The sequence below is a fragment of the Mya arenaria genome, chromosome 17, assembly GCF_026914265.1.
Source record: "Mya arenaria isolate MELC-2E11 chromosome 17, ASM2691426v1".
Classification (NCBI taxonomy): Eukaryota; Metazoa; Mollusca; class Bivalvia; order Myida; family Myidae; genus Mya; species Mya arenaria.
Genome location: NC_069138.1, coordinates 50003920 through 50076008, shown reverse-complemented (window position 1 = coordinate 50076008; position 72089 = coordinate 50003920). Strand labels below are relative to the sequence as shown.

The 72089-nt window shown below is 33.2% G+C and overlaps 3 protein-coding genes across 4 annotated transcripts in view; 2 read left to right on the top strand and 1 right to left on the bottom strand.

The window, feature by feature from the left end:
* LOC128223653 (carbohydrate sulfotransferase 12-like) overlaps positions 1 to 11789 on the bottom strand; it is a 16196-nt gene extending 4407 nt beyond the window's left edge. The window contains exons 1-2 of the mRNA XM_052932926.1: positions 11423 to 11789; positions 6297 to 6415 (exon numbers count right to left, since the gene is read on the bottom strand). Coding sequence (XP_052788886.1) covers positions 6297 to 6414 — 118 coding nt within the window. The 5' untranslated portion in view covers position 6415; positions 11423 to 11789. The remainder of the gene's footprint in view (positions 1 to 6296; positions 6416 to 11422) is intronic.
* A 10617-nt stretch (positions 11790 to 22406) lies between these two features.
* LOC128222837 (carbohydrate sulfotransferase 12-like) lies at positions 22407 to 36888 on the top strand. 2 transcript variants are annotated; one of them, XM_052931973.1, is made up of 3 exons: positions 22407 to 22547; positions 29855 to 29973; positions 35425 to 36888. In XM_052931973.1, the coding sequence occupies exons 2-3, from the start codon at positions 29856 to 29858 to the stop codon at positions 36750 to 36752; spliced, it is 1446 nt and encodes a 481-aa protein (XP_052787933.1). In that variant the 5' UTR covers positions 22407 to 22547; position 29855; the 3' UTR covers positions 36753 to 36888. The 2 variants fall into 2 exon arrangements, with proteins under 2 accessions (XP_052787933.1, XP_052787934.1); XM_052931974.1 differs by lacking the exon at positions 22407 to 22547 and adding an exon at positions 24738 to 24794.
* A 22505-nt stretch (positions 36889 to 59393) lies between these two features.
* LOC128224890 (uncharacterized) overlaps positions 59394 to 72089 on the top strand; it is a 14474-nt gene continuing 1778 nt past the window's right edge. The window contains exons 1-3 of the mRNA XM_052934979.1: positions 59394 to 59529; positions 60607 to 60716; positions 72008 to 72089. The exon at positions 72008 to 72089 is cut by the window's right edge and continues 1778 nt beyond it. Coding sequence (XP_052790939.1) covers positions 60608 to 60716; positions 72008 to 72089 — 191 coding nt within the window. The 5' untranslated portion in view covers positions 59394 to 59529; position 60607. The remainder of the gene's footprint in view (positions 59530 to 60606; positions 60717 to 72007) is intronic.

Sequence of the window (72089 nt, the reverse complement as noted above, 5' to 3'; positions counted from 1 at the left end):
CTACAGTTTGTAAACATGCTCTGTACAATAACTCTCAAGTTAGTGCAGTTGGTTAACAGGCTGTGTACATTATATCTAAGTTACTACAGTTGTTAAACGTGCTCTGTACATTATATCCAAGTTACTACAGTTGGTAAACGTGCTCTGTACATTATATCCAAGTTACTACAGTTGGTAAACGTGCTCTGTATATTATATCCAAGTTACTACAGTTGGTAAACGTGCTCTATACATTATATCCAAGTTATTACAGTTGGTAAACGTGCTCTGTACATTATACCTCAGAAATTACAGTTGGTAAACGTGCTCTGTACATTATATTCAAGTTATTACAGTTGACAAACGTGCCCTGGACATTATATCCAAGTTATTACAGTTTGTTAACGTGCCATGTACATAATATTCAAGTAATAAATGTTGTTATACGTGTTCTGTTCATTATACGTCAAGTTATTACAGTTGGTGAACATGTTCTGTACATTGTATCCAAGACGTGCTCTGTACATTAAAATCAAGTAATTACATTTGGTTAACACGCTTTGTTTATTATACCTCAGGTATTTCAGTTGGTAAACGTGCTCTGTACATTATACCCCAAGTTTTATGACACAATTTATCACGTGGTATACACGCACTGTATAAGGCTATCAAATTAAGATTAATGTCACCATTACACAGAACCTTCTCGTTTAATCACATATTTTGGTGTATTTAATATCATGATCTGCCAGTTAGATTTCCAGTTAACAATTCCATACCAAAATTTAACAATGAAACAAAACGGGACTATTGTTTTCAATTTTATCACCCATCACTCGAGACAAAAGTATAATTATTCTAATGCATGTATGTTTACCAAATGCGGATGATCATGGTGGTAACATATGCAGAAAGGTAATTGATATATGTCAGAAAATGTGTGTTTGCACATCTGCTTATCACTCCGGGTAATCTAGTCAATCATTGTACAAAGTGGACAGACACGCATTGTAATTGTATATTTATATATCAATATCAAGTCTGAAAAAAAAACTGATCCTGAAATAAATAACAATGAAAATGTAACAATAACAAAAAGATCATCCTCAATTGCATTTGACTGGAAGTCATTACGTTTCATCTGTGGTAAACGTGTGATATAAGATACCCAAGTAATCAAAGACCAGACAGGGGTTGGTCCATGGTAGAAACGTCAATTGACTCAAGTACATACTCAAAAGTCCTGAAAGCAGCAGAAATAAAGAATGATATTTCTTAGGTTAATAGGCGTAGAAGAAGTGTTTCAAATGGGGATCTTGTGGCTCTGGAGGCTCGCAATCACCCAAAGAAACGCTGTCTTACCAAAAATTAATACATGTAGTATGATACTAACCTTAAGGCAGACCAAATTAATAGCAGCATTGCTCAGAAATTTAGATATAGATCAGCAGCATTTCAATTAAAAGAAGAGTATGCATATTCTATCATGACACAAAAGAAGGTTTACAAACTCACTGACTTGAGGAACAGATTTATTGAAATTGCAAGGGAAGACGTTGGTGATAATGTAGAAACATACGGAAGCTTTTACTTCAAAATCCTTCTGCAAGATGTATGGCTTGAATTGACATTTGTGTATTTGTGTATCAAAATGGTAAACCAGACTTAGTTTGCTCAAAAGATGTTACTGTATGAGAAGTTTTAAGAGATTAGAAAGAGTTGGAACAAAGTGTTCATGATGCCAGTGATGAGGACATTGAAATTGACCTAGCTTCTGATGAAAGCATAGTACACAAAGCTGTTGGTGTATTAAGAAGACGAATCTCGCGAAATACTGAAACACTAGATAGTGAACATTTTTCTGTTGAAATGTCTCTGTCATCTCAGAAGATGTTTGTTGATCCCCTATTATATAAAATGATACGTTGGATGGAAATTATAAGGACCATGAAAATGCTACTGAAGTTCCATATGATAAACAAGAAGTTAAACTCCTAGCACTTGCATGTGATGTTACAAGTTAAGTCACTTCAGTTCAATTACCAAAGCACAAACATTTTTATTTAAATTCAGCTGAATGGTGTAATTATTTTAATATTTTGAATCTACAATTTTTTATATTCTTTATGTATCGGGTATGATTTTATGTGTTGAAATAACCTTTTATTAGTAGCAGATTATCTCCATTTATATGAATGAAATGGTACAATCATCAGTTTAACCATTGATTATAAGTTTTTATCTAAATTGTATGAATGTTTTGATCGTACGTTTTTAGTGATATCACTAAATGTACAGAAAATTATTATTTTTTGGTTATAATCACAGTTATAGTCAAAACAATGATGTTCGGCGGCCATCTTTGATAGCAATGTTCTACCACTGTTTTCACAACTGCAACATGCATTTTCATAAACTACAGACTTAGTCCGTTACATTGATATATTTAAACCCTTGTTTACAGACACAGACCGGTTAGTCCAAGAAATAAGCCAGATATTCCTATCCATTTGCAGCACTATTATACAGTTTCGATTCTACCCCAGCATGTTATAACAATGTTTTTTTCTTAAACTAAAGTTTTTCTGAACAGATATTAGAGCTAAAATGGGGATTTTGGGATGCCTATCTAGAAATATAGCGATTTTCTAGGGACAATTAGTCTCGCATGGGAGCTCGTAAAAATACATTTTGATTTATACTTATTTATCATTTGCTAAGGATAAAAGAAATGCTAGCTATGCATAATTAACATGCTTAAATACATTTCATGTATAGTTGTAGTTCATACTTTTCTCCTTAAGATAAAATTTTGTAAAAAATATCTAATATTTATTTTAAATTTATATTTTACTCTTTGTCTTGTCATTAATGCCATCTAGTATGTTCTTTGTGTACTGGCAATGTTCTACATGTAATTGAAGTTGCTAATGAAATGTTGACTTGACTTGAGTGAGCCATTGACACGTGAAGACCTTTCATTGGCTTGTCTCATTTACACCCCGATAACATATGTGGTCATATGCTTAGCTTCCAGAGAAGTGTCAAGGTCCTAGATTATGTTTCACGCGAGTTTATTATGCGGACACGGCTGAGAAACCGACCAATCAACCTATAACCCATCTTTTCCTCGAATTGGCATGATTCAACAAAAAAAATAATGCAATTACAAACCGCACACACATGGTGCAACATCTAGGCGGAACAACGCTCATAATTGATTATCGTAGCGTATCTGCTGCGCTTGCTTTATAAAGTGCAATGTTATTGGTCGTGCGACAAGATTGTGCTCTAGATCTACCTGCTCGTAATCCTCTAGTATAAACAGCTTCCATTTCGGTACATTTATGTAAGGGAATACTTCTTTACTTCCTAATGAAATCAATTTGTTTAAATAATATATATGTGAGGGAAATCAATTTGTTTAAATAATATTTATGTGAGGGAACAAAATTAGTACTGTTTGGGCATATTTCTTCCATGGATATCTTCTTCTCTTTAGAACAGAAATAGGTCCTTTTAAGCATAACTGTGTGAAGGAGATCTACTTCCGCATGAAATTACTTTCTATAAAGCCTTGTAACGTTTCCGGGATAAGAATGCATTATAGCGACAGATTTGGGCATACCGATTGGATTATAGTGTCAGATAGCGTTTAAATGTATAAACCTGCATACCAGGCAGGAACAAATAAAACAAATATTCATAAACACTAAAATAAAATCTATTATATTATTAATTCAAACTCTTTTTACATACGACATCAAAGTCGCTATTACCACGAAAAGTGTTAATATTCCTAAAAGGGAACGACTATTAATCGCCTAGCAAAATTAATGATAATTAATGGATAATGTATTCATACTATTAAATAATAATTACTTTTTTAACATTTTATTTTCTTTCAATTATCGAGTTAGAAATAGCGTTTTGCCTGGTTTATCTTTGATTTCTTCAAATGCTCGTGTTGCGTTGAAGAAAGTTATAAATAAGTGGAGACTAATTTTGTCATATTATCGTCGCCTTAACTCCTCATTAGAGCTGAATGCCTTGTTAAAGAAAATGTTACAATGAAAGTAGATACCTGCTTGATGAGAGATTTGTCATTATTCTGAGAGCTGTGTAGCATGCAATTAGTACTGCGTTTTGTTTCAGGAGTACGTATTCGACTAGAGTGGAATTTTGCAGATTCAGAATTCATGAGGCGCTGGCCGAAGCAAATTAAAATCGAGAGTCAAGAGTCAGATATGACATCCAGATCAAAACATAGTAGAAATTACCATTTTATTACAAACATTTCTGGTTTAAATCACTAAAAGACATAAGAAAGCACAATAAATGTCATGTAAATGACGCAATATTTTGTGTTTAGGCGTCCTTTTGATATTGCGCAATAATACCCGTTATGACGTGACGTCAGCACTGGAGCGTACATATTTCTTAGATCAAGAATAGGTAAGTGTTTCATTTAAATATGAATTGAAAATATACTCTCAGGTAAAGTGGTAGATTTCAAAAGTGTCTAGTGACTGAAAGAGAATTTGAGCATTTTCTGCCCCCGCCTCCCTATGAACATACATGTTTCGTGGTCAGATGTCATTAAACAGAATCCAGAAATGTATTTGGTAATGTATTATTGAATGAAAAATAAATGAGTGGATTGATTGTATGTTATTTTTCATTCTAAATTCGATTTCTTTGCCTACATGATAACAACTGCATACATGAGATGCATTTATCTTCAGCATTTTGTGTAAAGTCACAGCCTGGTGAAAGTTTATGTGGAACCTTTAATCGGGTTGATTGGAGCCCAATCGGCGGTCCTTGTAGGGTTCTTTAACGCAAGCCACACATTGTGGAGTTCTCCCCAGTTTTAAAAACATTGCATTTAACCCTGACAATAAATTACACTATGATGCAGACTTGAGGTGTCCTGCTTAAGCTGTTTTTTATCGAGCGCTATCCAAAACAGTCGAAACCGTCAGGCTCGATATCGCTTGGCTCGATTTCCTCGGTGGCTCGAAGTTGATCTTGAACGATTTTTTAAACTTAATGTGTAGCTCTAGCATTCCCGCTTTGATCGATATTCGCGAGGCTCGAAGTAATTCGGACAACGGGTTTCGACTCTACATGTAAGCAAAGGTCACATTTTAAGAATTTGTCTGTCTCATAGATAGCGCTGTTTCGTTTCAGGTCAATACACAGAAAGTCTGCATTAAAAATAAATTGTTAAAACACCGAGGACTTTTCTATTTTTACCGGATTGCGCTATCTTACTAAATGCAGGTCATTGTATAGTAAAAAGGCTCTTACATGGTGTTATTAAGTAGAGCTATGCATACGTTATTCGCCCCTGGTTTAAACTATTTTAGGCCATTCAGATTTTAATGAAAGCATACACATTTGTGCCACAAAAAGTGTCTTCTACATTCAATGGAAGTAATACTGAATAACACAAAATAATTCGAGTATAGCAAGAAAGCGCCTGTGAATAAACAATCGATATATACCAGAATCGTACTGTTTAAGTGTTTTCATCTTCGTCTGTTTTTCCCCAATAAGCCGAGATATTGTCAGAGCCTTGCTTTTCGCAGGTGTGATTGACGTCGTTTTTCACAACCATTTACTTTGCCCATTAATCAAAAAAAATTCTGTTATTATTGAATTATGATTCTTCTTCGAATAAAAAAAACAACAACATGCGTTGGCTCGAACGGGCTCTTGTTTAATCATATGGAATTCACATATTTTGTTTATTTTAAACTTATTATTTTTACAACGATTGTGAAACAAGTTTTTGCACCTTATAATAATCACTTCCGTTGGCACGAAGTTAACATATTTAATTTACAATCTGGGAATGGCGTTTTTACAGAGTGTAATGGAGGTAGTAGCAACAAATACAGCAAAGACATCAAGAAAAGGAACAAAACAATCTACATATAGAATTGTTTCTGCAATAAAACGTGTGCATAAACAAAATATATATTGTAAAAGGGGCCTCTTGCAGTTTCTATAATTAATATCTCTTATTCAATATTCTGCAAATCACGTAACTAATTAAATTACCATTCTCGGAACGAAATGTTCCACAGCGGGAATATTACACAATAATTAATCTCAATGGAAACATAGTCTTATAACAGAAATATCACATAACAATTAAGCATAAATCTTGATATTATAGTCTTTTCATATAAGTAATGTAACGTGGTGTTAGTGATTTCTCTCGGTGATAATACAGTCGTTACGTGGGGAGGTACACGACCAAAGATAAAATATTTTATATTATTAAATAATTAAAATACTCAACCTACCCGAAGCAAAAAACAGCGACCTCTGTTTACCGGAAATGACGTATAAAGCCATGAGCGCTACCACTAGAACAAGGCCAAAGGTTGCGAAGGACGGTCGAAATGACGTCTTAAGGAGCATTCTAGAAAGAGATAATAAATTGTGTCTGATTAAAGATTGAGTTGATTATTATCAAAGTTTCCCATGTCCATACGAATATAGAGTATCGACAATCGACCGTTGTGAACGTGTCAACATTTGATGATCGTGAAGCTGTTCTTTATATTTGAAAGGTAACAACATTTTTTATTTCGATTATATTTTGTTTAGAAACAGATGTGCAATTATGTCTTAATTAATGCCTGTTTATTTTTGATGCTTGTTTTTATTTCATTTGTATATCATTTTATTATGTTCGTCAGCAGACAAATGTTTAATACGAGTAGTTCTTTCGGTTTTGTCAAAAATAGCCAAAACTGTTTTTATTGGTCCTATAATTACTATAGTCCATTCAATTAATTTAACTGTGAAAACTTGCCTAAAGATAGCCTTATGTTTGTAGTTATGGTAGTTTATGTTTAGGCTTTTTGCTACTCAGCTTGTTTCTGTAGTTTTAGACATAAGTATTTATACAGTAATTCGAATAATTCTTTCAAGGAATTGACAACATTATGCCAGCCTTTATTTTCTTGAAAATCTAATCTGAAAAATAACACATTTACTTAAAATAAACATGACACATTGTCCTATAACACTATTTGGTAGAACTTTTTTACCTGGCATTTAATACTTAAAGTAAAAAAGTCTCATGAAAAAAAAAATGATTAAAACTAAAAGTAAATAGAAGTCTAGTGTTACAAAATTCAATATACAGAAATTGAAAGAAAACACTATAAAACTTAAGACAGCGAAAGATAAAAATGCAAAATATTATATTTGAAGTTATTGAAAGAAAGAAGTACTCAGTAAAACAATATATTTAAGAAAGAATAGATTGACACAGAATACACTCATTCCGTAAATTATCCAAACGATATATTTTATTTCAAGTTAACGACGAGGTTATTTATTTAATAATACTACAATGCAGAATTAAAGAATAAAAATTAAAATACTAACTTGTTAACTAGATAAGATTCGTGTTACCACTTGCTAATTGAAATACGCAAATCATAAGTACTTTCTATAAATATATTTATAGATATAACTGGCAACCCGTGTATTATCGAATTAACCAGTTATTATGTAACTTATTGAGTGGAATTCGCAAACCATAACTAGATAACCAGTTACTGCTAGAAGCCAAAGGAGCATATTAGATATGTTGTAACACGAATCTTAACTAGTTAACCAGTTATTATGTTACCTATTAAGTGGAATTCGAAAACCATAACTAGCTAACCTATTAGTGTTGTATACCTAAAAAGGGTAATAGGTGGCAGTTCTGGACAATTTCAAGCCTGTTTTTAGTCTTATGATATTTATCTTACCAAAAAAAGTATCGCGAATAGTTACTAGATAGCTAGATAATTATCGCGAAAATTAAGTGGATAACACGAAATGCTATCAGGTTATATTACGGCAGTTATATGCCACCATATCAAACAGCATGTTTGAAGAATTTGATATTCTCTTTACATAAGATGAATTATATTTAAATATAGATACTGGAAAAATTGTTTGGCCAGTTGTCATGGTGAATGAATTTATTATCAATAGGAAGATTGAACTTTCAACTTTCTTGTTTAAATTGTTTAATAAAATTTTACACTTTTGATATTTTCGAGATAATGGATTGAAGGCTTCATAGTGTCAATTCATAAAGCATCTGACTATATTGTAAGGAAAAACCTTTGGTTTAAGATATAAAAGCGAAGTTTTCTCAATAAAATTATTTTAGATATGTTTAAAAAGTCGGCTTTTATAACATACTCTCAAAATTAAGTAATAGATTGTGTGTCTAATACTGTGAAAAGCTACAGAAACAAGCTCGGTAGCCAAAAGTTTAAACATAAACCCCGTTTAATGGCACAGGGTAAACGCCAAAGACACTAAACAAAAATCACAAACTAGAAACATGGAACACTTATCCGAAAAAATCAAGATATGGCACGAATAGGCCGTGGTTTGGTCTAGAGTTGTCACGTAACAGAGTTTAATACTATAGAATGTGACGTAATACGTTATAATTAAGATATAATTAAGATTTAATTAAATGGATATGTGTCTACATACTGCATGTTTAGTAATGTAGGGCATATTTGATTGTCATTTGAATATGAAGATGGTTGACAGCCGACCTGGTACAAATGTACAAAACGGTCATGTTAATTACAAAAACGTGTATTCCTGTGGTTGTAAAGCTGTCATAGGTAGACAACAAATTAGTACAAATTAGTATAAAAGAGATGATTTGGGATGTGAAAGGAGAGTTTGTTAGGCACGGAAGGAGACCGGCCTTGGGTCCTTAATGGACGGCAGTTAGGATGCGGGATTACCTTAAATGCCATGCTGTATTATATACTGATTATTATACTTAGAAAGAACGTGGAACAATAAAGACTTAGAACACTTGAACAGTTGTTGGTTGGTTACTGAACGAACTATCACGAAAGTTAAGTGAGCGGTGGCGTTACGTGACAGAGTGCAAGAAGGCGCGGTCGTTACACAATATAGCACAGAACGCTTTTACTATAAAGAAGAAATCTAGAAGAAATAATAAACATACTCAGTTTATCAATATACACCATACAAATATATATATTCTTAAAAAAACAAAACAAAACAATTCCTTTAATTTTTTTAGAGTTCCTAAAATTGTTCTTTGCCTAACCAGATCAACGGTTATGTTCGAAGTCCAGCAGAAGATCGACAGCTATGTACACAGTGATCTTAACTAATCGATCTTAAGATCAATGGTCATCAAGTTTATGAATACAATTATTTTATATAAAAAAAACCCCACACCATATCGTGTGTCAACAAAACAATACACAACAATCAAATGAATAAAGCAAAGCCATGACAGACACTGAACAAGAGACACTCAATGTACAAACACCACATACTACACCACATAATGGAGTTAAATAAGGAATCGAAACCAAGCGAAACTCGGCAAAGCCGTATGCAGCGTTCATGTTAGTATATATAAAACAGACCAATCGAAACTCGGCAAAGCCGTATGCAGCGTTCATGTAAATATATATAAAACAGACCAAGCGAAACTCGGCAAAGCCGTATGCAGCGTTCATGTAAGTATATATAAAACAGACCAAGCGAAACTCGGCAAAGCCGTATGCAGCGTTCATGTAAGTATATATAAAACAGACCAAGAGAAACTCGGCAAAGCCGTATGCAGCGTTCATGTAAATATATATAAAACAGACCAAGCGAAACTCGGCAAAGCCGTATGCAGCGTTCATGTAAGTATGTATAAAACAGACCAATCGAAACTCGGCAAAGCCGTATGCAGCGTTCATGTAAATATATATAAAACAGACCAAGCGAAACTCGGCAAAGCCGTATGCAGCGTTCATGTAAGTATATATATAAAACAGACCAAGCGAAACTCGGCAAAGCCGTATGCAGCGTTCATGTAAGTATATATATAAAACAGACCAAGCGAAACTCGGCAAAGCCGTATGCAGCGTTCATGTAAGTATGTATAAGAACAGGACTTATTTCTTTCAAAAATTCACCGACTATTAGCCAAAATATACTTAAATGTGATAGAACGTGTAATTTTCGTTCCACATATCATATTGAGCGGGTAAATGCCGGACACCAACATTTCACCAATGCGTGACCAAATTTTGTCGCTTCCGTAAAAGTTGATTTACATTAAAATTGAAACTACGAGATGCGAAATAGTGCCCTTTGTCTTGTGTGAACTAAATTCTGTATTTATGTTTTATCAAAGATATTCATACGCACTGTTTACCTCTCGAAACGAAGTTCATGTTTTAGTTCAATGTTTTCATTATGGGTTATAGAGAATTTTAAAGGTGTGACAATTGTTGATCGAACATCGTTTGGCAATAATGCATTAATTCTTGGTTACCGATTAATGTAGTTGCTTCATAGTTAAATGATATAATCATTTTTGTATATAGAGGTATGTACTTGTCAAGTGCTTGTTTGTATTCGCCGCATTTTCAACTAGTGTGCATCTCATTCTGTGTATAATATTCGTGGCCAAAGGTTATGTATTTTCCGATTTTAACAATAAACTTGAAACTTGTATTCATCACTTTTTTGACTAAGGTGTTAATTTTGTTTGTGTAGCACAATGGCTGAGTGAGAGATTGAGACTTAAAAGATAGATGGATTTGGAATGAGCTAATACCCTGGCTGAGTAAAATTATAGGGATATGTGAACACCTGTCAACCAACAGCTTTGCTGATTGAGAGATTGGAATATTTACCAGCTATTCATAGAAACTTAAAACATTGCGAAACCCACCTAGCAATATCACCTAGTATTTTCAAGATGAGTAGTTCGGCTATAACTAGTTATGGTTAAGTGTCTCTTATGTCTTTTCAAATTCAAATATATTATGCTTTAACATCTGACCCCCAAAACCTGGTTCATTAATTGTTGTTTTTTATATTATAAGTTTATTATATTATAATATAAAGTCTACCTCTATTTACATGTATAATGTGTTGAGCGTAATAAAAGAAAGAAAAGAAAGAAAATAATAGAAAAGGGTTCACGCGGAGGATGCGGGATGGCTGTCCCATTTTGCCAAGAAACACATTGTCCGTGTGCGAGATTGTAAACAAAAAGATGGACGAGGAATAGGCCGGCCGGTCGTCTCCTTTTTGCCTAGCAACACAGTATCTGTGTAAGAGATTACAACTTAGCAGATGGACGGGGAGGGGGAGGGCGGGAGATCCCCATTTAACATCATGGCTGAGTAATGTTTCACATTTTGATTAGCATAGTTACATAACAAGTAAAATTTGTTGTAAACGCTGTCCAGCGTGAGCCTTTAGAAGCCTTATGTCATATTACCATAATATCGTCCTAAAATGTTAAAATAATATTATCTGTATAAAGATTGCATTACAATAGAAATATTTAGTGTTTTTCAATATCAATTATTATAGTAGATATAATTATGATTAAAACTAAACTATTTACCTTTCTTGTTCGTTGTAGCTTTCCAGAAATATTCACCACACAATTCCCCGATAAATAAACTACGTGTTACTTTTTTGCGTTATGAAATGTTTTAATTGCTTATTGGAAAACGAGGAAACACAACCATAATGATTAGTACTATCCAGCTGTGGATGTATGATCCGCTTAAATCGTCAGCTGTCAGTGACGTTAAATTGTATACAGGACGTTCGAAGATCACAGTACTAATCTTCAACAGAAAGGTAGCGATAACGTTAATTAATATGCCTTTATTTCCTGGTCACTGTTCTTTGTTATGTTTTTATATGTGTTATTCATGACGAAAAATAGCTCATTGAGCTTATAATTCTTGTTAGCATGTACCCGAATTTAAATAACGATTCTTGTATCTTGCCTGCTAAGCCCGCATGGTTACGGTATCATTGGAAAGGGCATTGTCTCCTGGTTGATAATGTGCCCGAAAATACATTACAAATAAATTGAGGAAGTTATCCAGTATATTCAAACTGAAATCGGACGTAAGCTTGCATATTTTACAATCGTTCTAGAACCTAATTTTTGTTTGTTGCATTATTTTCTGGCCAAATAATAATAAAGCGCATTATTGCATTTTCACCCCACAACTTGGCGCATTTACGCCCCGTCACTTGGTGCGTTTTCACCCCACAACTTGGCGCATTTACGCCCCGCCGCTTGGTGCGTTTTCACCCCACAACTTGGCGCATTTACGCCCCGCCACTTTGCGCATTTTCACCCTACAACTTGGCGCATTTTCACCCCACATCTTGGCGCATTTTCGCTCCGCCACTTGGCCCATTTTTACCCCACAACTTGGCGTATATTCGCCCCGCCACTTGGCGCATTTTCGCCCCGTCACTTGGCGCATTTTCACCCCACAACTTGGCGCATTTTCACCCCACATCTTGGCGCATTTTCACCCCACATCTTGGCGCATTTTCGCCCCGTCACTCGGCGCATTTTCACCCCACAACTCGGCACATTTTTACCCCCGTCACTTGGCACATTTTTACCATACAACTTGGCCCCTTTTCGCCCCGCCACTTTGCGCATCTTCGCCCCGCTACTTTGTGCATTTTTGCCCCGCCACTTGGTGCATTTTAGCCCTGCTACTTTGTGCATTTTCGCCCCGCCACTTGGCGCATTTTCGCCCTGCTAATTTGTGCATTTCCGCCCTGCTAATTGGCACGTTTTCGCCCTGTTTCTTTATGCTTTTTTTGCCGCGCCACTTGGCGCATTTTCACCCTGCTACTTTGTGCATTTCGCCCCGCCTCTTGGCGCAGTTTCGCCCTGCTACTTGGCGCATTTTCGCCCCGCCATTTGGCGCATTTTCGACCTGCTACTTTGTGCTTATTGGCTTTGCTACTTTGTGTATTTTCGCCCCGACACTTTGCGCATTTTCGCCCCGCCACTTTGAGCATTTTTCGCCTTTGGACTCCACACACTTTGACCAGTCCAATTGTGTTCATACCCCGATAATGACATCAGCCCCGAAATTCATTCCTTAAATATCAGTGATCAAGCTCTGTTAAATACTGGAAAACATATAAAACAAAACTAATATGTGATTTGATAAATCAATTATTTTCGCATCAATCTGGATTGCTGGTTGGGGCAAGACAAATATATACCTCACAACTTTTTTTTTTCAACGACAGAGATGTTTACCAGTTAACTCGTTTTTCATCAACTGGGGCGGTTTTTACCGACGATATATATTGTTTAGAAAAGCTATATTGTAGACTGCAGCCGGTCTTACCGACTATACCTTCCACGACATGCAGTAACAATTATGCAATGGTCTCTATTGTTTGTTTTTTGAATATCTCCTGCGTGTAATACGTTTTTGTATCGATAAATGTAACAACTTCCGTTTACACACAAATATGTACTTGCTATTTCCCCCATTCGGAACTTCTCGGCCATTTTTATCGAAAACAACCTCAGATGTATTTGGACGGTTTACATACTCAAAAAGTGGTACGTTTAAGTCCGCTGCAAGTAGATCGCGTAGTAATTTTATTTAGCAGTTAAACTTTATGACTTAACTCTTGGGAATCTTAATTATGTTTGCAATAATACACTTCACTGGCAATCAATTTAAACTTAGATCAATAAATACAACTCTAAATGATTTCATTTAATTAATGATATAATTCAAATAGTACTTCAACTGATGTACCGGCATACATCCGAAGTTGTTTTCGATAGAAATGGCCGAGGAACTCCGAATGTATCCGAGGTTGTTTATGAAAAAAAGGCCGAGGAGCTCCGAATGATTTCGCCCACGACGATGAAGAGTAAGACTAATATTACGTTATAAAAATAGCAATGGGCACAATTATATCATATTTCATTACAGTGAAAGCATACTTATACACGTATTAGTTATAATTACAAAGCATTTACGTAGTTATTTTAAGAACACGCAAAAGTTAATGATATAAATTATCATGATAATCAATAATTCAATTATAATGGAATAAGCAAATAATACAAAATATTTTAGCTTTCAAAATAACTATAGCACATAGGTTATGACACTAAATCAGCCTACAAACACATTAATGCAAATCTATCCCCATAAACGAAATACATAGCTAAGCGGATTAGTGCGGATTATCACAACATTCCATGTTTAAAATCAGCTTAATAAGCTATCATTTGCATATGCTATATATGATTTTAGTAAGATATACAGTAAGAAGCCGTTTCGCTAGGACAAACACCAATTTCGGCCGAGGCGAAGCAGAGCAAAACGGTATCTTACGTCTGTAAGAGGACTCTTTTGAAGAAAAAAAAACGAGTAACTGTATCTGACTTATACGACGAAATGTGTATTACATATATAAGTGAGCAAATAAATGTTATTAAATGCAGTTATTAAATAAATACAGTTTATAAATAGATAAATATAAATACTTTCCCGAAAGATTACTATTAGATTATTATCATGGCCTTTCTTAATACAATATATCGGCTAGTTGGATTACTCGAAATTCTCGTGCACGGTCCGCTTATAACCGTAAGAAGACATCTTTTCAATAGCTCTGCTGAGGGTAAAGTCGTATAGTTCTTTTTTGTTGCTGTTGTCAACAATTTTACGATTAGTCGGACATTCCATTTGTACAAAAGCCATGCTTTAACAGTAGGTCATCCAACACTTTAAAGGAGCACATTATCGGCTTTATTATCTTTGACTCATTTAACTTATTTGATAAAAAAAAATGCATTTGATTAATGTACAGATTAAAAAGTATTAGGGATATTTTTGCGCCTTTTAAACAGGGAAATTTGTGGCCACGTTTCCATTATATATATATATATATATATATATATATATATATATATATATATATATATATATATATATATATATATATATATATATATATATATAGTTTTAAAACCTCTAAAATATTGGGGCCCTGTTTATATTTACACCCGAATTATTGGGTCCACGGTGTATTTATTGGGGCATACCTCAATATTGGGTCAAAGACCCAACATATAAGGACCCAACATAATTGTTTGTTTTAAATGTATCTGCAGGGTCAAATACGTGATTGCAACCTATATTCCTAAACACATTTATTGGGTCGCAATTTCACTGTTGGGTCGCCAAATATACACGCACCGTGTTTCGTGTATATTTGTATATTATAGCCACAACAATTTTTTTATGACCCAACAATTATTCAGAGTTCTCATGGAATATATTAAAAAAAATGTATAATACATTGTCTTTTTGTCTGTTAACCATTCTTGTCCGCTCAATAACTTTAATACTATTCAGCTTAGGGCTACCATGGATTAAAAATTTATGACCCAACAATTCTTAGGGTTTTGCAAGTTATATATGGGCCGTTCCACGCGAAAACCCGCATTATTGACATTTTTGCAAAAACAGAACTAATAAATGGAAAAAGAGTTTTGACTGTTCTCTATAATTTCTGAAAATTTTAATGCATTATTGTGAATAATAAACTAGATAGCCGCTTCAGAACACATATACCCATGCCGTTTTAATAATGACGTTACGAACGTCATAATGTATGTTTTGACGTCACTTATATCTTATTTCTTTTTTTGACGTCAGTTACAGAAAAATGTTATAATTTTCAACACTAAAATATTTTCAGCAGAATTACAATGGTTTAATGATTCTATTCAACTAAAAACACAGAACAACCCGTTTTTTACAGTAATTACAGTGGTACAAAGTTACCAACAGTCAATTTTATAGAATATGGGTGGGTTTAGAACATGGGTAACCATGGCAACAAATATAATATTTAGTGATTTTTTCAAACATGACCAGTTTCTAATTTGATTATTCTGTATAGGACAATTTGTTTCCTGGACATATTAGGACATGAAAAAATTATCATTTTTTAACACTTTTGTGAGGCTATTTACTCAATTTTATTTCGATGTCACTAATGCTGGTTTTTGCATGGAACAGCACATATATATTACATTGTTGGGTCAATTGTTTTATGAACTAACAGTTATTCAGAGTTCTCATGGAATATATAAAAAAATGTATAATACATTGTTGGGTCACCAATCTCAAATACTACCAGTAGCTATCTTATTTCTGAAGGTTACGTTATCGGGCACCAGGGCAACACTTAATTAGGAACCAAATTAATGTCAAGGTCACAGTTATCTGAAATATAGAATGCCTGTGCACTCAAACATTTCTACTCAATAACTTGAATAACTTGATCAATAGGTCAAGGCCACTGATTTTTAATCTAGTCAGTGCCATTAATTGAAACCCATTAAGCTTAGGACTACCTTATGTGGTGTTATAGATGATCATGGTCTGTAGGTGATGCTTATTTTTATACCCCCAGAAACCAAGTTCGAGAAGGGGTATATAGGAGTCGGCACTGTCGTTGTTGTTGTCATCGTCATCATCGTCATGGTTGATGTAGGCATGAAAAACTTTAACCTTTGTTCTTGAAGCTACTGCAATGAAACTTCACACAGTTGTTAACAATCACAAGGGCTACAATCTGACCAAGAGCCATAACTCTGTGATGCTTTGTTGTCAGAATTATGTTTATGGACTTAGGAAATAACAGACAAGAGTTGGCCTCTCGTTTTGAATTGTCTCTTCAAGACGATAATGGAGTAATAGCCCATGATAACAAAACCTTGTTGTGTCAGGAGCTGGGGCGGAGGTATTGATAGTTTTAGGGTTTTTTTTATCTGTAGGTTAAATGTCAAGGTCACTGTGTTAGGATTTTGATGAATGTAGGTGTCTTTGTCTGTACCCACAAGGGAGTTGCTATGTCGGTTTCTCTGTCGCCATAAGACACGTTGCTATGTTTGACTACGCCGTTAATACAGATAACTTTTCAACTTTCAACGTTTCACCAGGGTCAGATGTGAATGAACTCGCACATGTTTTCTTGTTTGAGATGTATAGATAAACATAAATCAAGAGGTCAGTCAACTAGCCTTGTCGTCTTTTCCAGTAAATTCTAATACACGGTGGGATTGGCGACAAGATAAGCGCTTAAAACTCGGCTCAAAAACTTTTTATATCAGCGATCTTGCAGAGTTCCTATTTATGTCGCATTCCTATGATCATGATATGTTCTTTCGGATATAAAATTAAGAATACTGGTGAGTTACACTCTGAAAAAGCATAAAAGTACTTTTGTTCAAAGTTCTAGCTTCACAAAAGCTACATTCACAGTTCATCTTAAAGTAATTAGAGACCAGATGGTGTTTACTTATAAAAGAACATCTGATTTATTCATTGGCGACAAGTTCAATTTAACAGCTGTTTAGAAAAGGAGTGTAAAAATATGTTCAGGTTGTATTGGGATATTAAAGAAAACAAGATAAGTGAGGCATTTCTAATATATAGTCGAACTCCGTTGGCTCGAACTCCCAGGGACCGGCGAAAATACATCGAACCTCGGAAATTCAAGCGGGAATTTTTACCTTCAATTTAAAGAAATCGGTCCTTTACATCAAGTTTGAGCCCACTAGGATTTCGAGCTAAACGAGCTCGAGCTAAGCGTGTTCGACTGTATAGGTGTCCGCGTGTTTCATGCTACTTACTATGTTATTGTATTTGTGAATGAAAGGAAAGGCTTGACCATTTCTGACACTCTTATGCACCAGTCAATTGTAACCACGGCCCCCAGGTCCGGGGAATAGCAGGGACTTTGATTTTCAGTCCAGCAACCCCGGGTAAAATTCCCGCCCTGCGGGAACGCACTGATGGTCAAATCCCCGCCAAATGCCCCCGCACCCCAGGGAGCCTAGGTAAGGCCCATTCCCCGCTTTATTTTGTGCGAAGACAAAACCACCGCATTCACCCGGCACTGCGAGGCCACCTGAAAGGTAAAAACACGGCCCATTACCCCGGCTATACTACCTTAATCAAATGTGCCTACATGTAGAGGCCGGATGGTGTATAAACTTTGAAAAATCCTAAGAATCATAAAAGAAGTATAATTACGCTTTGACGAATGTCAGATATAATTATGAAATGGACCTTGTGTTTTGACGAATCTAATACAGACAGTTCAAAAGAGACAATTATTTTCAACCTAAACTTTTATGTAAAAATACAACAATATACTGATATTAAAGAAAGGTGGAATAACCGCACTAGATATGAAAATACCTGAACAGAAATTAACCTTAAGGACATTTGAACGATAAACCTGTAATTGTTAATGTTTTAGCTACGGTGATTTAATATTAGTTTGGCCTGTACACAGGGACGCCAACACATATTTGTGAAAAAGAGGAAACCAATACGAAAAAAGAATATCACCATTACACTTGATCCAAACAATCTTTTTTGTAAAGATCGAATAAAAGGCAATAATTGAACTTTTAAAGTTTTGTGTCCAAAAAAGAGGAAATCAGCCGAAGAGAGAAAAAATGGCATCACTGTTAAAGTACACCAGATGGAAAAATGACAAGATAACCACACATATAGTATATAATATAGTGAGTCGAGACACGTATGGCGACTACTATATCCGTCTAAAATACAACATACTTGGCACGAGAGGAATAAACTTCACGTGCATTTTCAACTAGATTAATATATATATATATATATAAAGGCTGAGATTTTTTTTTATCTGCTTACAAATCATATGTGTTTTTTTTGTTTTGATCATAAACAATCAAGGAGTTAAACATAATAATGCTTTAACAAGAATAGATCAACCTATGCTTAAGTTCAGCAGTAGATAAGGCTTGGTAAAAACAAAGTCTATGAACAATAATTTTTCGAGTCAAACTATCGCATTAACGACAACGCTAAGTGAAGTTATTTACACATAACGCGTAGCAACATGCTTCATAGGGGAGATAATTCAGGGTTGTCTCTTTGAAATAATCCATCAAGTTACGCCAGTTATCTCCCTTAGAATACTGGTACTTTGCTGTACCAATGTTTTAACGTAAAAATCAAAATCGTTTTTCACAAAAATTTTTGTAGGAACTGTCCCCGTCTGTAATTAAATAAACAGAATATCCAGAAGCCCATATTTTGATATTAGTGTATACATTTCTGGAATAGTTCCACTAAACTGGTTGTCATAGCCATTGAATATACCTGCATATCCTATAACTATAATTAAACACTTGTTTAGCTAGGTACTTTTCTGATATACGACACAGTTGCCAAAGGATCGCAATTCCCACAAATCTACAAAAGTATCTATTGAAGCAATTCCTATTACTTTTGTTTGACCACAACTCGCATTCATACAAAAACTTGGGGTGACAGCAGTTGTATAAAAATATACGACAATATTTCATGAATAAAAGCATGGCGTTGCGACGACTCTTAGAAGACAACATCAATACCATATCGCCTGCCACGGTTCATTACTTCATATTATGCAAACAAATGCCTTGTCCACTATGTTCTAGTACATTAAAAAGTTCATTGATATTGAGAGGATAGATAATAAGCGCAGACTCCCCCCGTCTGGTTCCCTGTCGTACTGTCTGGTTCCCTGTCGTACTGTCTGGTTCCCTGTCGTACTGGGAACCATTCTGACCTATTTTCAAGGTAACGGACACAACTAGTCATGCATTTTTACAACATGGCGAAACGTTGTAGTGATGTGGAGTCCAGCTCACATTCCTTGATCTGTTTGTATATGAAACCAGTCCGTGAACACTATAAAGACATTGGACCTGTGTTCACGAGCAAAGTCCAAACATTGCCAAAGAACGATCGATGTCATTTTATAATTTTACAGCCAAGGGCTCCTAGAAATCCGACTTGCTTGTAATTTTGTTTTGTTAAATTAAATATAAGAAAAAAAAACACAATGTTATGTCTTATGTCTTAAATTTTAATGGTTAAAATCGATCTGTACATTTTATAATGATAAGCATGTATAAGTTGTATGTATAAACATTGAATAAAATTTCTCTTCCATGTTAAGCTTCTGGTGTTTAAAGCTCACAAATTGTGTAAACCCGTCTTTGTCATCGTTCTCATATTTTATCAATACATATTGTACCTCGTTTATTTTCAATGTAGTTTAATATTTAGTATTTGTTTGAAAATCGTCAAGAGATTAAATTTTCATGGGACAATACATTAGCCCGGTTCCATGTGGTATCGCTACGTGGCGGTCTAATTAGCCTCACCAAAATTGGACAGCGCCTCAGCGTTCCTGGTAGTAATGATATGTTTTGTCAAATAAATGATGTTTACTTTCTTCGGCACCTCCGCATTATGTTTTGACAGAACGCTTAAGACATTGAGCTGCCAATTGACCCTGCCCCCCCCCCCCCACGGGGAATTTTGAAGGTTATGATTTTCTTAAAGCTTAAGCAAAACGCCACAAAATGGGATATGTTTACGCTCTGAGGGAGGGGGCATAAGTGAGTTACGAACTTTTAAACTACGTTACCCTAAGTAGTTACTTTTAAGTTTTATCTGTACTATTTCTGCTATGTATAATGATCGTTTATGAGATAAGAGTTGGTAAATCATCGTTCTTAAGTTCGATGAAGGTTTTCTAATAATTCATACCGCGCTAATTGGTGAAAATTACGTTACTGTTAAAAAGTAACATAAAAAGCAACGTTTTATAGGAATAATATGTTACACAGAGTGCTTATACAAACAAGGTCATGTTATTTTGCTTGATGAAAGCGGTATACCATATTTTAAATACGTATTAGACGATTTAATCAATAAATCCCTAAACTTTCTTATGATTGTACAGATAACGAGTGTGTAATTTACGTTACTTTTAGTTATATTTTGCATAATAACGATTGATGCTGGTAAATTATGAATACCCTTTACACAATTAATCGCTTTAGTTATACACATATTATATTCTTGTTTTATTTCTAATTTGAACCAGTGATAGAACCTACGTAACCATGATTACTTAGGCAAAAAATATTATTGTTAAGTTTCATGTGGAAAATGGGAAAGATCAAATAGAGTTGCAAACAATTAAATGTTAAAACACAATAATATAAACACATGTATTTGTTCAACATAACTTGTATAAAGGCATAAATATATATATATATATATATATATAAATTAATACTCAATACAGCGTGAAAATTCATTAAAATGCAGTTTACAAACATAAACATAAATTGATAAATAAGTGGAAAAACTAAATTTTGTAAGATAAATTGGATTTAAAATTGCGCTCATGGAATGGGATAGGCAACTATGGAATAGGTCATTAAAATCCAATTGTGAACAAAACTGCCCTTTTCCTATGGTCACGTTACATGGTCCTTCGTTAGAAACTGCTGATAGAATGGCTTTTAAAACCATGCGAGGATGTTGCACAAACATATGTCGGCAATGCTACACTTCAAAGCCTACCATGAGTACCTGATACATTCGGAAAGCTGGTTGATTACTCTGATTTATTCAAGTTAGTTGAATGAAAAAAAAAGAACTGCGCCAATATTATTGATATCTGGTCCCGAAACAAGAACGGCTTGGCTTTTATGGGTAACAATGACATACTAGTAACCAAAATGTCATGTTTACTTTTCGACCAGTGGAAAATTGACAACTTTGCAGAAAAGTTTTGAGACCCTGTTGTTCTAAGAGAAATATGTTAAAATCTTACAAGGCTTGAAGGTGCCAATGTTGAAATATTTCACAAGAAGGCATTGTTTTTATCCTAACAAGAGGCAGGCATTAAAACGTTCATTGTTAGATCTCCAGATGTCCTAGTGGTTTAAGCGAGGTATTTCAGGTTTTTTTCATACTGGTGTAGGTAACAAGCAGTATTTTTCTTTGGAAATGAAATTGGTCAAAACAAATGAGAAGATATTTGTTCAGAAATATTAAAAGCCATTCTTATAGCATAGCTTCACAAGATGTGATACAACAATGGCGCCCCTTTAAATCCTATAAAAGGGCTATTACCAATTCCATATGGGTTCACTGTCTAAACTTGGTCACATTATTGAAAGAATGGAATGCTTTGTCTGCTGAATGGTAAACCAAAATATAACAGGTGAACAAATTGAGTTATGACACATTCTGCAAAAAAAAGAACCTAGGTTCTCAAGGTTTCTCTCTAGACTCCTATAACAGTATCAATATGAGTTGTAGAGCACCCCTTAAAATGCATGGTCAACTACCAATTGTACGTCTGGTAATACTTCCATGAAAATTTGCCTCTACAACTTTGAGATATAAAATGAAGTGGTTGGATAAAAGTGCCAAGTAGTATCGAAAACGTGTGGACATGTGATAAGATTGTATCACAAGAAGTAATTAAAAGTTTGTATACTAGGGAAGAAGAAAATTACAGTGAATCGGAAAAGGATGTTGAGGAAATGGAGCTTGATAATATGACTGACATAGTATTTGAAGATGAATCTGATACAAACTAGAGCAGGATGTTGTTATATTACGAGCATATCGTTTAAAGTGACACTCTTATTCAAAATCAATACACGCACATGTATAACAAACATAGATTTTAAGTGAAAAACCTTTTACTTCTGAAACTTACGCAATAATCCAATTTTGGAAAATATTATTTACTGATAACAAGATTGTAATAGTGTATGTAATATCTTAACACGCAGTTTTCTAAGATTGGTGAGTACTAAAGATTTAATGTGATCTATTTTCGTCTCATAAGGTAGAAACACCGTGTGGTCTGCCTCTACACTCGGTATCCTTTATAAAAACAATTGTTTTCGACGTTTATATTTCCTCTTTGGTTTATTAAACAATTGTATTATTTGTGGTAAATCATATTTGTGAGTAAGAGTAAATCTTTAAAAATATAACGAACATTAAATGAAGTTACTTGACTTCACTGATGCAGAATGTTTTTCAAACTTTAACTATAATGAATAATATTAAAAACGTGTTGACATTTTTTCATGTAAATTATGCACAATTGGTAAGATGTATGAGCATTACAATTTGTCACGTATATGACACATACTGTTAACAAATGTCAAGTTGTTTTAATATTATGTAAGAGAACTGCATGTAAAGGAACACACGGGCGTGTACAGCAAATTTCTAGACTGTGATTGTTAACATATTGTGTACATAATGTATTATAATCATATATTGTACCGTTGCATGGTTAAGGATATTCTTGTTAACACTGGTAACGTAAACTACAATTGACAGATGCAATAGTATTCCCATGTAGGAATGTAATTTATATTTCTAATCCATTTACATTAAATATATAGGAGTGGTATGTTATGACTTATCGAGTCAAAATGTCAGGTCATATAATTGAAATTTGAAGTATTTTATATGCAGATTAGCATTTTTGTGACATATCATTAATTTAAATTTAATGATGTAATGATCGTTCATTTTGTTTTTGCAATTTAATATTGCATAACAGATTAGAATTGTGATGTGAAAAGTGTAAAGTTAATAAATCTAGTCCTGTTTACTTAGGAATTGTCTGTAACATTTTTTTTTACAAAGTAACGTATTCTACATGCACATTCATCAGAAAATGTGATTGTTTATCTAAATTATATTTGCAATTTGCTTTTGTGTCATAAACAAGGATCACTGAATAGATAGGATTGCAAAATGACGATAAATGCTCATTGTAGGCATTATTTGATTAATATATATAAACAGCCAACATACTTTTTCTGATGATGTAACGTAATATTAATGTGAAAGTTTAACTTGACGTTATGTTTTATTCATCAGTACTGTCTGAAGTTTAATGTCTAAATAAAGATTTCTCATCAAATTGATGCAGTTTATTTTGATGCTTGTTTTTCGTCATAAAATATTGCAAGTTTTGAAGTAACGTAAATTTCCAAACGCCTCAACGGCCAAGGCGTAAACATGTCTAAAAATGTTTGTAAGATGATACACTTTCATAAAATCATGGTCTACAAAATTTCCCCTGCAATACAATATTACATAAAAATGCAACAATAAAGAAAAAAACCCACTGCAATACATTATTACACTACATCACTGCAATACAATATTACACTACAAACTGCAATACATTATTACACTTCAACACTGCAATACATTATTACACTACAACTTTGCAATGCAAAATAGAAATGTAATACAACCCCAAAATGCAACAAGACGTAAAAAAATAATATGTTTTTTTTCGGTTTCATGTCGAAAAAACAAAACGGTAGATAGGTCAGAACATCTGTATAATCAGAATCAAAATCACTGGTAGTGTTCAAAGCCAAACACATTTTTATCTTTTAAAAGATTAAAAATCAAACAAATGATAAAAAAAATAACTCGTAAGAACGGTAAAGAGGTTTAGGATCAAGGCAAAAACCCCGGAAACAAACATCTTTAGCATTGTTTCTAAAACGTGCCATACCTATCTTAAAGCACTAACAGAGGAATGGCATCCAGACGTCTTTTATAGAACTATAAGCAGAATATTTTTAACCAAAGTCCATTCAAACTCATTATCTATGGCATTGTTTCTAAAACGTGTTGTACATATCTTAAAGCATTAACAAAATAATGGTGGTTTATAGAAAGCAGAAAATGAAAACACACTAGTTCTTACGTTTGTGTGTACACGTGTACTTTTGTTAAGAAGGTTAAGCCTTTACATCGCGCGTGTTGTTGAGTAGGCTCTGCTTCTTGTGAAACTGTTATGGGTGTATCCTAGTTAAGTGTGTTCTAAGCCCTTAAGCGGATAAAACATCTGTAGCTGGATATTACTAATCATTAGGACGACGTTTCCACGTTTTCCATACGCAGTTGCTATTTATGGAAAAAAACTGTTTATGAGAAAGCGCTCTTCAGATGTTTTAACAGCATTTATTCAATGGTGATTTTTTTTGGAAGCTAAAACGAACAAAAAAGGTAAATAGTTTTGTTTTTCTTTCAAAGGAGACACAATTTCTGGTTTCTTATTTCTGGTACTAAAACAGCTCGTTTTAAAAAAAATCTTTATGTTCATATTATAATATAATTTGCGACCTTTTGTACAGTGTGAACTTGATTAAACTGCACTTTTTAAAATTTCATCAGATCTTGTTTTAATCAATTTTAGAAAACTCGTTTACTTAATTCCGTGTTGAATGAGCACTCCTGTAATACGGTACACCATATTGGCACAAAAAACCCTTTCCTGCTCATAGTTTTCGTAGCTGTCGTTTTTTTTCTGTAACGAATCTCAGGACAATTATTTAATAAAATGTAATACTCTTTGATATCATAATTGTACAAAAATACCAAAATGCAAGAAAACAAAATCGAGCCGGAGACCGGGTTCGAACCCGGTCTCGCCAAAATTGCAGTCCAGTGTCGCATACACTGTGCTACGAAGGCTTAACCCAAACTGTTGGAATATTAAAGCTATATACCTACCTTGGTAATATCACGTGATAACATCGACGATCTTTTTTTAATTGAAAAATACGAAAAAAAACCTGCGAAAAATAAATTAATTGTAAACTATGTGGTACTTCTGTTAGTAAGTTTCAATGCATTGTACACATCGATACCGAGTTTATGTCAGTTTTCAACAATTTTCTTCTCTTTTTTTTTCGCTATTTCATCAAACGGAGTACAGCCACTTGAAAACTTGACTTGGTTTGAATCATGCGTTATTTGACACATGTTTTGTTTCGTATCAGCAGCTATCAAGTTAGTTCAAATCGTGCTACTAGGTGATTTTACCTCTATTTACAGTTTTGTCTACGACCAGAAGGTCTTACATTAAAATGGCCAGTACCGGGTTCGCCCTTCTCAAACAAGTGCACCACTGCCCTGTATGCAATATGTTTAAAAATGTCCCAAGTTACTCCTTTCTGCTTATTTAAATATTAAAGGTTACAACAATATTATAAAATACGAGTACACGTATTTGAATTTTTAAGCACGATTTACAATCAGTTTATTCGCATTACATAACTTGACATTCGTTTGCGGTGTTTTAATATATAAGTCATATTAGGATTTAGGTGATAATTAAAGAAGTCCAATTTCAACACAAATTATTTATTTATTTAAAATTTCGGAGCATAGTGCAAAGACAAAATGTAACCTTGGTGGGAGCTACCTGGTTTCTTCAACCACCAGTGTATAGCACCGTCACACGGCACCCAACTAACGTCCCTCCCTGAGGACGATACTTATCATTTTAGTGGTGCGGCAGAGAATCCTGAGACCCCTGGTTTGACAGTGTTTTATCAACACACCAGTGATCCACCGCATTCGTTTGCTCTTACTAATGACATTTTAATAAGCCAAGAGACCCATTTGTGCTGATTCACCAAACCTTTTAGCAGGGACCTGATAATTGCTCTCACCAATGTTGTTAGCCTCATTAAATTGTTACCTGTGGATACTTCACCTGCAGAAAGCGTTATTATCACTACCTGCGGCGGGCATAAATGGTCGCTCCGTACTTTGTAAACAATGGTATACGTGGTCTTTATGGGTCATGCTAGATAATAATGATTTTTTTTTTCAATTAATGCGAACCTGTTATATTAAGGGTTCGATTTTTGAAATTATTTTAATCAGTTTAACTGACGTCAAATTCAAGTCAAGTTAACTATTAATATATTCAATACCATTTACAAAGAGGAAACAGTAAAACTTGTAATTGTCATTTTCACCTAAATTTCAGTTTAAATCGAGGTAAACTGTATTTGTCATATATGTCCCTTGGCAATATCCCAATGAGAAGGACACTTAAGCACACTTTGTTACATGTTTTCATCTTAATCAATTTCGAAAGGACGCTATCTACAAAACAATATAATAAGATGAATAAACCATTGAATTATTTTGTTTAAAACCAACCATTTTATGGGTATATCCCGTATACAGCAGTGTGATGATATTCAAAAAACAACAACATAAGGTTGTTCATGAGTGACAGGATGACTAACAATGCATTTACGTAGTGTGAACATGAATACAGATACATTTAACCATCATTAAACTACTGTTTTTGTATTGTTAACTGGGAAACAGACAGGACCATATAGATAGTGACCTAGGTTCTTAAGTATGTTAGAGTATACCCACTCCATTAAGTTTATTCATTTTTTAGCAAAGTCTAAGCTTTAAAGAATACTATTCCAGGGGTCCAAAAGTCGATATTTTTTGGTGAATCGGTAGCTGCTACCTTTACCACTTATGTTGATGGTCTTCCAGTAATGTATTGACTATATGTGTTGGACTTACACATTGACATGTTACATTGACACTAATAATATGAGCAAATAACGTCTAATAACAAAGATTATAAATAATGAATCTTTTTAATAGCCTATGACTCCTACAGAAACCAACATTGCTCTGTATTTTAAGTGATAGCGATTTCTTCAACTGTCTGAGATCCAGTTTCTATCGAAACACCTCGGCCATTATCCAACAGATATCCCGATCCCTTGGTCTTCGTAATAAACTTTTCCTTGAATGTTCGGAAAGTTAAAGCAGTGTAAAGGCTAAAAACGGCGGTTTATGAGGAATAAACCATTAAGTCGATTGTTTAGAGCTATCTTTTTAGTTAACAACGTTGTTAACGTCATTATTGTTAACTGTTCAAGCTTAACTTCCCTGTAAGTTCCATGGAAACTTGTGTTTTGTAATATTTCAAACAAGATCTAAGACAACTGTCTTAGCTTCCCTTGGTATACTTAAATATACGATAACATGGTCAGAAAGTTCATTTATCAAAGTAAACAACACTGCCGTTTAAAGTGTTGTTATTTTTTTAAGTCATGAAAAATCAGCCCATTCTATTTTAAGTCTTACAATTGCGTAATGTACTGTGAAGATTCCAAGTCCGATTCTCGGTATTACTAATTAAAGCATATTATCAGTTGTGGATTTGACTTGTACGTTTACCTTTCTTAACTTTTTTGTAAGAATGTAAATACACGTGGGTTCTGTTTCCATGTCATTTTACCAGTTTATCTGTCTATTCGCAATCAGCTGAAACCTCTTTCCACCAATCAAATATATTTTTGCATACTTTTCTCAATCTTGGCTTCATACCTAAATTGCAATAAACTGGGGGAACGATTCATTGATGGAGGTCTGTCTCACCAGTCCTGATTGTTGTTTGTTCGATTACACTCCAGTGCGATAAATTATGTATGACTACGGTGATATTTCTGTTATTGTAACTACCATATCGGCTCAATGATAATAACAATGAGTTTTACGTTAGTGGAATTTATTTTGATTCATTACATAGAGCTGGCACATACGGATATATATCATTGATATAAACACTGTTTAATTATTTTTTTTTAATATATTTTGTGATGTACATCTAAGTCATCCTCGTTGTATGACCACGTGTTTTTTTGGAATCTGTGTACTTAAATGTTTGGATAAAGTAGGAAAAGGTAATACTTACACTTTTTTATTTTACTGACCATTTAAAGGAGGTCATTCAAACATTTTTTAAGCTTAGGCATTTCAGGATTACGTTCTGGATGAGTGATCTTTCGACTTGACCCATTGACATGTAGTAATAATAATAATAATAATAATAATAATAATAATAATAATAATAATGATAATAATAATAATAATAATAGTAATAATAATAATAATAATAATAATAATAGTAATAATAATAATAATAATAATAATAATAATAATAATAATAATAATAATAATAATAATACAATCAAACTACAGAGACAAGTCCAGTGGCCGAAAATTAAAAAACAACAACAGGAGTATTAGAATTAAGAATATGTGACCCAGTCACTGTAAGACTGGGAATAAAGGCAATTTGACTTGTTAGAACGGGGAAAGATTTTATTGCTTCCACACGGCACACACGAAAATGCTGTGAATATCAATAATACAATGAAAACTACACAGACATAGGTCTCGATGCAACGTTTTTATTCTCATTGTGTATTCCATTCAACAAGAGTATAATAACTTAATATCGCTACCAGCTTGTCCTTGTGTATGTTGTTGTCTCTCATTTGAATAAAAGATGTTTTGAAACGTTACACATTCGTTAACTAGTGCGTGTGAACTACCTTTTGAGTACCACGTCATCAAGTTATGTGTACACGTTATACACGTTAAAGCATACATGAAATGTATAATTTAGATATTACTTCTGGCCATCTAACTTATACGAATACAACCTGGTTGGATGACACATTGCCAACGCAAAACTGACACAGAGATTGTGTATCGGATGAGTGGCAATAGGCAGACATTTAATCACCCGCGAAAGTTGAAATTCTTAATGACTAAGCCTACTTACGTAACTATTGCCTATCTGCAATTTTATTGGCTGAAAATGTAGGTTGTATTTTAAATCATGTAGCAAGACACCAACTAAATATTTCATAAGTCGAATCCATCGCATTTATTAAATGTAGAAAACATACTTTTTAAGCGATCTCACTTATTCTTTACTATTTGAATAGAATACAAATGGCAAACCTGCTTAATTGCAGAGCCACCGTGTTGCAAAAATTATAGAAGATTGAATTCGTCATACAAAATGAATACTTCTTTGGTTATTTCATTAAACCTACACTAAGAAGGGCGAATTCAGTTTAAATAGTTTAGGCTTATCAGTCTAAATATTCATTATGTAAAAAATAAGCGGTTTCACTTCCATCCGTCCCTGTTCTTAAACGAAATTGAAAACCTTTTTGTTTGGTTCAATTTTTCTTGGCCAAGATCCGACAACAAAACACTAACTTTGTGTGTCATAAGGTATTATTTGCAACTCGGTTTAGACCAGCATTTTGATATAAGACATATCTAAGAAGTACCTTACCGGTGTAAACAATAACATAACCAACTGTTGATTGGTGATAATGTACAATCATATATATACGTATCGGGACCTCAAGAAGTTTTGAAATATAATGCTGAACGGAAGCTATAATCAAAACCATTTTATTATTCATTTTCAGTATGCTCCAGATGAGGCCATTTCGACCGTCCTTCGCTAGATTGGGCCTTGTTCTGATGGTAGCGCTCATGGCTTTATACGTCTTTTCCGGTCGCCAGAGGTCGCTGTATTTTTCTTCTGGTAGGTTGAATATAACTTTAATATAATCTTATAGTTAATTATGATTTTGGTTGTGTAACTTCTCACGTAACGCAGATATTATCACTACAATCTTATACGGTAAAGCGAGATTTTTTTCTTTAAAGCTGCACTCTCACAGATTGAACGTTTTGATAACTATTTTATTTTTTGGCTTGGAACGATCCAATTTTTGCGAAAATCCATGAAAACCAGTCATATAAGACTGCTGACTAAAAATTAGGTAGCAGATTTTTATATTTAAGTTCAAAAATTGATGTTTAATTCATTTTTCTTAAACCATAAATCATCAATTTTCGAACGGAAATAAGGACATCTACGGTCTTTTTTTTGTCATCAATCTTATATCATTGGTTTGCAGAAATTTACGCAAAAATTTGCTCTTTCCATGACAAAAAAATTTATAAGTTGTAAAAACGGTATACATGTATATGTGAGAGTGCAGCTTTTAAGTTTCGTTGAGGGTAATGACAACATTTATTTTGATATGGAAAGGTCAACACAACCTTCACACCAGTAGCACAACCACTCCCGTAAAGTTTTGGCCAGCATTTTCTTAAAACAGCATACAGAGGCAAACCAGTCACTAGGAATATACAAGGGAATGAATACTTTGTTGTTGCAGGGATTCAAGACGAGAATACTACTAAATAATGCATGAACATCGAGAACACTTCACCTCTCCTTTCATTCACTTCAGAGCCTGACTGTTCGTCATAACTCAACGATGTTTTGATATATTGGTCTCATATTCAGCTCGCATCGAATCACATTACTCGGTTTTCACAACTCTTTCAAAGAAATGCTTGAATATTACACTCACACACGTGATACTCGTTGTATTTAAAGAAGCAAATTTCAATATTGTTTTTCAAATATTTTTTATTAAAACTCCGTAAAACATTTATTACAGGGATTGGTTATTAAATACGTCACGTGAATTGCAGAATATTAAAAAAGTGATATAGTGTTGTTTTTGCTAGATATCGATTGTTTATCAACAAGATTCTTTCTGCCATGATCTCAAATCATTTTGTGTTTCATATCTACTTCCTTAGAATGTAGAATTTGATACAAAGTCGCTTGCTTTTTGTCCAAATCTTATCTAAATGGCCTGGAATGGTTTAAACCAGATCTCTTTTTAATACCTAATTTTATCATCTAAAAGGTATATTTCGTTTGTCAATTTCCAATTCTTAATCCACCAACCATTATGCACCATAGGTGGCAGTTTAAGTCAGCGATTGTTTATATGTATAATTATGTGCCAATTTTCCACCCTCTCAGAATGATTCTGTCACCTATATTTTGAACAGTACATATGGAACAAAACATGGACCAATCAGGTATCTTTATGAATGAGGCCCAAATTTTTCGAAACTTCTTAAGTATAACAGACTTAACAAGTTGATATGAATTGGCAAAATATATACTTGAATTAAATTTTGAAAAACGAAAAAAGGTTAATTGTGAAAATCATAAAATTAATTTTTATCTGAAGTATAAAAAAAAATCTTTATGAATTTTTTTAGAAAACAAAAATAGTGAGCTAAGCTTAATCCTGTTATAAGGGACTTAGGAAGATTTGGGATATTGGGGCCAGGTGTTCTAATATGATTTTCGTTTGATTAAGCCGTTGGACATAATGCTAACTTGTAATACCTAGCGACCGCATATAATGTTGGTTTACATGAAAGGGTACTGCTCACTGATTACTAATATGTAAGATGAATGGCACAAAACACAAACCAGATAAGGCTATGCCAGTTTGTGTTATTTTATATTTTAACTGAAATACTTGTATCGGCATAAAATAAAAAATATATTTCCACTACACACTCTACTCTTTCAAATGATACCTAATTAATATGAGGTTACCAGATATAAAAAACAATTCACTTTCTGTACACCGGATACCTAGAACATTAGCAAGGAGAGTGGACACAACCTTCAAATACAATCCTTAGTTATCTGCCGTACTCGTGCAATGTATATATGGACTGTTCTGTCCAATCTTGCACAACATTTGACAAACATTTAATATCCTTGTTTTTGCAAATTAACTGTTTAATCTGTCATTGTCAGTCCCTTCCATGTATAATGCACATACTAGCTGCAATGGTCAAATAGTCTTTAATGGTCTTTAATGACCAAGCATGAAGCCTTAAACAAATTTCACGGAACGCACGATATAATGAAGCTCTTGTTAATCCAGGATCAAAGAAATATGTAGCCTTTACATTATTCGAAAGACAACCTCTGTACCCAAACATCCTGAATCCATTATTTTTGCAAGATACAATAGATCCTTTAACTTAGGCTTTCAGCGCATCTTCCATAGGGTATTATTTACAATGAAGAAATACTTAAAAAATATACTTATTATATACGCATCATGCAAGAAATACATACCGAAAATTACATTTGTGCTTTTCCACCTAGTGCAGTACGACCGTATTCCGCTTTGCTACCACAATCATCAATGTGCGATGTTAAAATACATCAAAATAGTGCGTCTTCAAAATATAAGTTATTATCTAAAAAGTTATTTCTTTCCGTGTGATTTAATTCAGTATCTAATAAATGGGTTACCATCTACTTAATCTACTCAATATTGTATATATCAAGTGATTCGTGGATATAAAATACAGCTCTAGCTTGTGATAGGTGACATTTATCATTGAAAAGGAAGACAGTCTGAGATAAACCGAGACGGCCGTGTTAATACTTTGCTTGTACTGCGTGCTTTGCATTTCTCAGCGTTATGATTATTTAACCATCCAATATAAAAAAAAATCATTTACAATGAAATTTGAGAGACGTGATGATTTATGACGTATTTTTTAAATGCAAAACAAGGAATATCGTAAAACAAGAAAAAAAAATCTAATGCCAAATCAATAATTTAGAGAAAAGAAAATTTTAATAAGTAATTGGTATTTTTCCGTTGTCTTTTATCAACCACAATGTCTTTTGTGATATTTTATTCATTTTGTATGGGCGAAACCTGGCTTATCAGTTCTACGTGGCCGAACGTGACCGGGTGGTATATGGCATTCTTATTTATTCGATATGTCCTGATTCTGGCTCTATATAGTGTTCTTATCCACCCGGCATGGCCTAACCCTGGCGCTATATTGCATTCCTATCTATTCGATATGGCCAAAACCGGGCGCTATTTAACATTATTATCCATTCGATGTGGCATAAACCTCCGGAGCAATTTAGCATTCTAATCTATTCCAATATATATATAGTCGATTTGGCCGAAATGTTACACAGTTTTAAAGGGAACTAATGCTTTTGGAAGAGGGGTAGTTTTTCCTCAAAGAAATAGGCCGCAATGCAACTGATTTCGTGCGGAAGAGAAGTAGTATTTGCGACAAGGTACCTGTTTCTTCTAGAGGATTAAGAAAAATATGTCTTAATCAAATTCTCAAATGAGCAGACGTAGCATATTGTACTTTATAATGCAGACACAGCAGATATAACATCACGCTTAGATAACCAATTAGTTATGCGCAGGAGGTAACATGTGTGGTAAGCGTTCTGAAAAAAAAACGTAATACATTGTAGTATTATTCTAGTTGGAAAATTAACATTATGTCGGCCGATGTAAATCATTAAACATAATTCAGTTCGTAAAAGACATGCGAAATGTACATGTATATCAAACGAAATACAAAATTAAAAAATATATATTGTTAAAGACGGTTATAAGATACGACTGTATGATTCATGTTTCATGTATACGCTAGCTGTTCTGAATCGCTGTTTCCTTTTAACAATATTTGTTTTGCGTGATAATTAAGCGATTTCATTTCCCAACATGGTCGACGGCATTTACTACCAAAGATTGCAAGAAGAGCAAAATACCCCAAAAGCAATCCTGGTAATTTATGGAAATGGTTTATTGCCAATAATAATAAGTGCAACACGGTCGAGTCTTAATAATTATCTATTGGAATTAAACGAATGATTTTCTGCGAATGAAAGTCATCTTGAGAAGAAATAAACCAATAAAAGCTGTCTCTATTTGCAAAGTAAGACACAAGTTAACGTACTGTTTATATTTGTATTTCCATATAATGCAGCCTGGCAGACAGTTCCATGCGCATGCGTTCAGTAATTGCATGAACCACTCCGAAGAAGAAAGGGGTCGATTGATTTAAAAAAAAATACCGTTCAATGTCAATGTCTACGATTTATTTTTCTGTTTAATAAAACCATGATATAGACTTATCTTCTTTGGAGATGATAATGTCAATAATATGAATCAGTTAGAGAATTAGAAAATGCGGTTACATAGTTATATTTACACTTCAAATGAACGGCCTTTGGGTAATTGCGAATGTTTTCCGATGGACACAACATCTTCTGGTATGTTTGGATCGAGAATCATCGTGTGTTATTATAAATAGCGTACAATTATATGTTTTGTATCAGCAGGCCTAACAACATGTTATCAACATGTTTAAACGTGGTTATTCGTGATTTTTTGAAATGTATTGTTGTCTTTAGCGTTTCATTGTTTCGTTAAAAAGTGAATCTATTTTTGTCCGTCGCAATAACATTTGCAAACCTGTCGGGTCGTTATGTTTAGTATTGCATGGGTGAGAAAGAATTAATGCAAGGTTTCTCATTAATTCAATGGAGGATTTTCTTAACAATTATGAAAAGAAATAATGAACTATTGGTGTAAATATAACTTTAGCTCCACACACTATAACCAGGCCATGATGCGTTATCACCGGGATAACGACACCGATCACGCAATTCATTCCTTAAGTAATCTTCATATTCCAAGTATAAACGAAATCAATTCAGTAGCTAGCCTAAAATTACCTTTACACTTTAACATTCCTCTTGGCATTAGGTCTTGTATAGAAACGACTTGATTAAGATTTTTTAATTAGGCTTAAAAAGAATGATTGAGTAAATAGTGTATTTCATCATCAATATCAATTAAAGGACAACAAATATACACTTTATAATGGCATGCTGGCCATTAGTTGTCTCCACCTACCAAATTTATCAGGAATTCTAATGATTTTCGTACGAAAATGTAGAACGTTTGGCGGAGGATTTGTTCAAAATATTTAAGATAACATATTCAATACAATTGTCGAATTTTGGAAAGAAGCTTTCAATGCTGGTATTTTTCTAGTAAGTGTTATCATGCGCAAGAAATAAGGACTTTGGGTTTTCGATATAAGGTTTGATAGGGGCTCTTTTCATGTCAAATGATCATTATTATACACACACATATATATCACACACACACACACACACACACACACACACACACACTAGTGCAGTGCAGTTCATTTATTATAGGTATGGCAAAGCTTTCGTATCAAAACTGATCACTTCTCGTTTTGTTAAAGGATTTTTGTTCAATTAGTTTACAAATATTAAATTAATTTTTTTCAGAGGCGGGAGCTGCCCATATCTTTCGACCGAATAAATGCCTCTTGAAATACACAAACGTACCCGTGTATAACACCACCGTCAGTTCAACACCAATATATGTTTCACCTATGAGTTCCTCCATGTTTCCACTGGTCAGTAGGACAAAGGACCTCCCTCCACCACCAGCAAGACTCGACAATGGTATACGAATTCAGAAGACTGTTAAAAGCGTCGCTGATGATACTGAAGAACTGACAAATGAATTTGCACAAATGGAAAAAGAGCAGAGGTTACAAATAGACAAGCTTTCACAAGTATGTTCCACTAACGTATTGCAAAATGCAACATACGCTGGTAAGGGAAGCTACAAGTATCATCGATCGAGGGCTTACAACGTTGGTTACTGCAAAGTACCGAAGTGTGGCAGTACATTTTGGATTCGATTGTTTACTGTCCTCGATAATGGAATTAATGTAGCAAAGAATATTCTAGAAAAGTCCCGTTCATCACTTCACAACATGCGACACAGTTTTCATTCCAGCCTTTTGAGTATTTTACAGTTAAAATCCCCCACCATTCTTTCAGCAAGAAATCCATATTCTAGATTGCATTCGGCGTATATTGATAAGCTGTACCTATTTCTAATGTGGAATTACAGTTTAAATATACTCGGAATAGATAAAACAAATACAACTGAGAGAATTTGTCCACAGGCAGTTTCATTTGAAGACTTTTTGCAGTGGATACTACGAGATGCTTCACAAGGGAAAACTCTCAACAGACACTGGGCTCCCATCTTTTCGTTATGTAAGCCATGTGATGTTGTGCCTATTTCAATCATACGCCAAGAAACTTTTGCAAAGGATGTCAAGTTCATTTTACAGTATTTAAAAGTCGACGAAGATAAGTATGAATTCATAATGTCTGCTTTACAAGGAAACCGTGTGAAAACGGCATTGCCAAGCATTATTGCAACTGTGTTTAACAGGGTGAAATCACTTGTAAGAGATAACTGCCTAAACTGGATTTACATAGCCAGAAGAACATGGTCAGCCTTACAAATTCAAGGGTTCATAGCTAATGAGGTCAATTTTCCATTTGAACAATTTAAGAATTTAACAGATCCATCTGATGTTGTCAAAGTATCCGAATTTATAATATCGGAAATATATAAACACCCTTTATCTAAGGACGAAAGCCATAATCAAAGAAAAATGGCATTGCAAGCAGCGTATTCTGACGTCAGCGAGGAGACAATTGTTGGTATACAGCAATTATATAGAGAAGATTTCCTCCTGTTTGGTTATTCGTTTGTTCCACCAAACAAAGAAGACATTTATAGCGAATAAGCTCAACCCAAGCTTTTTCTTATTTTCAATTACTGTTAAATTCGTCCTGTATCAGACCAGCAATTAAATGACTATATACTCAATACAAACAATTATGTGCTGTGTATTTCGCTTTTTTTACTGTATGCACTTTTTATGTGCACACAGTTAGATTTTTTTGTTATAATGGGCATTATATAACAGTTCAAAATATGTTATAAATAATACTAGTACATATTCATAATGCTTTTATTTTAAAAAGCTAATTATTTGCCAATTTTCTGGCATTCAACCTTAATGGATAGAGCTTTCTATCCAATGCTTGTATTTTTACCATATCCGGGAGTTTCTTTTTTGTTTACGATCATGCATTAATGAAATCGAGAAAGCTACTGTGCAATAAGTAGTATGTGGATAAAGACTATTTCAATATACGCATGTTACGTATTGCATTGCAAGCTTGGCATTTTGGATACATAAAATATTTCACTCTTCGAGTAATGGGTGTAGTACCTTATACATAAGCACCTCATTGTGCAACTTATGGTATAATTGTGTTTATAAATGTTTTTATAATTTATCTGCGATATGTTGTCCGTCTTTTTAATTTAACTTTATTCCTGTCATTTAAATATTTGACCAACGGAGACAATCATCACATAAGCAAATGTGTACAGTTTTAATGAAGATGCCCAAACATGCAAGTTACATCGTTTGATGATTTTGCTTTTTATTTAGTAAGACGATATATTTCAGTATAAAATATTTTCAATGCTTGAAACACTGACATGCGTTTAATTTTATTACACGGAGAAATCTGTATAAACCACAGAAAGCATTCACTAAGAGTGCATGTCGTGTAGGCGCTCATTTATGTAAATAATGCTTATGGTATCCGTTACAAAAATATGTTAATTGTGGAAGCCGGGAGACCTCATGCTATTTTAGTATCATTTGAATGGGTTTTATGAGCAGATAAAATAATATACAAAAGTACATCCTAATCTATTATGACAGACAAGATGTTTTTTCATCAAAAGATGGCAAAATTGGTTAGTTTATGTCCAATTTAACTTCAAATATAGAGCAATTATTCCAATTCATTTCTAAACATAACATAAGCAATTAGCAAGCAAAGACCTTTCAAATGATACAAGAATTTAATGGAGTCACCCTGCACTACAATTTAACATTAAGCTTTATTAGGCTATCCGATTACTGGCTTAGTTATGGGTTTATATGTTTAAACATAGTTTTACTTGTTTGTGAGTATTCATTCATCGTTCTATTTGATAAAAAAACCCATGTTGATGTGTAGTTATGAAGCCAATTTTAACATTTAAGGAATTCAATGGCTCACTTATATACCATATATATGTTCAAATTGCTTTATACAAATACAGTTATATTTTAAGAATGTACTTTAATCTTTAATTGTTTATTCAAACATTTCGATATACGTGTAAAATAAATACTTTTATGCTACTGTTCATGCCGTACTGCAATTACGTTTTCGTTTGTTTTAGTTTTATCAATATGTTCGATATAAATGCATGTATATTGTTACTATTGTAACGTGATCTTTTTCATTTAATGTTAAACCAAATAGTTTTAATCTTTCTTAAAGCTTTCTTGTTGGTGTTTTTAATGCGCGTAACGCCGTATTGTTGTTTTCCTCCGTTACATGTAATTTTATCAATTAATATAATACATATTCGTGCGTTATGGCGTGATTAGGCTTTTCATTTTTTTTCAGCGAAGGACTGAAACATGTAACACAAAATAAAGGACCACACCAGTTTTGGTTTTACATTGTTTGAAACAGACAAACATAATTTCCTCTGTTGTTTAGAGGTCGGATGGTATCGAAGGCTCATGTGACGTCTGCATTTGAAATAAACAGATATCGTATCCTATTTGGTTTGCTTGTTTCTAAATAACATACACTAATACCTTCTTACGCATGTCACTTATTTAGAATGCCGCTTTGAAATAATTTGTCGATTGTTGATTGGGCAAATAAGTGAAAGTAGACAGTTACAATAGTAATTTGTCGAGATCTTTGGCATTGTTACACATAATACTTGTCACATCTACCGATTGAAAAGTCATTTTTATGAAAAGGTGTAATGCATTTCAAGGCACTTTATGCTCATCTGACGTGCTTTTAATACTTAGTATTTTCCAAAAATGCATTATTAAGTAAGTTGTTAAAGGGTTAACAGTCAAAGTATGTGTGTGTTATACATGTGTATGCATTTAAACAGTTGCCATGGTAACTATAGAGTCTAGTTTTCTTAAGAAACTGTAATTGTTGTCTAAAAACCTTTGTATTTTCAATGTGATACTTTTTAGCATGTCCGCTTCAGTCAATGAAATATTTCTGTTATTTGTTAAACATTTGGTCATACTTTGTATACAATTATATTTATAATTTAACCTTGAAAATTACTGACAATCTCATACTTATATTGAAATATTCAGAATTGCTAGATGGGTTGAAGTTCACCTTTATTACAACTGTCAGGCAAATCATGGCAAGATGTACATAATTCTCCTTTTTAACAAAAAGCGATGTTTAAAGCATTTTTTGTATTTTTATTGAATGGTTACCATGGCAACTATTTTTTTGTTTGCAACTATTAATTGTTAAAATGCAACAGTCAAGCAGTGAATGGAAGAATGTAAATGTTCTTTGTCTTTTACCTTTTTCAAGCTCATTCTTCAAAATATAAAGGAATTTTAAAATTTCTTAAAAATGGACGTTTTTTCATCATATTTTTAAAGTAAAATAATTTGCTTAAAACTTTGTTTAGGTTCTGATATTTAGGAATGTGTATTAAATTTATAGAAAATAAACAAAATGTGTTGTTTGACATTATTCATTTCATTTAAATTCCGAAGTTTTGAATTTGACCTATTTTGCCAGAAAAATTGATAAAAATGTAAAATTAAAAGGGCCATAATTCTGTCAAAAATTGATGGATTTTGAAAAAATGTGCATATTTGAGTTTGTAATGACGTAACCTTTAAAATGATATATCACTTTAATATACCGTATTAAATTAATTTTTTACGTTGTTATTGCTACTTTTATAATATGAAACATATAATTGATCTTGGTTTCCAAGGTCACGGTCAATGGAAAATCTTTCTTGCTAGAAGAAGTTTGTGTCAACTAAATTGTAAAAATAGCATGAACTATATACATGTTCCATGCGAATAAATCGTACTTTGCCAACTTAATAATAATAATGATAATAATAATAATTATAATAAAAGCTTTATTTACCGAAGGTTACACATTAAGACATATGCGAACATATATTCTAATTTTCAATATGGCCTTCAAAGTAAAGAAACAAAAGGAAAACAAACAAACAAACATTATCTTTGAAAATAAGTCAACTGACAATGTTAAAACTAAAAAGATACATTTGCACTTACAACTATAAGACATTCTGTTAATAATTGCATTCATACTTAAATATTCACTGACAGACACTTAAACGACATGACTATAAATTAAACATATACATATGTTAGAGAACATGTAACATAACTTATCATTCACACAATAAATTATACCAATTTACAAGCAAAAGGGATCAACAAAATCTCCTGAAAATTATCGTCCGATAACAAGTTTAAGTTGCTTAGGAAAATTATTTACAGCTGTGCTTAACGAACGGTTAACTAAATTCTCGGATAAGTACAGAATTATTTCTGAAAATCAAGCAGGTTTCCGGAAAAATCATTCCACCTCGGACCATATTTTTACCTTACACTTTTTAACCGAATTATTAAGATTACAGAAACAAAAGCTCTTTGTAGGGTACGTCGATTTCAAACGTTGTTTTGACTCCATCTCTAGAATTGAATTATTCCAAAAATTTATTTCAATGGGCATAGACGGCAAGATTCATAAAATTGTGCGAAATATGTACTCGAACATCAAATCTTGCGTTCAACTTAATGAAAATAGCTCAACAACATTTTCTTGTAACATAGGCTTACGCCAAGGAGAAAATCTTTCTCCAATACTTTTCTCCTATTACCTAAATGATTTGTACGAATTTCTGGATACTATAAATAATGATGGAGTAACGATTGAGTATTTAGTAGAAGATTTAACGAACTATTTAAAAATTCTTGTCCTGTTGTACGCCGATGATACAGTTATACTGGCCAGATCACAAAACGATTTTCAGAAATGCCTTAGTGATTTTAACGAATATTGTCAGCATTGGAAGCTCGAGGTCAATATAAACAAAACAAAGGTCATGATATTTGGGGCGAACAGAAGATCGTTGAGAAGAGCTAGAATCGTTGATAACTATAAGTATTTAGGAATGGTATTTAGCCCAACTGGGAAATTTAATAAAGCCAAAAAACATTTAGCCCAACAAGCAAAAAAGGCTCTTCATTTCCTATACAGAATAATTAATTAACTTGACTTACACTGCGGAAAATGGTTGAATATACGAGAAAGAACGGTCCCGTACATCTTGAATATACGGGCGTGTTCGGACCCGTACACCCAACGTGTACGGGACCCGTACACGAATACGTATACGGAACACCACGTGTACGGACTTCCGTATATTCATCCCCGTACCCGTGGATATACGGAGTTATCATTTTATATAAAAAATATTTTTTATTGCTTTCACGTGTTTTTGAAGAAATACATATTTTAAGCATAGCATTTTTTGCCAAAAAATATATGTATGGATGTACGGAGCCCGTACATCCGCATGTTCGGGATGGATATACTGACCCCGTACATGCAACGTGTACGGGATGAATATACGGACCCCGTACATGCAACGTGTACGGGATGAATATACGGAGCCCGTACACGCAACGTGTACGGGATGGATATACGGACCTCGTACACGCAACGTGTACGGGATGAATATACGGAGCCCGTACACGCAACGTGTGCAGGATGGATATAGGACTCCGTACACGCAACGTGTACGGGATGGATATACGGACTCGTACACGGAACATGTACGGGATGAATATACGGAGTCCGTACACGCAACATGTACGGGGTGGATATTCGGACCCCGTACACGCAACGTGTATGGGATGAATATAGGACCCCGTACACGCAACGTGTACGGGATGGATATACAGACCCGTACATAATCAATATGTACGGACCTTATACGGGATGGACAAAGAAAGGGTTTGACCGTGTTAGACACGAATGATAAGAAATAACAAATAAATGCTGTTTTTTATAAAACATTATTTATAGACAGGTAAAACTACTATTTATATAAGTTCATAAGACTTAAAAATATCATGTTTGAGTAATCAATGTTTAATGTCATTCTAGATCTGCCTTAACAAAATCATTTCATTGTGGCATTTGCTCAATCAGAATGTTATATGATTAAAATTCCAGTGTCTTGTCAAACAACAATTTATACAGGCTGTTAAAACAAACATCATGAAAACATTACACAACTAATTATTAGTAATATGAGTTCCATTCCGCGATTTCTTGGCTTCAGGCATTAGGTCAATTTGCGCACGGACATCAGGTCACTGAAAAAAGAAACTATACAGACACAACAAGCTTATGGCGTACAGACATTTGAAAAGCAGATTTGATACAACACAGCAATATGGCAAATTCATCACCATGAAGTTAGAAAACCCTGTGATAGAAAAACCATTAGAAAATGTGACACAACCTATATATGTCTAAGTCTAGACTTGTTAAAAATGCACTCTCAAGGCATTTAAAACTGTAATCTTTGGCAGTTTTTTAGCAATTGACTGTGATCTTTGTGCTTGAATTGAAAGAATTTATACAAAAGTTAGCTTAATCTGAGACAAAATATTTTATGTCAAAACGGTCAATCTGAGAGAGTGCAGCTCTAAAAAATTCAGCCAGTCCATTCCCAGATGTGATGATAATACATAAACATAAATCTGTGTTGTACATGACATTTCTATGAAAAATTGTCAATGTTTGCCAACTAATATTTAATCAAAGTAAATTCAATACATAGCTTGTATTAATTCATAAAGGCATACATATTTATTATTTTGTTTCCCCTCAAAATTGTACCAGCGAGCCAAAAATTGTCTAATGTCAAACCTTTTAGATTGCCGTCTTTATTCTGATGTGTATTTATTCTAATTAAAAGATATTTTATGCTCACAATGCTGTACCTTAATGAAAATACCAAACCCACATTTCATCAGAATTAAAGTTTATCCGGTTGTTCAATGGTTCACGTTCGAATGATAAATACCTATGCACGGTTCACAGACATAATAATTAACTAATAATCGGTGTCCCATCAAAAAATAAATAACAATTATATCTTATAATATGCTAGCTCGTAGTCTAACCTCATTATTGTTGGGTATTCTTCCTTGTTGTTATTTGGCTCATGTAATGACACAGATGATATCGATTCTCGCACTTTCTGCATCCCACCGTTACGATTGGCTATTGATTATACGCTCTTGATTGGTTTAATGACCAGTCGCTAAATATTGGCTGAAACTTACGCATTTCTTGAAAATTTAAACTAAATATTAAAACTGTTTTATTTACTATTATTATTATAATTATTATATTTGTTGTTATTATTTGTTGTTATTATTATTATTTATTATTATTATTATTATTATTATTATCATTATTATTATTATTATTATTATTATTATTATTATTATTATTATTATTATTATTATTATTATATCAACGTAAATTGAAATTATTATAGTCGCATAAATATGCATAGCAAAAAAGAAAAATTGATGTTGTATGGCTAAAAGCCAAATTAAGCTGATTCTGAGACAAAACGTAAATAAGTAAAAATTGTCAAACTTAAGAGAGTGCAACTTTAAAGATAGGGCATCTTTATTGCAACTCCCTCATACCAATGGATAGGTTAGAGTCAACCGCTATCAATGAAAATCATGCAAACTTGAAATTAATAATTATTGTTCTTGATTTTATTAAGTATTCAGTCTAATTTCTTTAAAAACAGATGCCTCTTATTTTATATATGACATCAGAGCGGATTTCTTCAGCATTCTTCAAGTCAGTTGTCACATTTGTTTAAATACAATAATTAGTGAGATAAGGAAGCTGGCTATCTACATATGTATTTATTTTTCATATGTATTTATTTTTCATTATTTCTATTTATATTTTATTGTGTTATTAAATTTCCCGCAGTCTGTCGAATTAATTAATAAGATTTAGAATTTGTGTGTTTTAGTTGTATTTCGTATAGTTTTATGAGTTTCAAAGCAAATGATCATGTCACTAATTGACATAACGCGGGCTGTCAGTCAAACTAGCCGGCCAATACCCGACTGACCAATCAACGTCCAAATAAGGCGTGGCTTATCAGTCGCCCTTTGTTATCCGCCATGACCTCCGACAATCTGTACTTCAGTTGTATAATACGTTTTTTTTTCTAAATATTTATTACAAATGAGTTCTTTATGATTTAGAGAAAGATTAAACAAATAACGAGAGCCAAAAACACTGACATTAACACAATTACATTGATTTTGACTTCCTCTGCATTTCTTTTACATACATAATAATAAATGAGTATTAAAACTGCACTCTCACAGATTGACCGTTTTGACTATTTTTTTTTGTCTTGGAATGAGCCAATTTTGCGTAATATTCTGGAATTTAATGATATATGACTGCTGACAAATGATCAGATCACAATTGTTGATATTTAGGTTTGAAAATTGATGTTTTATGGCTAAAGGCGTTACAATAATACTAACGTTTTTAAAAAAAAACTAAATATTTCGGCAGTTTTCAAAACAGTTGAGATCTGTTATACTGTGAGGTGTCTTATATGACTGAAATGAAGGCATTGATGCCAAATTCATCAGATGAGACCAAACTTAAATTTGTCAATCTTTAAAGAGCATCTTTATTTCAACTCCTTCATACTCTCTCATACCAATGGGAGGATTAGGGTAAACGGCTTTTAATAAAAGGAAGTTCATAATAGGAATCAAACTATGAAGAAAGTAAGCTAACAATTTTCAATAAAATTAAGATCAAAACAAATCTGGTTTCTTCAAAATTATAACGTAATGCAATTTTAATAAAATGCAATTAAAAAACTTGAAATTAATGAATATTTTTGTTGTGTTTAATAAGTAATCGGTCTCTTTTGACGCCTTATCTTAGATATGATCTTATTTTATCAGCATTCATCAAAGCAGATGTCACAGATAATATAAAATCGTTTGAATACAATTATAAGTGAGATAAACCTGCTGCATATTTATTTACTTATTTTATTCATTTATTTATTTATTTATTTATTTATTTATTTATTTATTTATTTATTTATTTATTTATTTATTTATTTATTTATTTATTTATTTATTTATTTATTTATTTATTTATTTATTTATTTATTTACCATTATTCAATTCATGCATAATATGATAATAATATTTTCCGCAGCTTGTCGATGAAATTAATTAATAATTTTAATAATTCGTGTTTCGTAGATTTATGACCCACTGGCCATGTGGTTATGAAAACAAATGATCTCCGTGCGACATGCACTAATTGAAAAAGCCATAAAAGTACCCGAGAAAAAGACAGTGATGACAATTCTTAAATATATTAGGTGCCACACACACACACACACCATATAATTCCAGTTGAAACTTTAGCATGGCAAGAAATAGAATACGCACACAGGCGGTGTTCGCTCTGTCAGTCAGACATTGGCGACAGCTACCATTAATATTAACGTGCAAATATTTCCAGGATCAAAGAAAAATCTTCATTTCTCGATATTATTGGCAGCATCCAAATATGATAAAGTATAGCAAGCTCCTAAATACAAGTAATAAAAAAACTCTCGTTAATCTGTCAAAGTTCGCTAGATATTTGATGAATCACGTGAAATTTTAACAATTATTAATTACTCTACTTCTTCTCACCTCCAGGCTTGTATTCCAAATCACGCAGCGATCATTATCTCAACAAAGGCCATTATTCATAACTAGTTAAATCTAAATAATCTCATATTAAATGTGTAGCAAGACCAAGACCACTTACACCATTCATAAATTTCTGCACGTGCTTTTTGTACCGCTAGCCAATGAAACGAGGCGAATTTCCATTCATAAAATATCCCGAGGCAAGTTTAAGGGACTTGTTTTTACTACAAATAAGTTAGCAGATCAACGAGTAGTATACATTTGTACATGCAAACTTCTTAAGCTGTAAAACTTTGTATTACATTGATTTCCTTTATCATGCCTGTTAGCGGTTTGTCACTGTACCCGGTGGTAAAATTGCCTCAATTGTTATTTTCCGTCATGTTGTTTACCCAATTGCCTGTATATGTTATTACATGTCTGTTGTAACGATATGTTACCGTGACAAAATAAAAAGTGAATGTGTGTGTGTGGTTATATTTCGTAAATGGCCAAAGGCAAACTATGTCGATTGAAACTTTAGAATTAATGTATCGTTGTTCTCTTAAATGACCCCTTTATTAGAAATTACTATGCTATATCCTAAAGACACAGGGCTATTGATTAACTGAAAATAAGTTGTGCACCAACTTGTAAAAGCAATGTTAACTACATTATATTCTTCAAATTTAGTGACTTCAAATCCATTCACATACTTTCCAAACTGCTCTGAGGACAGTCCTACTTTGATCCCATGCAAAACAAGTTGATTCGGAATTAACTGAATTGGTAAGGTTAAGTCAAGCGTGTAAATACCAATAATAGCCTCAACATTTTGCTACAGACTAGTTAAGTTCATCTTAGGAATAATTTGCTTTCATTTAATTAATATTCAAAAATATCATTCATAAAATGGGTTTGTTTAAATTATACATGAAAATGTTGTTACTGATCCGGAATACCGCACTGAAGCTGACCAAGCCTGGATAAATCTACTGCTGTTGAACTGACCATGCTATGTGACAGTTTGAATAAGTAGGACAAGATCTAACATAAACAGATTTAATGGTAATTGGTAACATAAATACCTGAAACGATTTTCTTGATGCATTTTGAAACAGGGATAGACAAGCACAGAAAATTGGTTAGTTATAACTGATGACCTGAAGAATATAAACAAACACAGCATGTACAACAAATATAAACATCAAATAAACCTTAAAAATTTAAACTTTTTTTAAAACGTTTATTTAAGAAAGTTAGTTGAATGTATATGATGTTATATTTGAATATACGAGTAACATAGTATTGTTAAGATCAAACTCAAAATGATTTTATTAATCTTATCAACATTCATGTCTTACTTTTTTATCAAGTAGCTTAATGCCAATATAAATTAATGGCTTGATTTTCATCCAAATTTATAAATCGGGCCGGGAGTTGACATTGTTTTTTTAATATGACTGTTTCATCATCGAATATGTGTTTATGCCATTTCTTATTGCATAAGGATTCATAAGGATTGGATAATGGACCATATACAAGTTTAGACGAACAACGGTCACCATCGCTACAATTCTCCTTTCTCATACAAAATGTAGGTGAATGTTTACATCGACACCGACTGGTATGTATAAATGCCGTTCCCGGACAATACACTGGACCAATACGCAAATATAAAGAGGTGGGGGAGGGGGCTGGCGGGGATGAAAATTCAGCAATAAATATATAATCGCCTAAATGCTCATGAAACACGGGGAGCGTTATAGCCGCAGGGGACTTCAACGGCCAGTTTCTTCAGGATGGTGGTAAAGGGAGCCAGAAATCACGAAAGCTCACACATTTCATCCAGAAAAACAATTTACTGTCCTGTAATCCGAAAAAGTCTCATACATTTGTACCAACTAGATCTATATTGGATTATATATTTATCGAGCCAACATTCAGAGATCATATAGAATCATTCAAGATAATTGAAAGTGAAGAGATATTTACGTCAGACCATCTTCCGCTTATCATGTCATTTCATGTTGAACCTAAAACGCAGACATTAAATATTAGGGGGCCATGCATTGCGTGGCACAAGTGTACTAGCGAGCAGTTTGGAAATTATCAAAACTCTATACAATGTGACCTTAAATGTGTTTTAGAAACAGCAAGTGAAAAATGCGACCCGAACTTTTTGAACACTCTGATCACAGAAGCGCTTCACAGTGCTGCGCGTCGTTTGCCGGTCAGTAAGTTTAACAAGAGGGCTAAACCCTACTGGTGCAAGGAGGTTAAGGTCGCACATACCATCGCGAGGCGCCTGCGTAGAATGTGGATGGCGGCAGGGCGCCCAAGGGGGAATGACCATGTGTCATACCGACAGTACAAACAGGCCAAAGCAAACTTTCGAATCATAAAAAGGAAAAAGCAAGATGAGAGCGAAAATAATTACTTTGATGAGCTTAACAAAACCGCTGAACTTGACTACAAGTTATTTTGGAAAACACTAAAGCGTAAAAGTGGGAAGCGTCCTGATATTTGCAGTGATTTAATTATTGATGGCACCAAGTACAGTGACGATAAAGTGGTAGACGGCTTCCAGGATTACTTCAAAAGTGTATTTAATCAGGAATACCCGCTTTCATCAAACGATATTGAAACACTAAACTGCGTAAATATTTTTGCCGCAAATGATAATTTAAACAACCCAAACTTGTTAGCAAACATTGAAATCAAGGAAATAGACCACGTTATACATACTCTTAATAAACAGAAATCGCCAGGAATAGACAATGTTCTCAACGAACACATTATACATGGTGGCGTGATTATTCGAGATGCGCTTATCAAGCTTTTTAACTCTGTGTGACGTAACGAGAAAGTCCCAGATATATGGAAATAAAGGGTAAAACTAAAAGCGACCCTAACAGCTATAGACCTGTCTCGTTACTTCCGTGTACCTGTAAAATATTTGAACGGATACTGCTGACAAGAATTAACAACCATGTGACCACCTCTAATTTACCATTCCCGTCGGCACAGCAACAAGGCTTCCAGAAAGGACTTAGCTGCATTACAACTGCATTCAACCTCCAGGAAACAGTTTATACACAGATTGAGAGTGGCAGTAATGCATACACCGCTTGTCTCGACCAGAAAGCTGCGTTCGATTCGGTGTGGCACGGTGGTCTATTTTACAAACTTGGACAGTTGGGAATATGTGGAAAACTATTGCGCTTAATAATACAATCATACAGCAGTCTTAAATGCGTAGTTCGTACAAACGGGAGTACATCAAAGGCCATTAACGTTAAACGCTCAGTTCGGCAGGGAGAAGTTTTGTCAACTTTTTTCTATTTAATATACATCAATGAACTACTCGTCACACTCGAGAACAGTAACTACGGAAGCAGTGTCATGTCAGTCAAGGCAGGTAACCCATCATTCGCGGACGATATAGCACTGATTGCAGTTAACCCCCTTTACCTCCAGAAGTTAATAGACACCAAATCAAGCGTTGTGGCCTTTACAAGTAAAAGGACGATACCAGTTGTAGGAATCCTTTATGGAGATATATGTATAGATCAAGCAGACAATGTAAACCACTTAGGAATTAGACAGGATTCCAATTTAAAGTTTTCGTTAAGAATTCAGGAAAGACTGCAAAAGGCTAAAAATGCATTTTTTTCTATGGCTGCACAGGGTGTCCACCATTTCGGAGTGAACCCTTTGGTAAGCGCCGATCTTTACAAGAAAATAATCAAGCCTATAGCTCTTTATGGTTGTGAATTATGGTGTAACCTTACTGCGCATAACATGTATACTATTGACAAATTTCAGCATTTCATTGTTAAAAAAATACAGGGTTTTCATATTTCGACAAGATCAGATATGTGTGAAGCAATGGTTGGACTGCAAAGCTTACCTGCGATGTGATTATTAGGAAACTTGTGTTTTTACACAAGATATTAAGCCTTGATTGTAAAAGTACATGTCGAAATATTTTTATACGCAGATATTTGTCATTCATATCTTGTAACACTACCATAAAGTATGGTTTTATTCCAGATATTTGTAACACACTCTGTCAATACGATCTTCATTCTGTTATTAACAATGTTTTAGTAGATCCGACAACATTGCCGAGTAAGTATGTATGGAAAAGAACTGTCAAGCAATTAGTGTATAGATACGAGACTGAAATGTGGAGATACAGAATTATGACAGACTCTGACTTTGCTCGCTTCAGAATTTTACAACCAACTATCTCTCCGTCAATTGTGTACTGGACGTGTTGTCGTGCTGCTCAGAGAAACATTATGCACGAGGTTGCAAAACAATGGTGTCGCAGCTGTCGACTTGACTCTCTAACACTTCTGTAATGTCCAAACCACGGACAAAATTGTTCACCTAGTCAGCGAATGTGCAGCAACAACTGAATTGCGAACTAAATATGTGTGCGCTATTTCATGTTTCGGCATTGAATTTGTATCAGAAATATTTCAATTGGACGAATCCATGTTTACTATGAAACTGATGGGTGCACCTTTAGCGCCACTGCTTGACAATAATGACAATAAGGACTTTCTCCTGATATCGTTCCAATTTATTAGTGACTGTCTGTCATGTGTGTAAATTGTTACGAACATATCGTATTGCTGTATGATGATGATGCCCACTAATTGGGATTATGTATGGTCACACGTTATTTGTAATAGTTATTATTATTATTTACTTATTTATTTGTAATTACACATTGCTGATATGTTTCTTTGAAATGCTTTAGAAATTAGATATATATATTTGTACATATGTATGCATATCTCCTTTTAGGAGGAAATAAAGATTTTGATTTGATTTTGATTTGATCACCTTTTTCATTTGTAACTATTGCAAACACGTCATCATGATGACATCATATGTTAATATTAATACTATATAAGATTATTATTAAAACCCGGCCGACGTACCACCGTACCACCGTACGGTATACTTGTTTATTTGACGGAATAAAGTCTAATAAGTATTTCTTTAATGTGTAATTATTTTGTTCGTACATTTTTGTTTAAATGATTATCACAATTGTTTCACAATGGAGCTCTATTGTCTGCCGTACATTACATCTACAAGAATGTTTGAATCGGATTTATCTTCAATAAAATACATTTAATGCATAACTTCACTTGTGTTTAAATGTCGATACATTATCGTTATCAGTTTGTATATAACAACACCATAAAATATACTGCATGATAATACTTCTTAAAGTGACACTCTTATTCAAAATCAATACATAAACATGTATAACAAACATAAATTTTGACTGATAAACCTTAAACAACTTACTAAATAATACATTTATGGAAAATATTAATTACTGATAACAAGATTGTAGCCGTGTATTTAATAGCAGAACGACCAAAAATATTAAATGATTGGTGAATGCTAAAAGATTAACTGTGGTCTACTTAAGTCTCATAAGGCTGAAATACTGTGTTTTATGCTCATTTCTTTCAAATTAAACTCGGTATCCTTCATATGAACAATGGTTTTTGATATTTATTCATCCTTTTTGAAATATTAAAACAATATTATTAATTGTGGTAAATCTTATTTGTGAGTAAGAGTGCATCTTTAAGGGCGAGATTTAAAGTTTATGGTACGGTACGGTTGGATAAGGTTTAGTAATATAACAAATCAGACTTGTCGCGTATACAGCTTGTCAACACTTCCAATGGTTTCATTTAAACAGTAGCCACCACTGTAAACATTTGAACAACTGTTCGCATGCATCTTAGTGAAACAAACCGATTCGTCATTTATGACGGTGCTTAAAACACGTTATCTATAGGTCTCTATGGTAGATCAAACGATATCATCTATGTAGAAAAATATTGATTTTACATTATTATCAAGTATTTTGAAAAAAACAACAAAATATCAATATATTTTTTTAATCATTTCTATTCGATGTCAATTATATGTAAAGTGTTAATAAAACAATGCGTTTCAACGATAACCTTTACATAAGCGAACTATAGAGCTGGTTTAAAAATAATGACCATCGTAATAAATCGTATGCGTGACGAACCAATCCCTGCGGCCCAAAGCTGAATACCTCGTCCGATTTCACAGGTATTCGCTGTTGTACAAAGTCAGGAGCCATAATCTTGTACTAGCTGAGCGACTGGGCATTGTACTTGTGCAGTCGGACAAAATAATCTACTCTGGATTGCAAGGATATTTCGTCAACCATACGACTTCTTAAAATTCGCCATTATATTTAACAAGCCATGTAGTCGATACAGGTTTTTTCGTTACAATGCAATATTTTCCTTAACGAGTTTTACATTCTGATTCATATGTATTTCGGGCGTTGGCAAAAGCGATAACTATTCGTTTTCCGTATTTGAAGGTTTAATTTATATGATATTTAAAGTTATCATGGTACCGCTTCAATATACCGACATAAGACGGGTATGATAATACATGTAAATCAAATTGACACTATTAGGACATTTTGTCACTAGATAGATATTATGCGATTAAGACAGACAGTTATAGTATGCATTTTTTTCCCCATAAATGTTCAAGTACTAATGTAACTAGTACTATAAAATGATCCGTTTAGTGGACCAATTAACTCCGTTGATAGCGTAATTCGATAAACTGATTTAAGTATTTATTTGTGCAAACCGATGTAAATTTATTTTATATTTGTGTTAAAGCTTAGTGATGAGTAAGGTTTTTTAACGAGCCAATTCTGGGTCCCTTTAATAGTGAATACAATAAACACACTGTTTTCATTTCAAATAGAAGGATCATCGCTGTTTGCCTTAAATTGATTCTATATAGCAATCAAAGTGCTTAAAGCGTTAAAAAGCTTTCGGCCTGCTACGTGTTGTGTGTATAGTCATGTAAAAACAAATTGACATACACGTCTAAATATAGTGTATGTATGCTCATGAATGCCTTCGGAAATACTTTTAGATTTTTATGCTGATACTCACTTCAATCAAAGTCATGGAATTAGTCACTTGAAATACTCATTCCATATGTGGAATACTCAAATACTTACAAAAGTATGGAGTAATTGCATACGAAACCGTATCTGGAACGTTAGTTTAAAAAACAATGCACTGCCACGGGTAAAAGTAAGTATGGGTAAAAATGTATAAAATGCATTTAGTAATGGGTTAGGTTAAAAGTTTTCGTATGAAATAACACAAATCAATTGTTTGATGCGACAAAGTCACTAATCTAGTGACTAGTTTCACTACTATTGATAGTATCTAGTTCCCAGGTCATGGCCACAATGTAAACACAGATATATACATGTATTTATTTTGATTCAGTACGTGTTTATTTAAAAATTATTTTTCTTTTTATATTGCGTTTTGTATATTAAAACAATTGTGTTTTCTTAGTTTCCATTACATCGCTATTTTTTGCAAGCTACCAAAATAGGTCGTTGACTTCCGCAGTTATAACAGCGCTCGGGTTGATACGCCATTTAATTTGTCAAATACTAAAATGGTATGTCGATCTGCCAATGGTAGATTCTGATTTACGGTTATTAAAGTCTGCAGACCTAGCGACCTACTGATATTAAACAAATTACTGAACACTCATTTTAGATAAAATTGTTGCAATTTGTAGTTCTGTTCTTTATTTCAATTGAAACCGGAAACTCCTTTTTTGTAACATTTGAGGTACCAACAAACTTGTTTGCAACAGTTCTACACATTTTTACAAATAATTATCTCTGCACGCACATACAAACACTCGCACCAAGGTAATACACTGTCAGATCAGGTATAGCAAATCACATAATTGTACAAAAGATGCCGTAAACAGTCCCATTCCCTTACACGCAGACTTTAAAGGATTGCAAAATGGCATTTACATGATATACATGATAAATAACTTTGTTTTGTTCTGATCTGTTCTATATTTCACATCATTTGATATGTTTATATTAATATCTTCCGTGGCCGAGAGAGTAAGATAGGTTCATCCCTACCCGAGCGTAGGGAGTGTTGCGCAAACGAGATTTATCAAGTTTCCGCAGAACACTCTGCACGAGGGTTGGGATGATACTTACTAACACTAGCGGCTATGGTAGATGCTTTTTTCGCCCAACTCAGATAAGTAGATCCAGAATTTTAACCATGCTAGAAATTCTTATCTTGCCTACGGGCGAAGATAAAACGCCCGTATGGAACTACTTTTTAATGGTTATCACATTGTAATTACCTCCCTTGTTGAAGACTGTCGTTTGTACCATCATAGAAACCTTGTCATGTGGCAATATTTAGATTGCTAATTAATTATTTCTCGCTTCAAATGTCACCATAAAACAGTTTTCACGCCCCTTTCAAGAAATAATGCTTCACTCTCCTCAGAATTATTTAAATACCGATTTGACTTTTAACATAATCTGAATCACTGCGCGAATATCCATGACAACCACGAATTATCACATATCCATACGCATTTATTTTCACTACGCACAAAAGAGTTCCAGTAAAAAGTACATTTTTACTTAATTTTGTTTAACTGAGATGGGAGAAAAAGCATCTTCCATAGCCGCTCGTGTAGGATAGGTTCATCCCGACACTCGCGCAGGGTGTTTTTCGGAAACTCGGTAAACCTCGTTTCCGCAAAACACCTTGCGCTCGGGTTGTGATGAACCTATCTTACACTCTTGGCCATGGAAGATACTTATACTCCAAATTCAGTTAAACAAAATAAAGTATAATTGTCTACATTGACACCGGCTGGTATGTATAAATGCCGTTCCCGGACAGTACCGGGCCGATACTCAAATATTGATTAGAGGGGGGCTGGCAGGGATGAAAATCTAGCAATTAATCTATAGTCGCCTAAATGTTCGTGAACACTTCATCAATTTAATTGTAGTGGAACATGAAATTTGGATCATTCAATTTTCTTGCAACAAACCATCTCGCCATGAATGTATACTTAAAATATGATCACATCTTTTTTCTACTATTGCAAACACGTCATCAAGACGACATCATATTTTCTATTTGATACTAATATATAAGGTTGCGCTCTTATTAAAACTCGGTCGACGTACCACCGTATGGTACATTTGTTTATTTGAGGGTTTAAAGTGTTTTAGGTATTTCGTTAATGTTTCATTATTTTATTCGTACATTTATTTGTTAAAATAATGAAAGTATATTTTTCACAATGAAGTTTTATTAATGTTTCAAAACGTGCTTTAACAGTTGGCTATTGCCTTGACCATATTTTCCTATATGACTAGAGTTTCATGACATTGATATTGATTAAACTGGGCATCATGGTCAAATGCAATGTTTAAACGGTTGTCATCCGTTTTGACTATTGAGGTTTTTAGGAGAATGAAAACTTACGTTTCTTTTATTTATTCAATTAAACACTTATTTCCATTTATCAGTAGAGATTGATAACATGATTTTTTTTTAAATTGTGCATCATGGTAAAATGTAATATGTAAAAGGTTGTCAATCTGTTTGACTATCGAGGAAATTTGATGAATCAAAACTGATACAACTTGTTACGTTATCTGGTACCCTTGTAGTTGTCTTTCATTATGAACCTTAGTAACTTAGGAAAACCTTATAGATTTAAAACTTTTATCAATTAAACTCAACTAGTAACCATAAGAATATGTTTCTGAAGGAAAGTGTAATGTACACTTCCAATATGCATTTCATTCAGATTATTCATCCTATAGATTAAATATATTATTACGTTGTGTTTCATTTCAGTATGTTCATATTACTTCCTCTGATGCTTACAAAAATCATGTCCTTGAAGTTAATAAAGTGACGGTTAGCAAATCACCTCTATGTGGTTATTTTGTCTATTTTTCTTGGGAATGCATGTTTAACTTGGCTTGGTTTTGCAAGAAATTGTTGCTATACTGCTAATTATTTTGCTTCCTGACATTAAATTTCCATAGCATATTGCTCGTATCAGTTATATTGCGAAATCGAGCATTCTATTATTTAGCTGATAATTACATTTATGTTCATTACAATACAAACGAAATGCATCGCGTGAAAATTCAGTCAAATACAAATAAAGTATAACTCGAAATTGCGAGTGAAATGCACATTTGAAAATATATACTAAATGTATCTAACACCGTTGGTTGACAAATATTTACTTAAATAATTTACAGAAAAGGCAATCAAGCATGAGGCTCCGGGTTCAGACGACATTTCACGTCTCCCTTCTCCGCAGCGAACAACAGTAACAGCCACTAACAGTTTAAACGGCGAAAGTACTACTTCAATAAAAGCCTCTTCAACGACGTCTGACAATGAAGCAGTTTCAACCAAGACTTCAAAAGAACTGAACAAAGACCAAGCCAATCGCGTGGACGCAAAACAAAAAATAAACCAACTTCAGAGCCGAGGTTTTTCTGGATCAAAACCTGCCAAAGAGTCAATGAAATTGGGAAATGAGTTAGTAGAAGTAAATGCGAAAGGCGGTTCAGAGAGTAACGTCATGGACAGCTGTAAAATAGAGCACATCAAGCGAATATGATATATAAATAGCGTTTGCCATAACTATGATATAACTAAAAATAAAGCATACAAAGGAACGTTTCAAGGTACATTCATGCAATCAAGGACCTACAATTTCACAGTTTGTAAAGTAGCTAAAGTCGGTTCAACATTTTTTATGCAGATGTTAAGCATTTTAGAGAGAGGTATCAATCAAGATGCACGATTATTTTCAATTCGAAGACCTCAAGTGCATTCTAGTACTAACTACCAATTTAAATCGTCACGTACAAACGCAAAGACTCAAAGAACTATACTAATATCTCGCGATCCTTTCTCTCGACTTTACTCTGCCTTTATTGATAAGTTTTATTTGCCAATTTTTGTCCAAATGAATTACAAGATACAAGTGGTACCCTACAATAAGACACATTTTAATGGACAATGTCCAGGCACAATTTCTTTCAACCAGTTTTTGGATTACACTGTCAATGAAGCCTTTAACTTTAATTACCATTGGGCGCCAATTTCGGCCTACTGCCACCCGTGTGAAGTGAAACCATTTCTGCTTATGAAGCAGGAAAGCTTTGTACACGACGTTGAGATAGTTCTTGACACTTTGAATGTAACGACAGAAAAGAGAAACTTTATCAGTAACACGTTGCACAATAATCGAGTTGAAATCACAATTCCTGGTTATGTACAGACGCTATACGACTTTGCTAAAAACAAATACGTTGTCAACTGTCTTGGTTGGGAGAACGTTGCTAAAAGAATATGGACGTCCTTCCAGATACAAGGATACATTAGTCAGGATATGGACTTTCCGTTTGAAAAATCCGATTCTGTCGTACGATTATCGGACCACCAGTATCTAACCACTGTGATATTGGACTATATAAAAACAAAACCTTTATCATCTGAGGAGCGAAAACAGCAAAGACGCATGTATTTATGCAAAGCGTACGAGGATGTTCCTAAAAGAATTATTGAAAGATTGCAAGGGATCTTTAAGTACGATTTTCTGGTATATAATTACACAAATGTGCCGCCATGTTGGTAAATTGGTCATATTGTATTTTTCTTGAATTGTATCGTGTGAGAGTGATGCAAATGAACCTAAAGACACGAAGCTAGACGACTAGAATACAATATCGTGTTTTCTCGCACAGAGCGTAAGCTCCAAGTGAAAATCACAACAATAACATTTTATATTAATAATATGTACCAATGTTGAGGTTACCGCGGCTTAAAGTTTAAAAGCTTCAAACATAATTGAAACCAAAAGCTTTCCTTATTTGTTTCTAAAAGACTTGATGTATTCAAGTAAATGTTGGGTCTGGATAGAGTTTACAAATATAGACGTTTATTATGTTATATTAAATATTGTGATAAGTGTTATGTTGTTGTTGTTAAATGAGTTGTTCCTGAGATCAATTACTTTAAAAAAGGTAGTCAAGTTCATAAGTGTGTGGTCTTAAGTGTTCGTTTGTTTGTGCCAAACAAAGACATGGTTTCCTGGCCTCACAGAAAGGGCACAACAACTGGTTTGTACACAGGAACTGGGTTTGGGAATTTAGGGCTACATCATAGTTTACATGTAATTGATAATCAAGCTTACATTATTTAATATACATGAAATAAAATCATTAAATTTTATTCCATACGTCTCCTAAACTAGTCCTTGCTATGTTTTTCCCAATGATGTAATTGTATTGGCAATTACATTGACAACTTGTTTTCCTGATGGTATAGGTTTCTCTACCATAAAACAATACAAATCATATTCTATTTTAAACTATTTGTAATGTAATTTGATACAGAGGCATTGTACATTATTTAAATAATTCTGATTGCTGATTACCACCACGGAAGTATTACCAACAATGTATTCCTTTATAATATTCAATCTACGTTTAAAATGAAAAGCAAATGTGTAGCTATTGTTTCAAACCGTATTGCAATTACTTACTTAGTTATTTAGTTACATCCAACTGTTATACATGTGTACACATTGTTGTCGTTGTTACGTGTTTTTTTTGTGTATTTTTAAATGTATGTTGTAATCCTCCTTGAAACTATCTGATTTAAAAAGCATTGATTTCTAGCACAAATGCAATAGAAAGCAGCTATCTTATACTATTAGGTTAATTAATGGAGGCAAAAACTTGATTAGAAATTTTAAGTCAGCTTATTTCACTGATGGGTTGTTGTTTAAAGTATATTATTTTGTTGTTGTTGTTTTTGAGATAAGGGCCCAAGTAATTAACGATTTTCTTCTAATGTCCTGGAAATATATTTTCCAATTTTCAGTGGGTTGTTTTGCGCAAAAAAGAGTATAATAATGGTTCATATGAACAAGTAATACCCTGGAATATATTATTGCTGAAGACTAGGTGGTCGGGACAGAAACTATCAACGTATCTATGTGCTTAACATAATAGAACAAACGAAACTACAAACAAACCATTTACACACTAGCATCTTTATCACCTGTCAATTCATCAACTCATGCGTCTTCCTGCCCCTCTTGCACCCCTACTTCCGGTTGCCTGTCTTCTCCCGCTACGAATTAGCATCAATATACTATACCATAGGATATCTTTTCCGCTTCAGCTCCGTCACAATGTGTGGAAGGGTGATTCTGACTTACTGACTTCATTTTAAATGAAGTCACCGATGAAACATTAAAGATACAGTTGTTGCAATTTGCAGTTCTTGGTCGAACATTTAACTGAAATCGCAAGTGAAACTTCATGTTTTGTAATGATTGCAGTCCAACCACGCGTGTTTTAATCTGTTTCTTTATGGCAGACTTATATCGAGAAACATGTGTACACTCCCCGCTTTTGGGCTTTCAAGTTGAAAAAAAATCATGTCTGAGTTTAGTTAAAATGCAGGGAAACAAAAGCAACTGCAATAGGTATATATTATTATTATTGTGATAGGTAATATCCGTCGGCAATTAATACCCTTTTGCATGATACCACAATTATATGGAGTATCATTTTAACGGTATTGAAAATGTCTAGATAAAAAAAGATAACTGGTAACTGAAATATCCAATACTTTATATAAAGTGTTGTAAAATATACCTCAAAAAACCTGCAGTCATGGTCTACCCTATAAAGACAGGGACAGCTGACGGTGTAAACGGATACAACATCCACAGCTTGATAGGTAAAAACATAAAAGGATTATGTTTTCCTCCAATATGCAATTAAACAGTACAATAAAAACATACGTACGCGCACATGCGATCCCACAAGCTTTAATTGTTAAATGAATTATTGTTGGTGAATCTTTTAGGAAAACAACTACAAACAAGACAGGTAAATTTTTAAATTTTGTTTTTCGAAAAAACATCATTGTACTAAAATATGCGTATTAAATTAAACTAAATGCTAACATTGTAATACTTTTCTTTAAAATGAATATTAATATTATAATAGTAAAATCCACTATGTATCCCAAAATAACCACTGAACATTAGAATAAGTATTAAAAATGCATTGTTTTGACAACATGTATTAGACACATGTCAGACGACTAATATTGAAAACGTTGGGTAATAATGTAGCGATATTTCGTTTTGTCTTAAATATAAGTGATGCACCCATTTTTCTAAATTTTCAAAATTCGTCTGTAAAAGTGTAAGTTCTTTCTGAAATCAAGAGGCATAGAGAAAACGATTCAGCATTTTTCTCTGAACCATTATTGTAAATAACGACTCCAAATAAAACAAAATTATGGCTAAATGTGCTTAGAAAATATGTTTATTTTTAAGTAATTTATATATATGTATCGAAATAATAAGTCGGATGAAAAAACAGGTTTTGCTTGTTAGAGCCCCTGAGAAAATTAATCATGTTAAGATATGCGTGTTTTTGAACAGCATTTTAAAAGCTATAATAAAACGCAAGCAGTTTTGTTTTCTGCTACGCTGATGTATATTCTGTATGGAAAGATGTGAAAGAAGTGAGTTTGATGTAACTTTTGAAGAACTAAGTTTGTCTGCTTTAGTGTAATATCGTAATATATTTCACCGTTTTAGCACCATGAGTGAAAAATTTACTTTCGGTGTACACCAGTTGAAATTCGTTTCGATATTATACTGAAACAAACAATTTATGTCTTTTTATATATGCCTTAAATGTATATAGACGACAATTAGTTGTAGATTTAAAAGAAAGCGTGCCCAATTGGACAGTCACCATAATATTTTTTGTTTATTGTCGATATATTACTCTGCGGATGATTTCCAGTTAATATATTATAATATATATAAAACAATGAAAAGGAATGAAACACCAATGAGAGTGATGGGTCAAATATGCATTTAAATGACTGTTCATGTATAACATACATGATTTGATTTTGATCAAATATTATTCATTGTGTCATTTTAGTATGAAATTAGTTCGATCGTCATTCGCAGCCTTTGTCTTTGTTCTGGTGGTAGCGCTTTTTGCATTATGCGTCATTTCCGGTACCCAGAGGTCGCCGTATTTTGCTACAGGTAAGTTGAACATGACTTATTTATTACTAGTTTACTTTCTTTTGTAATTTTCCACATAACGAATATATAATAACGACAATCTGATATCGACAAAACAAATTCGCTTAAATCACAGTAAAACGAATGTCATAAAATAAAGATGCGCGCTTCATTGATATTTAATCATATGCATTGAAATAACTTTCTAACCTAATAAGAGTCCGTGTATTAATCATAAGAATCGCGTATTCTTAATGCCGTTACGATTGCAGAAATGAAATTATAAAACAAATCAATTTAGTCAAAAACTGTATTAAGTTCTTTATGATAACATCTGGATAGTCTTATTGAAAAATCAACCATATAGTGTATCTTCCTTTCTTTATTTTAAAACTTTCCTCAATGTTTTATATCCACTTTTACTTGAAGGACATCACGCTACAGCAAGGAAAACACATCGTTACGGCCAATAAAATTGCGACCTCAAGACGATTTCACGTTCTGTTATATATCATTATTTGCATTGAACACACTAGGCGATACAACTAAAGCTTTACTTTACAAATAATTACAACAAATGTAAAATCAATTATACAAATTAGTTAAGCAGCATACAGTATCATTCAATTAACGGACGATCTCGTGACAATAATTCTTTCCAATGTTTAGTTTTTGTATTAAGATGTCTCAAATTGAATTAATTTCCCAGTCATGATATAACAACAGAAATACACCATAGACGCTTTATCAACGTTGTTTCACAGCAACACAACATACTATAACGTGTTAATTGAGAATATGTTTGTTAAATGATAAAGATAAATTGCAGCCTCTATTGAAATGTGTAGTTAACTATTTCATGATCTAGGTGACATTAAATGAGACTAAATCCCACATTTTTAGTATTTTAAGGTACCTTTACGGTTTGCAGATATAATTTTAGATTTATTGGGAACTGAATAATGTGGTACACAGAAACATTGAATTGACAAAATTAAGTATGCAGACTTTCAAATAACTGTTTTTTTGTTACGCAGAATTCGGATATAGTGAGCGTTCAGTGGGCAATGACGAGGGGTTACAATTTTAGTTCTTAAGTTTAAATGATTTAAGCGATGGGTCAATGCCATGGACCGCCTAATTTAGAAAAGCTTTCGTTAAGCTGATTAATAAATTTGTTGAATTTCTCTGCCATGGATAGTGCTTTAAAAATGCATATGTGTCCTTGAAATCAGTTGCCATTTACTGTTTGCTTAAATATCTGTTTTTGCAAATTATCGGAGTGTTTTAAGTTTTAAGCATTTTTTGCATTGTGATTTTGTAATACATTTAGGAAGTGATATGCTGTGAATTTAGATTTCAGGTTATGAACGAAAAGACTTATTGATCCATTTGCTATAAAACATATCTTTTTCTCGGATCAGTTGCTTTGGAAAGAAGCATTATAGTATTCGATAACGGTAAATTATTTCAGAGTTTATAGCCCAGCGTTATGTACACGATTATTTGCGGTTGGTTAAATTACACACTGATGTTTAATGTCTTATCAAAGGCTGTAAACTGTAACGGAATTGGCTCATTTATTATACACTCATGGAAAACCGGTCTTAAAATGGAACACTTCAATTTGCTGAAAGACGGAGTAGCCCACATATATATTATTTGTTATATAGCATGGCTTCAAAAACTTTTATACGTATCATGTATCTGCTATCGTAGATCACTGCGTCAATTTACTGAACTGTGACTAATTTCATTTTCTCCCCATTTCATTGGAACATACTATAATAAGTAATGGCAGTTATAGTTAAAACTTTGCAAGCATACCTATTAATTTAATACGAGAAACAGTATCTTAAGCATGATACTTTGTTTACAAACGGTGCACAATGATTGACTAGATTATTCGGAATGATAAGCAAATGTGCAAAAAAAAAAACAGTTTGGAATACTATCCTGTGGACCGGTGCCCATTTCAAATCCTGTCAATTGATACTGGTAGACTCGTGATTTGTTGCGTTAATCTCTTTGTGCATCTATTATCAAAAAGAGATCCTACATTTAAAAATATATGTTCATTTGAATAACTATTCTTGAGTATTGGGTGATTAATTAGAAATAATTGGACTCGTTTTGTTTCATTGCTAAATTTTGCAATACATGTTATTGTTTACCGGTTGTCTAACAGGCTGTTCATGATATTAATTACACCAAAATACGCAATTTAACGAGTAGGTTCTGTGTTATGGTGACATTTATTTTGTTTTGATACCCATATTAGTAAATGTTTGACCTGATATTTCTTTGTAGGCCCGATATTTTCATTTAAACCCGACAGTTTGCAGTTTTCGAAATCGAGTTGAAATGAATAAGTGTAAACTTTTTGTTTTTCATCTTAAAGCGTCTGAAAATTGCGTCTAAATTTTAATTTATGCTTTCGTTCTACAGTGTTTGATATAAACAGAATAGGTTTCTCTGTTGTGTGTAGGTCGGGCTGTATCAATAGACGTATTATTTTATTAAATATAAAAAGGATTAAAACGGAAATGTGTGTTTTATTTGCTATATTCAAATAAAACTATAACAGACTGATGCCTCCAGCATGTCCCTTTTCAGAATGCCGCCTTGTAACATATTTAGGGTTATTTTGGCATTTAAGACGAAGCTGACAATTACATGCGTAATTAACCCCTACACATTTTACTCATTGTAAAGTCACTCCATGAACAACTGTAGAAGCAATTCACTTCACACGTAGGTATTCCATATGCTTTAATAGCATTGCTTATACCATTTACATTTACGATTACAAATTTATTCCATACAAGTTATATCAATAGTCTGAGTGACAACGTGACATAAAGGGCATAGATAACATTTACTATAATACAATTTCCAGGACAATATCTCGCAAGGTGAGCATACAATATTTCTTGTTCTCTGCTGTACTACTCATGACATATGTGAACTAAACCAGAATATTTAGTATTAGTCAAAAAGGAGTTATTCAAAGTTTATATATAGAGCATATTAATAAGGCAATTACTGTATGTTTGCCAATGTCATGGTCAATGTTTTCTATACCTACGTCCATTAAAGTATTTAGCACATGGTTATTGAAATACAATTTATTTACCAATGATCATTGAAATACGATTAAAATGTGTTTGTTTTATTTGCACATGGTTATTGAAATACAATTAAAAATTTGTTTGTTTTATTTGCACATGGTTATTGAAATACAATTAAAGATTTGTTTGTTTTATTAGCATATGGTTATTGAAATACAATTAAAAATTTGTTTGTTTTATTAGCACATGGTTATTGAAATACAATTAAAGATTTGTTTGTTTTATTAGCACATGGTTATTCAAATACAATTAAAGATTCGTTTGTTTTATTTGCACATGGTTTTTGAAATACAATTAACGATTCGTTTGTTTTATTTGCACATGGTTATTGAAATACAATTAACGATTCGTTTGTTTTATTTGCACTTGGTTATTGAAATAGAATTAAAGATTTGTTTGTTTATTTGCACATGGTTATTGAAATACAATTAAAGTTGTTGTTTTTTTATTAGCACATGGTTGTTGAAATACAATGAAATATTTGTTTGTTTTATTTGCACATTGTAATTGAAATACAATTAAAGATTTGATTGTTTTATTAGCACTAAAGATTTGTTTTTATTTATTGAAATACAATTAAAGATTGTTTGTTTTATTTGCACATGGTTTTTGAAATACAATTAACGATTTGTTTGTTTTATTTGCTGCATTTCACCAAAGTATTGATGCATCAAAGACAGAGGTATTATAAATTTGTCGAATAATTTGCTTATTAATAAGCAATTTATTTAATTTTTAATATTCTAGGAAATAAAAAAATATGAATATACTTTTAACACAAGTATGCTTTGCAGCATTTTCATGCGACATTTGGGACCTGGGGAAAGAAAGGCATTCTTTCATACACGATTACCATATTTTTGCACATAAGTATAATATAGAGAAGTGTCCATGTATACCTTGTTATTGTTTAATAATTACTGAGAACACCAACGTTCATTAGACAGTACTTCATTGTAAACAATACTAAAAAAAAAAAATCCTTTGTCATAACTTTTTTCCAATGTGACCATTATTGCCCGATCGAGCAATATTGACCTATTAAGCAAGGTACACCAGCCTGTTAAACAATATTATCCAGTTGTGTATGCATTTTATGTCCGACAGTGAATATTACCGATACATAATATTCTTAACTTGGCATCATGCAAGCTAGGCATTGTATAAAGTATTCCTATTGCATACTTGACCGAGGACAAACGGTTCGGCCTATATGAAATCAACTAATTAATAAGTATTTATTAATTAACTATTAAGTATGGACGACATTTTGGTTCCAAACCATCTAATAGCTTAACTTAAGTTTATATTGATACTTATGCAAAAAGCTACAGAAACAAGCTCAGTAGCAAAAGGTTTAAACATAAACCCGGTTTAGTGGCACCGGGCAAATGCCAAAAACACAAAATCACAAACAAGAAACATAGAAGAACAGCACAAAACTCCACAAAAAACACAGTGCATACATACTTTATATATATAAAAAAGGTATGTTTATCAAGAATTGTTAGGTACCGCCTTGGAACGGTCAGTAAAATGTAAATTTACTGTGGGTTTAAACCAGTTTATGTGCACAAACCTCACTCTTATCCCAACAATCCTTAATAAAGATAAAACGCAAAAGGTAAATCTTATCATGTATGCTTTAACTTGAGGAAACTTATCAATAAAACAAATAATAATAAACGTATAGGTGAACCCCAAGTACTTCTATGATAAGAGATCCCAACTCTATCTGCAGACGGAGGGATACAATTCAGAGCATCTAATGCAAAAACTTTTCAAAGATACGATGCAGTCATTGTTAGAAACTATAAACATCCCATACAATCTGCCTTATAAAATAAAAGGTTTAAAACTGTGTGATCATAGAGTTTAATAATAAAGAGCATCATTGTTCTAAAACTCGGAACAAAAAAGGAAAACATTATTAAAAATAAAAGCAATTGAAGATGCGTCCCATTTCCTCATGATATGCCCTTTATACTCCACCCATGTTTCAATGACCTTCCTTGTGCACCAACTATTCATAATTTACTTTTCGGTGACGATCGCTTAACTTTTGAACAAAACAAGGACATAATTCTGTGTGTGCAGAGGTTTATATCAAGTTCAAGGAGATTCGATGCTTGATCGGGTCTGTTCGGATGGTGTTCGGTGTCGGGGCCAGTTTGTCATGCATGAGATGATAAACCTACTACACTTAACAACTTTTCTAACGCTACCAGTAGCATTTTCGCAATAACTTTAAAACTACCGAAAGGAACTGAATACTGTTTTCAGGAAATATAGATTAATACAGAGGACATTGTTTGATATAAAATTTACAATAAAAGAATTCTAAAAGATAACAGATTTTATTAATTATCCAATGAAACCTCTTTTTTCAAAGTCGCAAATTTAGCCAACTATTCAATACTCCACATTCTTAACTGTATTCTTGCAAATTTTTAACAAGTTAAAAATCGTTTTTATAATCGCTGTTATTATTATATTTTAATAAGATTTTATATTTATTCCCCCCCCCCCAAAAAAAAAAAAACACCGATAAATAACTGTTTAATTGCTCATGTGGGCATCGATTTTATTTTTCCAAGAACTCGTTTTTAGAGGCGCGGTGCACGTGAAACTTGTGCTTACTGGTATGTTATACATGTACTTTCTAAGTAGTCTAAAAATAAATGGTTAAATTCATGGGCATTGACATTTGCATCAGTTATAATCAAAGATTTTTTAAATGCCGAAACTTTCAAACCAAGAAAGAGCAAGAGCGATTGGTCTAATTGAAGGTGGCGCGAGTTACAATGTTGTAAGTGTTCGTTTACTTATTTTTTGCCAGTCATTATAATTTCCTTTTCGATCAGACTTTTAAAAAAAGATATTAAATATAAAATAGGCCATTTTCAGAAACCTGCAAATGTCTTTCATTTTCAGATTGCAAGAATGCTGAACGTGCACCGCACATCAGTTTGGGGACCTTGACTTTCATTTTATTAGTAATTGTATTTATCCGATAATTTTTGCGACTTTGTAAAGTGGGGGTTGCATCGAATAAAATACAAAATCTTCAAAATACGGAAATGCCTGTTCTTTGTTTTCCACCAATCACTGTCTAATATATTACTTTAACTGCCCTGAAAATTTCACGCAATTATCCTCAGTAGTTTTTAAATTATTGCGAAAAGGCTACTGGTAGCGTTAGAAAAGTTGCTAAGTGTATATTGCTACATGTGTTAGAAATGATAACAGTATATAAGGAAATATATCACACATCTTATTTTAAGCATCGTGATCGGATTTGAATATGATATGTTTTTTTTTAACTAAATAACTATTAGGAAAGTAATTTACATAAGTTTTTAGTAACTTGTTTTCCAATCCTTATTATTTGTATTGTTGTTAAAATACCTTTTATATGTAAATTGAAATAAATACTGTTTAAACTAAAAATAAAAGCGACATGTATTCGCTAATCTTTCCTTCCAAATGATTTGAAAATGTTAAAGATTTGAAGAAAATGAAGTCACATGCCAAAACACTCCGAGTCAGCCAAAAACGTGTTGTCCAAATACGGTTTTAAAGATAACATGAATTAGCAAAATCTTCATAAAAAATCAAAGGACTGAAAGCTTAGTTATATATATATATATATATATATATATATATATATATATAATTGGTATGTTTATCAAGAATTGTTAGGTACCGCCTTGGAACGGTTTTAGAAGTTTTTGCGTCATAAGTTTACTGCGAGAGCTTAATTATTTTACATCTGTACATTTGTAAATGAAGTATTTATATGGGGCGTGACAATATATGCCAAAACTCCCCCAATATTGACCGAAGTCGGCCAATATGATTTTCCGTTGCTTTCATTGGCTACAAAACTCGTTAAATACAGGAAAAGAGAAATGGACCATTTTCATTGGCTGTCAAAACTCGCCCTTATATAAGAAATGTGCTTGAAATTATTTTAAAAGTCAACCAATTGGTATTCCGTGTTACAGACTGTTTTGAAAACTGTGTGCCTCGTTTAAAACATATTAGTAATAACGTCGGTCAATATTGGGGGAGTTTTGGCATATATTGTCTGGCCCCAGATCGGGGAGAAGAGAAAAGTGCACATTTAAAAAGTTTCTACCCCGCCACAAATGATTCAGTACGGACGTCCAACAATGTTTTTAGCTTAGAGATCAGCAGCTAGGACACTACAATTCGTGCCAAGTCGAGTGTTAAGCACTCGGGGGTTCTGTTTCCATGATAGTGATAAGCAGGCTCATGCGGAGTATTGTCATTAGGAGTGCCTTAAATGATGAAATCGAGTCTGCTGTTTTGAAACTTTGGGGGAGGGTATTAAAACTACGGATTACAGACAGGAGAAATGAGTTTAAGTGAAAAGACGCAGGAACGAGACACTGTACTCTTTGCAGACAATGAACGTGATTTTCAAAAAAGTCTTAACTGTTTCCAAGACTACTGTTTGCAATGGAAACTAAATATTAACCTCTCAAAACTAAAATAATTGTCTTTGGTGCCAGAAATCTGAAGAAATTCAACTTTAGCATTGCTAACCGAGCGCTAGAGATAGTTAAGGAATACAAATACCTAGGTGTATATTTCTCGTCCACCGGTAGCTTTTTATACTGCCGTACATATTTAATAAGCCAGGCTAACAAAGCAATGTATGCTCTATTTCTTAGAATTAATAACTTAGACTTGCCTTTGGACATACAACTGGAGCTTTTTGATTCCACCATTGTCCCGATTCTAACGTACGGATGTGAAGTCTGGGGTTTTGAAAACCTCGATCTGTTGGAGCAACTTCACTGTATTTTTTGCGGCGGATTACATATACTAGAAAGAGTACTCCACGTTACATGCTCTACTCGGAACTTGGTAGATACCCCCTTATCATCATAGTTAAAACCAGAATGATAAGTTGAAGGAGTAAACTCGTTTCATCCCATGACTCGAAAATAAGTTTCCTGATATATAAAGACATTTTACATAGTAGTAATTCAGTCTGGGCCAGTTATATCAAGTCAATACTTGATTCAACTGGTTATTCATACGTTTGGCTTAATCAAACAAGAGTACCTGTAAAACATGTCAGTAAACTTGTGAAATCTAACCTTGTAGACCAATTTCAGCAAGCTTGTTTTGAACAATATAATCTTTCGTCTAAGGGTAAAATGTATTCTATGTTTAAGTCCGATATTAAATTTGAGGAGTTCCTTAATATCTTACCCAATTCTCTACGTTTTACATTCTTGCATTTCCGCACTAGCAATCATAAATTCCCTATCGAAGTCAGTAGATGGAGACAGAATGCTGTACCACATGTCAATAGAAAGTGTATGTTTTGTAATCTAAACGATATCGGTGACGAACTGCACTATTTACTTACATGTCCATTTTTTTATTCCTACCAGAAAAAAATACATACATAATCGTTTTTACTAAAGACCTAATGTCTTATATTTAAGTAAGGTTTTAAATGGTAATAACCCGGATACCTTAAGGTAAACAGCAATTTTTGTTAATTCTTAGTTAATCACTTTAAACGAATCTGATCATGTATTTTATAGTTAAAACTTTTTCATTTGTTATCTCATTACTGTATCGATTATATTATGTATCCTAATTTAAATAAATGAATTTGTTTTGTCATAACAAATAATACTATTTAAACTAACCACATTCCCCTTACTTATTATATTCGTTTTGTATAATGATAAACTCAAAACCTGTTGTGAAGTCGCCATTAACCCACCTTTTTATACCTGTGTTAACATATATATATATTGAATTTTCACATGTAAACTATGATATAATAAAATAATATTTAGTTGAGTTGAGTTGAGTTGACATGCTGGTGATGATCTGACGTAACCATTAGATATTCGAGGTTCCGACTGTTTGTGGTACTAAATCAAATATATTCTGGAAGTAGATGATTTTTCATTTTGAATAATTTATTTAATTTATATTTATTAAGAAGATTTTCAATTGTGTCCCATCCAACTTTTTTTTAGTTTAGAGATTGATACAAGTGGCACCTATTGTGATTCTTGCAGCCTCTTGTTTAACTTTTCAAATTCTTGTTTTTCTTGCTGAGAGCAGATATCGAAAAGAATGTCATCGTATTCCAGAATTGGCCGTATGAACCGATGAAAATTGTTTCAAGTGATTTTGTATCCAAAACGAATTTTAATTTACGCATTATATTTATTCTGACTATCGACTTGGAGATTCTATTCATCCTGCAAATAGATGGGTGGACGTTGTTTCCCGAGATTGTTAATGTATCTGTTTTCCTAGGGTAAAAGTACTGCGTGCTTTGCAATTCTCAGAGTTATGATAATTCAATCATCTAATACAAAAGCGTACAGTTATAATGAAGTTGTAGAGAAATTATGATTTATAATATTTTTCAATGCAAAATGGGAAGTGTCGTAAATCAAGAAAACATATTATCAAATCAATAATTCAGTGAAATGGAGATATTAAATTGGTATTGTGCGCCATCTCTTATCAACCATAATGTCTTTCGTTATAATGCATTCTGAATCACTGTTTCCTTTTAATAGTATATGTTTTGCGTGATAATTAAGCAAATTCATTTCCCAACTTACTCTACGGCAATCGCTACCGAAGACTGTTAAAACGCAGCCCTGGTTTTTATGGAAATGGTACATTGTCAATAACAATACATGCAACACTGTCGAGTTTTAATTGTTATCTATTAGAATCTGTTCTTCAAAAAGAATGCTTTCGTGCGAAAGAAAGTCATCATGTGAAGTTATGTACGGATAAAAGCTGTCCCTCTTTGCAAAGTAAAAAACAAGTAAATGTACTATTTCTGTTTGTATTTCAATGACAATGTCTATGTATTTCTATTATGTTAAATAAAAACAGGACAAAGAGCGTTTGTCTTTGGAGATGATAATGCCAACAAGATCAATCATTCATTAAGGGAATGATGTTACATAGTAATAATATCCAGATTCAAAGTATAAACGAAATTAACACAGAAGCTAGCCTAAAATGATTTTTACACGACATATGTTTCGTTCAAAGTAATTAATAAATATTTAATTGAAATCGCATTTTTTCTTAAAGTAACCACGTTCTTACAATTAACACTTTCTCATAACATTAGGTTTTGTATAAAACGACTTGATATTTTTTTTTACTAAAGTACGTTTGAGGAGTGTATTTCATCATCAATATCATTCAAAGGACAACAACTATACACTTTATAAAATTACTGGCACCGGGGACATTATTTGTCTCAATTTATCAACCTCGATAGGATTTGTGGATTTCAAGACGGGAATGTAGTACAGGAGGTGGAGGATTTGGGCAGCATATTTAAGTTCACTCCATTTGTTTAATTTTGGAAAGAAGCATTCAACGCTGGGTACTATTTCTAGTATGAGTTATCATGCGCAAGAAATAAGAGGGAAGTTGCATTTCGTATTAGGAAAGGTCCTGATTGTTGTGTTATATTCTTGTTATTGATTCCATTCACTCAACAAAACCTTTACTCTACTTTGGACATGGAATACCAATAAAGTTGTATTTAGCATTCTGTACGCAGTTTAATCAATAAAATAAGATTTTGTAGTATATCTAAATCTATTAATATCTGGCCCCGATTTCTCGAAACTTCTTAAGCTAAACAGGCTAAAGTCGCTTATTTCAATTAGCCATAATACATACTAATAATGGATTTTGATTAATGAAAATTGGTTTCTTCTAATTAGCGTACAGATTTTTCTTATATAATTTCTAAAAACTCTTAAAGAAGTAAATATAACGCATATTATAGAACAACAAAAATAGTGAGTTTAGCTTAATCCTGTTATATAATAAGGGACTTAAGAAGTTTCGAGAAATTGGGGCCAGGTGATCATTATTGAATGTGTTCATCAGTAATTTTCTTTCTAATAAAGTATGATCCTTTATGATATAGTCGTATATAGATATAATATGAAAAACTATATCTTGTATTTCAACTACAATATAACATATATACACACAAACCGTTATATATATGGACATGAATATACTGCAATTCATTTGTTATTGGTATGGCACAGCTTTTGTACCTTAACTATTAACCTCTCGTTCGGTTAAAGAAGTTTTGTTTACTGGAATACACATTCATTTTTTCAGAGGCGAGAGCTGCCCATATCTTTCGACCGAATAAACGCCTCTTGAAATACACAAAGGTACACGTGTATACTACCACAGTCAG

Excerpts from the sequence above, each read along its gene's own strand:
- LOC128222837 (XM_052931973.1), top strand. The coding sequence starts at position 29,856 with ATGCTCCAGATGAGGCCATTTCGACCGTCCTTCGCTAGATTGGGCCTT. Across the intron at positions 29,974-35,424 it reads GTCGCTGTATTTTTCTTCTG|AGGCGGGAGCTGCCCATATC; the intron begins GTAGGTTGAATA and ends AATTTTTTTCAG.